The sequence below is a fragment of the Vulpes lagopus genome, chromosome 11 (assembly GCF_018345385.1).
Source record: "Vulpes lagopus strain Blue_001 chromosome 11, ASM1834538v1, whole genome shotgun sequence".
Lineage (NCBI taxonomy): Eukaryota > Metazoa > Chordata > Mammalia > Carnivora > Canidae > Vulpes > Vulpes lagopus.
Genome location: NC_054834.1, coordinates 64996366 through 65068454, shown reverse-complemented (window position 1 = coordinate 65068454; position 72089 = coordinate 64996366). Strand labels below are relative to the sequence as shown.

At 38.8% G+C, this 72089-nt stretch overlaps 5 protein-coding genes and 2 pseudogenes across 5 annotated transcripts; 5 read left to right on the top strand and 2 right to left on the bottom strand.

Moving 5' to 3' along the window:
* The first annotated feature begins 7550 nt into the window (after positions 1-7550).
* Positions 7551-8480, top strand: LOC121472337 (olfactory receptor 4S1-like). Its single transcript, XM_041723610.1, has one exon. The coding sequence runs from the start codon at positions 7551-7553 to the stop codon at positions 8478-8480; it is 930 nt and encodes a 309-aa protein (XP_041579544.1).
* A 6454-nt stretch (positions 8481-14934) lies between these two features.
* Positions 14935-15368, bottom strand: LOC121501556 (annotated as a pseudogene).
* A 19008-nt stretch (positions 15369-34376) lies between these two features.
* On the top strand, positions 34377-35266 carry LOC121472317 (olfactory receptor 140-like). Its single transcript, XM_041723580.1, is given in 2 exon segments — positions 34377-35007; positions 35010-35266. Coding segments are annotated over 2 exon segments (888 nt in total).
* Positions 35267-41583: 6317 nt separating this feature from the next.
* Positions 41584-42666, top strand: LOC121471643 (olfactory receptor 4C3-like). Its single transcript, XM_041722428.1, has one exon. It carries the CDS (start codon positions 41584-41586, stop codon positions 42664-42666), a length of 1083 nt encoding a protein of 360 aa, XP_041578362.1.
* A 5878-nt stretch (positions 42667-48544) lies between these two features.
* LOC121471642 lies at positions 48545-49422 on the top strand (annotated as a pseudogene).
* A 6349-nt stretch (positions 49423-55771) lies between these two features.
* Positions 55772-56710, top strand: LOC121471947 (olfactory receptor 4C3-like). The gene has a single exon (XM_041722861.1). The coding sequence runs from the start codon at positions 55772-55774 to the stop codon at positions 56708-56710; it is 939 nt and encodes a 312-aa protein (XP_041578795.1).
* Positions 56711-63275: 6565 nt separating this feature from the next.
* On the bottom strand, positions 63276-64220 carry LOC121471926 (olfactory receptor 4C45-like). Its single transcript, XM_041722818.1, has one exon. The coding sequence runs from the start codon at positions 64203-64205 to the stop codon at positions 63276-63278; it is 930 nt and encodes a 309-aa protein (XP_041578752.1). The 5' UTR covers positions 64206-64220.
* Positions 64221-72089: the final 7869 nt, after the last annotated feature.

The window sequence follows — 72089 nt, the reverse complement described above, 5'->3', positions numbered from 1 at the left end:
TTTGAATTTCCCTGATGATGAGTGATGTAGAGCATCTTTTTTTTTTTTTTTTTTAGAGCATCTTTTCATGTGTATTTTGGCTATCTGTATGCTTTTTTTTGGAAAAATGTCTATTCAGATCCTCTGCCTAATTTTTATCAGATTTTTTTTTTTTGGTGTTGAGTTGTAGAAGTTCTTTTATATCTTGGACATATAGAACCCCTTATTGGATATATCATTTGCAAATATTTTCTCCTATTCAGGAGTTTGTCTTTTTGGCTTCTTTCTTTTTTTTAATACTAAATTTATTTTTTATTGGTGTTTAATTTGCCAAAATACAGAATAACACCCAGTGCTCATCCCATCAAGTGCCCCACTCAGTGCCTGTCACCTATTCACCCCCACCCCCCGCCCTCCTCCCCTTCCACCACCCCTAGTTCGTTTCCCAGAGTTAGGAGTCTTCATGTTCTGTCTCCCTTTCTGATATTTCCTACCCATTTCTTCTCCCTTTCCTTCTATTCCCTTTCACTATTATTTATATTCCCCAAATGAATGAGACCATATAATGTTTGTCCTTCTCTGATTGACTTATTTCACTTAGCATCTTGCATTGTACAAATGCTTCCTATTTTGATTGTAGTCCCAATAGGTTATTTTTGCTTTTGTTTCCCTTGCCTTAGGAGACATATCTAGAAAAATGGTTGTTATGATCAATGTCAGAGAAATTACTGCCTTTGTTCTCTTCTAGGATTTTTTTTTTTTATGGTTTCAGGTCTCACATTTAGGTCTTTAATCTATTTAGAGTTTATTTTTTGTATGGTGTTAGAAAGTAATCCAATTTCATTCTTTTACATGTAGCAGGCTAGTTTTCCCAGTACCATTTTTTGAAAAATCTTTTTCCCACTATGTATTCTTTCCTCCTATGTTATAGTTTAATTGACCACATTAATGTGGGTTTATTTGTGGATTCCCTAATCCTTTCATTTGATCTGTGTGTCTATTTTGTATTAGTAAAGCTTTGTAGTACTTATTGAAATCTGGAATTGTGATACTTCCAGCTTCTCAGGATTGCTTTGGCCATTGGGGTCTTTTGTGTCTCCATACAAATTTTAGTATTATTTCTTCTAGTTTTGTGAAAAATGCTTTTGGTATTTGATAGGGATTGCATTGAATCTGTAGATTGCTTTGGGTGCTATGGGCCTTTTACCAATTTAATTCTTCCAGTCTATAAGCATGGACTATCTTTCCATTTGTGTCATCTTCAATTTCTTTGATCAGTGTTCTATAGTTTTCAGAGTTAGGTCTTTCTCTCTTTAGGTTTATTCCTAGGTATTTTATTCTTTTTGGTGCAATTTTTAAATGATATTTAAAAAATTTCTCTTTCTGCAAATTCATTGTTAGTGTATAGACATGCTACTGATTTCTGGGTGTTAATTTTGTATCCTGCCACTTTGCTGAATTTGTTTATTATTTATAGTAATTTTCAGTGGTGTCTTTAAGATATTTTTTTATATATACTATCATGTTGTCTGGAAATAGTTACAGTTTAGCTCTTTCTTTACTAATAGGGATGGTCTTTCTTTTCTTTTTCCTTTCTTGTCTTTTCTTTCTCTCATTGCTGTGGCTAGGACCTCCAGTACTATATTTAATAAAAGTGGAAGGAGTGGAAATCCTGGTCTTGTTCCTGACTTCAGAGGGAAGTCTCTGTTTTCACCATTGAGAATGATGTTAATTGCTGTTTTATCATATATGGCTCTTACTATGCTGAGATATATTCTCTCTATTTCCACTAGTTGAGAGGTTTTTTTTCTGTCATGAGTGGATTTTGAATCTTGTCAAATGCCTTTTCTATGTCTATTGAGACGATGAGCTGATTGTTATCCTTTGTGGTGTATGATGTTGATTGATTTGTGAATATTGAATAATCTTTGCATCCCAGGAATAAATTGTACCTGATCATGGTGAATGATCTTTCTTTTTAATGTATTGTCAGATTCAGTTTGCTAATATTTTGCATCTACATTCATCAAGGCTATTGGCTTATAGTTTTCTTTTTTTTGATGTCTTTATCTGGTTTTGGAATCAGGGCCTCATAGCATGTATTTGGAAGTTTTCCTTCCTCTTCTATTTTTTGAAATAGTTTGAGGAGAATAGCTATTAACTCTTTTATTTATTTATTTATTTATTTATTTATTTATTTATTTATTTAGAGAGTGAGCACAGGTAGTGGGAAGGGGCAGAAGGAGAGAGAGGATCCTGTGCAGGCTTCATGTTGAGCGTGGAGCCCCATGTGGGGCTTGATCTCACGACCCTGAGATCATGATCTGAAATTAAGAGTCAGATACTTTAACCACCTGAGTCACCCAGTCACCCCTAAGTCTTCCTTAAATATTTGGTAGAAATTCACCTTGAATCCATCTGAACCTGGACCTTTATTTTTTGATAGTTTTTTTGATTACCACTTCAATTCTGTTACTTGTAATTGGTCTGCTCAGATTTTCTATTTCTTTCTGGTTTAGTTTTGGAAGATTTCATGTTTCTAGGGATTTATCCATTTCTTCTAGTTTGTCCAGTTTGTTGGCATGTAATATTTCATAGTATTCTCTTACAACCATCTGTATTTCTGTGGTGTCAGTTGTTATTTCTCTTTCATTTCTGCTATTATTTATTTGGGTCGTTTCTCTTTTTTCCCTGGTGAGTCTGGCTAAGAGATTTTTTTTTTTTTAGAGTTTTTTTTTAACGTTATTTTTTTTTCAAAGAACCAGCTGTTGGTTTCATTGTCGTTTTTGTTTTTCTTTTCGTTATTATTATTATTATTATTCTCTGTCATTTCTTTCTGCTGTGATCTTTATTATTTCCTTTGTTCTTCTCACATTGGGTTTTCTTTGTTCTTTTTCTAGTTCCTTTAGATATAAGATGAGATTGTTTACTTGTTAGTTTTTTTTCTTGTTTCTTGAGGTAGTCCTGTATTGCTATATACTTCCTTCTCAGAATTGTTTTCACTGTGTCCTGGAGATTTTTTTTAAGAGGCTCATTACCAGCTTAGTTGTCACAGCTTCTTCTTTCTTTTAATAAATGTATTTTTTATTGGTGTTCAATTTGCCAACATATAGAATAACACCCAGTGCTCATCCCATCAAGTGCCCCCCTCAGTGCCTGTCACCCAGTCACCCCCACCCCCACCCACCTCCCTTTCTACCACCCCTTATCGTTTCCCAGAGTTAGGAGTCTCTCATGTTCTGTCTCCCTTTCTGATACTTCCCACTCATTTTTTCTTCTTTCCCCTTTATTCCCTGTCACTATTTTTTATATTCCCCCCAAATGAATGAGACCATATAATGTTTGTCCTTCTCTGATTGACTTATTTCACTCAGCATAATACCCTCCAGTTCCATCCACGTTGAAGCAAATGGTGGGTATTTGTCGTTTCTAATGGCTGAGTAATATTCCATTGTATACATAAACCACATCTTCTTTATCCATCATCTTTCGATGGACACTGAGGCTCCTTCCACAGTTTGGCTATTGTGGACATTGCTGCTATAAACATCGGGGTGCAGGTGTTCCGGCGCTTCACTGCATCTGTATCTTTGGGATAAATCCCCAGCAGTGCAATTGCTGGGTCGTAGGGCAGATCTTTTTTTTAACTCTTTGAGGAACCTCCACACAGTTTTCCAGAGTGGCTGCACCAGTTCACATTCCCACCAACAGTGCAAGAGGGTTCCCCTTTCTCCACATCTTCTCCAACATTGGTTGTTTCCTGCCTTGTTAGTTTTCCCCATTCTCACTGGTGTGAGGAGGTATCTCATTGTGGTTTTGATTTGTATTTCCCTGGTGGCAGTGATAAAGGGAGCATTTTCTCAGGTGCTTGTTGGCCATGTCTATGTTTTCCTCTGTGAGATTTCTCTTCATGTCTTTTGCCCATTTCATGATTGGACTGTTTGTTTCTTTGGTGTTGAGTTTAATAAGTTCTTTATAGATCTTGAAAACTAGCCCTTTATCTGATATGTCATTTGCAAATATCTTCTCCCATTCTGTAGGTTGTCTTTTAGTTTTGTTGACTGTTTCTTTTGCTGTGCAAAATCTTCTTATCGTGATGAAGTCTCAATAGTTCATTTTTGCTTTTGTTTCTCTTGCCTTCATGGATGTATCTTGCAAGAAGTTACTGTGTTCAAGTTCAAAAAGGGTGTTTCCTGTGTTCTCCTCTAGGATTTTGATGGACTCTTGTCTCACATTTAGATCTTTCATCCATTTTGAGTTTATCTTTGTGTATGGTGCAAGAGAGTGATCTAGTTTCATTCTTCTGCGTGTGGATGTCCAATTTACCCAGCACCATTTATTGAAGAGATTGTCTTTTTTTCCCAGTGGATAGTCTTTCCTCCTTTGTCGAATATTAGTTGACCATAAAGTTGCGGGTCCACTTCTGGATTCTCTTGTCCTGGATATTTTGGATTGTTGTGTTTTCATTTTCATTTGTTTCCATGTCTTTTTAAAATTTCTCCTTTGACTGCTTCAGTAACCCACTGCTGTTTGGTATCATGTTCCTAGACTCCAGGTTTTTGTGCTTTTTCCAGATTTTTTTTTTCTTGTGATGTATTCTAGTTTCATCCTGTTTTGGTCATAAAAAGTGCATGGTATATCGGGCTTTGTAAACTTATTGAGGCATGCTTGTGTTCGAATATGTGATCTATTCTTAAAATGTTCCCTGTGCTCTTCAAAAGAATATGTATGCTATTGTTTTTAATGAAATGTTTTGTACATGTCATGTCCTTATGGTCCAATATGTCATCAAAGCATTGTTTCCTTTTTGGTTTTCTGTCTGATGATCTCTCCATTTAAGTGGAGTGTTAATGCCCCCTATTATTATTGCATAACAATCATTTTCTCCCATTATGTCTGTTAATATTTGCTTTATGTGTTTAGGTGCTCCAATGATGGGTGTGTATTAATTTTCAATTGTTATGTTCTCTTGTTGGTTGATTTCTTTATCATTCTATAATGCCCTTCTTTGTCTCTCATTACTGTCTTTGTTTTATCATATTTTGTCTGATAAAGTATTGCCTCATGGCTTTTATTCCACCTCTACTTGTGTGGTGAATATTTTTCCAGCACTTCACTTTCAATGTGTATGCATCTTTAGGTCTGAATTTCTTGTAGGCAGCATAGAGATGTATCTTCTTTTTTTAATACATTCCTCTACCCTGTGTATTTTGATTGGAACATTTAGGCCAATTACATTAAAGTAATTATTAATAGGTATGTAATTATTGCCATTAAAAATTATTTTTTTGTAGTTCTTTGTTCTTTTCTTTTCTCTTGCTCTCTTTCTTTGTGAATGATGATACCTAGTGTTTTGTTTGGCTTTCCTTTATTTTGTTTGTATCTTTCAAAGGTTTTGAGTTCATGGTTATGATGAGATTCATATAGAGAATCTTAAATAAATAGCAGTGCATATTAATTTGATGGTCATTTAATTTCAAACACATTCTTTTTTTAAAGAATATTTTATTTATTTATTCATGAGAGACACAAAGAGAGAGGCAGATTCATAGTTAGAGGGAGAAGAAGGTACCCTGCAGGGAGCCTGATGCAAAGTTGGTCCTAGGACCCTGGGATTCTGCCCTGAGCTGAAGGTAGATGCTTAACTACTGAGCCTTCCAGGTGTCCCTCAAAAACATTCTTTTTTTTTTTTAAAGATTTTATTTATTTATTCATGAGACACACACACACACACACACACACACACACACACAGAGGGGCAGAGACACAGGCAGAGGGAGAAGCAGGCTCCATGCAGGGAGTCCAATGTGAAATTCGATCCCAGGTCTCCGGGATCAGGCCCTGAGCTGAAGGCAGATGCTCAACTGATGAGCCACCTGGGCGTCCCTCTCAAAAACATTCTATATTAAAAAAGAAACAAACAGAAAAAGATAAATCTTTCTTTTTCTTGTTCCATCTCTTCAAGTCTTACTCCCTTCTCCACATTTTATGTATATACTGTCATATTTTACATCTTTTTATTCACAGTGTTCTAGTATCTAATTATGGTAATTTCTTTTCCACCTAAGAAGACCCTTTAACATTTCCTGTAAGGCTAGTTTAGTGATGATAAACTCTTTACCTTTTGTTGGTCTGAGAAAATTTTTATCTTGAGCCAGTCTGGTTTGACCTGGCTTCTTGTGGCTTTGTTTTGGAACACTACCAGGAGGATGGGCCTCTGACTTTCCCACTAGCTGGCCAGAACTTCTTTGCTGACCTCCAGATATCCTGTTAGAACTTAAGTACCTGCCTTTAACACTAGTTGCTCTTTTAAACCAAGGCTTTTTTTCTGTGACCAAAGATAGAGGGATCTGTTCTCAGGCCTTAGGTACTATACCTCCCTACTCCCACTTAGAGCATCAAATGTGGGGTTCCCTTTGTACTATGTCTCTGTCTCTCTTGGTGTCTCTTGCCATTCTATATTTGATTGTTCAGGAGCTGTTGAGTCAGCCCTCAGTTCTTCTGGAATTGTTCTAAGTATAATTTGGTGTGTTCTGTGGAGGAGGTGGGACCAGTCTTTCTGTGTCACCATCTTGAACTGGAAATCTGCCTGTTTTTTTTTAGACTTTGAAACTGAGGTCCTGAAAAGTTAATTGATTTGCCAAAGTCCACAGTTAGTATATAGCGTAGCTGGGACCTTGTGATGTAGTGGCTTATGATTAGAAGTATGTACTTGGTCTTTGTCCCAATTTGTAGCACATGGCTTCTAAAACCCTTGAATTTCCTGAGTGGTGAGAGAGATCAGGGTGTCTTTCATTATGTTAATGAGGTGACCTTTGGAATACCCCTAGGACATGTGAGATTGGGGGATGAGTGGATGGGGAACCAACCCTGTGATTGCAGGGTTCTACCTCTGGAACCTGGGGGAGGATAGAGGGACTAATGGTTGAATGATGGCCAATGGCCAATGATTTAATCACTCATGCCTAGGTACTGAAGGCTCCATAAAAAATCCAAAGGCTGAGGTTTAGAGAGATTCCAGGTTGGTGAAAAGGTAGAGATCTGGGGAGAGTGATGCTGTCAGAGAGCATGTAAATTCCGTGCCCTTACCACAAATCATGCCTTATGCATCTCTTCCATCTGGCTATCTGAGTTATATCTTTTTATAATAAATCTTCTTCTGAATTCTGTGAGCTGCTCTAGCAAATGAATCAAACAGAAGGAAGGGGGTCACTGGAATCTTTGATCAATAGACATTATCAGAAGCACAGTTGATGATCTGGGTTGCAACTGGCATTTGGAGTACAGAACAGTGGCCAGTCTTGTGGGCTGCACCCTTCACTGGTAGGATCTGAAACTGTCTCCAGGTACATAGTGTCAGAACTGAGTTGAATTGTAGGACACCTTGTTGGTTTCTGAGAATTGCTTTAGGTGTGGGGAACTGTTCTCCCTCAATTGTAGTTTGGTGTTAGAATCATTATTAGTCCTGAATACAGTATTCTGTTTTTCCCGATTTGGGAAACTTTCTAATGTCATATAATTTGTGTCCTTGCAGAGCCAACTACTTTGTCAGTGCTCAGGGCAGAGAAGCCATGGGAACCAAGAACAACGTGACTGAATTTGTGTTGTTCGGCCTTTTCCAGAGCAGGGAGATGCAGCTTGTGTGCTTTGTGGTCTTCTCCCTCTTTCACGTGCTCACTGTCCTGGGGAACCTTCTGGTCATCATCATCATCAATGCCAGCAAGACCCTGAATGCTCCCATGTATTTCTTCCTCAGCCACCTGTCTTTTGCGGACATGTGCTATCCATCTGCTACCACACCCAAGATGATTGCTAACAGTTTCATGGAGCGAAAGACCATCTCCTTCAATGGCTGCATGACCCAGCTCTTTTCTGCCCACTTCTTTGGTTGCACTGAGATCTTTCTCCTCACAGCTATGGCCTATGACCGCTATGTGGCCATCTGTAGGCCCCTGCACTACACGGCTATCATGGATCGGTGGAAGTGTGGTCTGCTGGCAGGGGCGTGCTGGGTGGGTGGCTTCCTGCATTCCATCCTACAGACCCTCCCCACAGTCCAGCTGCCCTTTTGTGGGCCTAATGAGATTGACAACTTCTTCTGTGATGTTCATCCCTTGCTGAAGCTGGCCTGTGCAGACACTTATGTGGTGGGGCTCATTGTGATGGTCAACAGTAGTATGATCACTTTGGTGTCCTTTATCATCCTTATCATCTCCTACGTGGTCATCTTACTGAACCTGAGAAACCAGTCATCTGAGGGCTGGCGCAAGGCTCTCTCTACATGTGGCTCACACATCATCACTGTTCTTTTGGTCCTTCTGCCCCTCATGTTCATGTATACTCGTCCCTCCAGCACCCTGGCTGCTGACAAACTTGTCATCCTCTTTAACATTGTCATGCCACCTTTTCTGAACCCTCTGATCTACACTTTGAGGAACAATGAAGTGAAAAATGCAATGAGGAAACTGTTTAGAGTAGAGGGGAGCAAGGGGGAGAAGTGACATCTAGGGAATCAAATCCAGCCTGGACCTTGGGGGACTTCCCATCCTCTTGTAACATCTCCAATTTATTGCTTGTAATGACAACCGTAAAAATAATAATAATAATGATAATAATAATAATAGTCATCATCATCAACATCATCATCTCACATACTCCTTCAACCCTTCATTCATTAAATATTGAGTGTCTGCAATGAGTGAGGCACTGGGGACACAAATAAAAGCAAGATGTAATCTTTCCCTTCAAGGGGGTTACAGTCCAGGAAGGCTCATTCAGGAAACCTCTGAGGTCTATGAATGAAGGAACAACCTGGAAAGTTGAATACATCATCTATACCATGGATAATAGTACTCGATATTTCCTTTATTGTGGCTATACAGTGCTCAATGAGATTTATTCTCTTCTCTCATGATATTCAAGGTATTTTACTCGAAGTCCTTCATTTCCAGTTCTCAGCAGGTAGATTAATAAATAAGTGTAGAGATATTATAGATTTACACAAGTCACCAAGTAAGTCGTGAGCCAGGGGAGAGCACAATCCAGTTCCCCTAAGTCAGCTATCAGGGCTCTTGTGACAACAAAACTCCTTCCACAATGATTGTGTGCAAATTAATAAGAGGAGACCTTTTGAAAATGGAGTCAAGAGGTCAGCAGGGCAGGTGCTCATGCCCTACCTACCACTGTCCTCAAATGCTGAGTCTGCAGGGAAAGACTACCTTGCTTGCCAATACTGATGTGAGAAACAAAGGGAGAAGGAAATAGATAAAATAATGTCCTCAAAACCTGCCATCCATTGACAAGTACTTGAGGGAGTATAAGAGTATAAGATTCCCTCAGGAAGCTCTCAACTGCCTTAAAGCCTTTCTAGAGGGAAAAATAACCTTGGTGTAAGATAGCAAGGCCTCTGATATTCTAGGAGTCTTCTTTGGCGCGTGAAAATCCTTGTGGAACTTCCTTATCTTTACTTCTCCCAATCCCAAAGTATATAATCAGTTGCCCCTTACAATCTTGGGGCAGCTAGAGGCCTCAGCTCTTTCTGCCTATGGTTCCTGTCCCCTTGCATTAATAAAATCACTTTTTTTTAAAACCAAAACATTTGGAGAATTCTTTCTTGGCCAGCAACTCTGGAACCCAACAAGACTACTTCAAAAACATATCAATACTACTTTACTATTCCAGTAGGAGTTAGAAAGGATTTCCATCTCCAGGGCAGCAGTTCAGGCAATGGGAAACCGTCACAGATCAGCCAATGAAAGAACCTATGCTTAGCACTCCTAGTTTACTCCAATGAACTCTGTGTGTATAATAGCCACCCCACCCATTCCTTTATAAAAGTGTTGTAATGCATAATGCTAGCCTCAGCTTTTTAGGAGTAAACCCACTTTTGCTGGCAAGAAAACTATCATTTTTATTTCAAGGTTAAAAATGGAATGAATGGACACTGAGTAGGTTGGACCAGGAAGTTTTGAAGGACCAAGGGTTCGTGGTGAGCTGTGGGGATGGAGAGCAGAGCCAGGGAAAGCAAGTTGTTAGCGCTTCTCTCTTTCTAGAGGAGCAGGGACTGTGGTCCCCAGGAATCCCCCTCTGTCTTCCTTCATTTTTGCTGCTAGAGGGAGCTAAGCTGGATGGAATTAGGAGAGCTGCTCTGGTGTCTCAATGAATGTTGGTTTGCAAACCATCCCTTGTAAATGGAGGGCAGGGAGAGAAGCAAGAAAGAGGTTGACCCCTCAGATTAGTTGGTGGCTGGTGTAATGAGCAAGGGGAGTTACCTAGGAGGCTGTCTTAAGTGGCACCCAGACCAGTAGATCTCTGCACCCACTGCCAGAATTGAAAGTTGATACAGAGACCATACTCAGGTCAGTCCAGATAGTCTGACTAATTCCTTACTCTCTCAGAGTGAATGCTTGTGATGTAGTTTGGATTAAAAGTGAGGTGTGGTGAGATGAGGTCCTGAGTCCAAAACCAAGAAATAAATCTTGAGACATCTTTCATACAAAATGGTGGTTTTATTAAGGCATGGAGACAGGACTCATGGGTGGGAGAGGCTGCTGTCCCCCTGGGTTGTGAAGGGTGGTGAATATACACTTGGTATTTGGGGGAGGTAAGGAAAAGGGAGACTTTCAAAAGAGTTTTCATGTGCTAAAGAGGACCTACAAATACTGGAGACCTGGCCATTGTCAAGCTAAGGTGGTTTTCTCTCTAGCAGGACATTAGCATTAGACAGTTGGGAGCTTCCTGGAGGAACATGACCCTCCTTTCCTTTCAAGGTTCTTTCAATGGGCTGCAGGTTATAAGGACATATAAGTGTCTCTGTTTTCTTCTGGAAGCTAGGTTATTGATAAAATGTTTTGTTCTTGTGAAACACTAAAACATTTATAAGCTGAGGGAGACTCATGTCTTGCAGGATTGTGATCTCTATAAGTTATTTATTTTTTTTCTTTTCCTTAGCTTTAGGGCAGCCAGGAGTGCCTGAGGAATGTCACACACATCCCACTTGGTGGTGGTGGTGGAGTGGGGTGGGAGTTGGGTTGCAGGGTGTCAGCTTCTGCTTTGTCCTCAGCTCTTCTTCTGTTCCTTCTTCATTTGGAAGTGACTGTGTCTGTGGGAAGGTGGGCAGATGGAACATTCCAAGGAGAGACAGCGGTGGGAAGCCTCTAATTGCCTTGATCGAGCTGGAAAGCCACCCAGTGGCCATGGCCAGTCAAGGACCTCCGACTTCCTCCTCTGACAATAGGTCATTCACTCCTGTTGGATGTCAGTTTCCACATTTAGAAGGGAGACAGTAACAATACCAGCTTCAGAAGGTTGGTCTGTAAAGTGCTGTGTCAGAGTCTGTTGTGTAGGTGGCTGCCACAGGTTCCTTATGCCCTTTTCTTCTGTCTTCCTATTCCCCATGTTGTGTTCCTACCCTTTGTCCTAAATACCAGATGGATTCATTCTCTCCTTAAATGTGTATTAATCATCTATCAGGTGGTAAGTATTTTCTTTCACTTTTGTTTTCTGTCTGGGGCACCCAGCCTTTCCCCAGAGAGGTGGCTGAGTTAGGGGACAAAAAAAGGCCACTGAGGTGAGAGTGTGGACTAGGGTGGAGCCTGGGGCAAGGTGATAGTGTTCCTGAGACATTGACTCCTAACCATGGGGGCCCTCCTCTGACCGCCCATTTCCAGAAGGCTGCAGGGTGGTGGGGCAGTAGTGGACAGCAGTGAAGGTGTCATTGAAGAACAGGTCTTGGGCTTTCTGCTACCTCCAGCCCCTTTCCTTTCTGGTCTGTGTCCTTCCATGTGTCCTTTGGAGAGACACCAAACTCCACCTGGCTGGGAAGGTGGAGGAAGGAAGGAAGGGAGGGAGGGAGGGAGGCAGGTAAGAAGGGAGGGAGGGCAGGAATGGAGGGACAGCAGAATAGAAGCAAGCAAGAATCCTAGAATCCTTGTGTTCCTGAAGCTTATATTTATGAGTGTGCTAACAGTTCCTGCATCTTCCAGGATGCCAGACACTATGGGAATGTGTTTAGTGAGTTGTTGTCTCTGGACTATGAACTTCTCAAGAGTTTCTCAGTTTTGTTTTCTTCCCCCTTAGATGGGACAGGATGACGGTGGCTGACAGGATCTGGGTGTTTCTCTCCCTTCAGGTTAGTCTCTGGGAAAACCCCAGCAGGCTAGGTGCTGGTTAACTAGTTTCTCCTGAGTGCAGGCCTTGTGAAGAGCAGGTGCTCTGGTCTGCTTAAAAATGGTTCCTTTTTTGTTCCCCGCTGGAATCACGAGGGGATTTTTCTCTGAAACTTACCATTGGAATCTAGTCGAGCTCCTGTACATAAATCTCAGACTATTGGGGTGGGGGAGGCTCCTTTACTGGGTTCCTATGGAGCATGTAGCTCCCAGACTGGTCCACGCTGACCCTCCAGTAATTCATCGATTCTAGTTTAGGTTTCCCAACCCCAGCACAGATTCCTGTAGTGGTTTCCACCCACGAGTCTCTGCCCTGGGAAGTGGCAACCCCTGTGTTTTTCTATCTTCTCCCCAGTCTTGGGGGTGGTGGTTTGCCCTATGTCTTCCTCCTTAAGGATCCAAGAAGAGTTGTTGACTTTTCATTCTATTCAGCTTTTTTACCTAGGATGGAGTGGTGACTTCCAAGTTCCTGAAGTGGAGACTGAAGTGGAATCTCTGTGTTTTGACTGTAGTACAACAACCTTTAATCCTTACAACAACCTCACGAAGTAGGTTATTAATCAGGTTATTCACCAGAAGTGTGATCAGTGTTGGGTGAGGATGGTAGCATTGAAAAAACTTTGTGTTCCATCGGATGCCTAACACAAATGCAAATGTTACTCTTGACCATGAGAATCATAGCAATAAAACAGCAATTGACACCAAAATATTCAAACCAAAACAACAAAATATTCTGAGGAGTTTTCATATATCAGCTTAATGCGTGTTGAATAAATCACCTGTCTTTAAAAGTCCTTGGAAGAATGTGGGAACATGTGTGGCTCTTCAGGTTTGAAGATAAATGGAAGCAGAGAGAGAGATGGGCTAAGTTACTTACATAGGGTCACATACAGGGACTTCTAATCGCTAGTTTAGTGCCTTTCTACTGCTGCCTTCACAGAACATTTTAAAATTGATTTGTGTTTAATGTGTGTGGACACATGTACCCATATATATATGTTCATATAGGTGAAGACAGGTGTATAAGGGCATATATAGGACATGTATAAACATGGGTCTGTAATTACTGGAGAAGATTCACCATACCAGGTACAATTTCAAAGTATAGATAGTAAGTGCTTATGTGCACTAGTATTATTCCCTTGGCGTCTTGAAATTCTCCTCTCTCTTTTGTGAACATTCAAGCACTTACATGATAAGATTCTGAGCACAGAGTTGAATGGAAAGGGATTATTTAGTAATCTTGTTATTATCCTTAAGTCCTGTTGATAGGAGTTTGTCCAGCTCTTGGAACCATTTTAGGGTGTGGGATGGGGTGCTTGTGTCTTATGGCAGAAGTTTACTGGTCATGCTGAGGTGGGGAAAGAGGAGGAAATTGAGGTTGGAGAGAACAGATCATGGACTGCAGGTTGTAGAAATCCAACTATGTTTTAGCTGTGGGTGTGCCATACAGTGTGTGACACAGTGGAAACTGTGCTATATGGAGAATCAAGAAACTGGGTTGTAGGTATGGGGTTATGTCTGTCTCCCTGCATGTTCATGGGCTTCCGTTTCCTGAGGCACACAAATAAAGAGATTGGCTTGAATCCCTAAGGACCTCCATTTCAGAGTCCTGTGAATCTATTAGGTTATTAGTCTCTATGCTAAACGTGGGTCAACTTCCCCCCCCCTTCATTTTACCATTTGTTTCCTTAGGATCAATTTTGGTAGATTTTGTAAAAGAAATTCATATATTTTTCCATAGATTTATGGACTTGACACAATTATTTCAAGAGAAAAAACATCAAATTAAGAAGATCTAATTATTTCCCGGTACTCCTCTTCCTTCAGTGAAATCCCACTTTCATGTTCCTACTACAGATTTTCTGGAAGTTATAAATAGATAAAGCTCATTTGCTGGACACTCAGCCACTCACTCTTAGGTTTTCTTTCAACCCTAGTTAAAAGCTTTTATTTTCTCAACTGTCATTCACACTCTGGTATGGAATTTCCTCTGTTTGTCATGGTTGTGGGGAAGGGACTGTGAACTCCTTCATGGAGGTGGAAGGTGTTCACATTGAAGGCAGAAAAGGAAATTGGGCTAGAGGTTAGATGCATCCCCAACCCTGCCCTGAAGTGGTATCTTTCATGAAAGTTAGTTTTTCTTACCAACTTTTAAAAATATTTGATACAAAGGAATATGTGATATATATATATGTAAATGTTATCAACATAAGTATTTAGTGATCGTCCATGTATTAGATACCCAATCCAATTAGATAGTGAAACATTCCCCGACATTTGTATCATAATTGTAAATTTCCATTATTGTTAGTGTTGTTTGTGCCTTAAGAAATCATTTCTTAAGTCAGGGTCAGGATGATATTAACTGATATTTTATCCCAAAGATTTAAATTCATACCTTTTCATTTAATTTCTTTTTTTTTGTGTGTGTGTGTGTATGTGTTGTTAAGAAAATTTTTGTGGTTTTATTATATCATGAGCCATTGAAACATCCGAAGAAGTCAATATCTGGGTGGTGAGGCAGCTGCTTTCTCCTTCAGTTCTTTGGGTTACTAGAGCAACTTGTCTGTAGATTAAAAAAAAAAAAAGATAACCTTTTGCATTAATTAAGTGTTTCCAAGTCATGCGTTGGTACATCACAAACTTCTCCTGTCAGATGCAACTAGTCTAGCATCCAAACCTCATGCACAATACCTCGGTAGTAGCAGTACACTGCGCCCTCTCCCACCGCAGCCCTGTTCATTTGTGTATGATATTTGGAGCATCTGGAGGAGTGTGAATAGTTATCAGGAAGAGAAGGGAGGAGGAAACAGCATGAGTGCCTGGCTGGGAAGAAGTCAGCCGAAGTTGTGCAGGGCAAGCCTGAACATGTCATTGGTGCAAACCCCAAGCATCACTGATGTTCTTTAATAGGAACATCTGGTGGAATCCCATGATGGGGTCTTCATCAGCCTTGAGCTGGCCCACTACCATGCTGATGATGCAGCTATCCGGCATAGGCTGATGGTCCTGTGCCGTGATGCTGCGCTGGATTTTCTGGAACGGAAGGCTAGACAACTTCACCATGGCAGCTTTCCCCCGGAACTGCTGTCCTTCCCACGTAAGGCATGATGTATCAATATAAATTGTGCCTAGTTGGGTTCTGTCATTATCAAATAACTGGTAGTAATGCTGAATGAAGCTGGATCAAATCGGCTCCCAAATTGGCTTGTCTTCCATTCTGGAGCGTCACCTGGCCTTGTTGAGACCCGAGGGGCTGGCACGATGGCAGCAGCTAATTTCTTGTTTTACTTACAATTGATTTGGGGACATTGTGGAGGAAAGGACTCAATTATTTTTCCCATGTGGAAGACCAGATATTTCATTATCATTTATTGAATAGTCCTTTTCTCTATTTATCTAGATATATGTCATCTTCTGACATATATCAAATTTCTTTTTTTTTTTAGGGCCAAAGCTTTAATGAAAAAAATACCCCCCCCCCCGGCTTACTGATGTATAATTGAAAAAAATAAGATATTTAAAGTATACAACATGGTTATTTGACATATATCAAATTTCTATATTTGCATGAGTCTGTTTCTGGGTCAACCCTATACTCTCCATTACTCTGGTTTATGTCTTGATATCTAGTAGGGCAAGTTTCTCTAATGTGTTCTTTTTTTTAGAATATCTTGTCTATTTTGAGTCCATTTATCTTCTAGACAATTTTAAGTCTAAACTGTCAAATTCCACAAAATGTTATTGGGAATTTTTTTTGAATAGTGTTGTATTTCTATGTCACTTTGAGAAGAACTTATACGCACAAGTATGGGATACCTCTGTTTTGGTTATGTGTTAAACAAAACAAAGTCCTCTGAAAATCTAAAGGAATAGTGTCTGGGACTAATAAATGATTTATTAAACAGTTGTTCCCAGGGAAACTGTAAAGGGAGTAGAGGAAGCAAGATAGAGGAAGGAAACATAAACAAGAATGCAGTTTCAGATTAACTCCAGCAGAGGGTCACTTTAGACTGATTTTGCAGAACTCTGGAGTGTAAATTGTGCCTGGAGTTTGATTAGAAGCAAGTTACTCAGCCATTAGAAATGACAAATACCCACCATTTGCTTCAACGTGGATGGAACTGGAGGGTATTATGCTGAGTGAAATAAGTCAATCGGAGAAGGATGAACATTATTTGGTCTCATTCATTTGGGGAATATAAAAAATAGTGAAAGGGAATAAAAGGAGAAGGAGAAAAAATAAGTGGGAAATATCAGAAAGGGAGACAGAACATGAGAGACTCCTAACTGGGAAACGAACTAGGGGTGGTGGAGGGGAGGTGGGGGGGGTGGGGATGACTGGGTGATGGGCACTGAGGTGGGCACTTGATGGGATGAGCACTAGGTGTTATCTATATGTTGGCAAATTGAACACCAATAAAAAATAAATTTATATATATATATAAAAAGAAGCAAGTGAATGGGGCAGCCCCAGGGGCTTAGCGGTTTAACGCTGCCTTCAGCCCAGGGCGTGATTCTGGAGACCTGGGATCAAGTCCAATGTTGGGCTCCATGCATGGAGCCTCTCTCTCTCTCTCTCTCTCTCTCTCCCATAAATAAAAATAAATAAAATCTTAAAAAAAAGAAGCAAGTGAATGGAGTTTTGATACTCCTAGACTATTTAGACATTAGCTGAGGGTTTCTCTGGGGTTGGGTTGGAGCATAAATTCCCAGGCATTTTTGTCTAATAATATAAGGAAAATGGACTCTAGTAGCCCCAAGGCAGCATGTGCTAGCTGTTGACAGTGAAAGCACATTAAAAAAAAAAAAAGATAGACAGCAATGCATAGGGATATGGACAGACCTTGACATTCTTTACTATGCTTTTATTTATTTTGGTGTTCTTTTTTTTTTAAATTTCTTACCAGTTTTATTGAGAAATAACTGACATACATCACTGTATAAGTTTAAGGTGTATAGCACGATGGTTTGATTTACATACATTTTGAAGTAATTATCACAATAGGTTTAGTTAATACCCATCATCTTATATAGGCACAATAAAAATAAAAGGAAAAAATTTTCCTCAATTAGATCTTGTAGGATCTATTTCCTTAACAATTTTTTGGCCTAAGCCCAGTTTAATCTGCAAAGAAAATGCATAAAGAAAATTTGGGTACTGCTTCTAAATAATCAAGTAGAAATGAGTTTTAGATAATTAAGACAAAGTTATAATATGCATTTGTTCTTTAATTTTTTTCTTTTGATGTTTAATGTTTTAAGTCAAATTGATGTATTTCTGCACACAGATTCTATGATTAAATTTGTTCTAGGAAACTTATGGTTTTGTTGCTCCTGTCCATAGTGTTCTTAAGAATTGCAACATTGGGATGCATGGCTGGCTCAGTTGGTTAAGCATTGGACTCTTGATTTTGGCTCAGGTCATCATATTGAGTGCCATTTCAGGCTCCATGCTTAGTGTGGAGTCTACTTGAACCTCTCCCTTTGTTCCTTCCCCAGTTTGTGCTTGCTCACTCACTCTCTCAAATAAGTAAATGAATCAAATCTTAAAAAATAAAAGTATTGCATCTTCTAACTTGTATTATATAGAGGTGTTATGATTTTTTTGTTTTTAATTGTATAGCTATCTATTTTACTAAACTCTTATTACTGCTAATGATTTTTCTGGAAACACTTTTGTGTTTTCTAGTAGACCATCTGGGGATGCTGTAGGTGTTCTATCTTCCTCTTCTTTTTTTACCATCTCTGGGTAGGAATTCTAGCACAGTGTCAGATATAATCAGTGATATTAAGATTATCATTCCTAATTTTAAAGGAAGTATTTCTAACTTTCCCCATTACAAATGATACTTGATATAGATTTGGTTAGACATATTTTCTCAAATTAAGAAAGTTCTTTCTATTTTTAGCTTGTCATTCTTATGGAAGTTGAATGTTATTGTTATTGTTCTTTAAAATAATGCCCAAATCAACAATTTTATGAGATTTGTAAACTCATTAGTGAAAAATTAAGTACAAAGCCACAATGAGAGATTACTTACATCTAGCATGGCAGAAAAAAATTCCTTTCTGGGAATATTTTATTTTTCTTATTTAAAAAATTTGAGGGGACTATTTTAGATTACTGATTCAATAATTTTAGTAGGTTTGAGAATATCAAGGCTTTATATATGTATTTGAGTAGTTTTAGTAAAAGATTATATATGTGCATATATTGTCCATTTCATCACGGCTTTAGAAGTTATGAAATATATTCATATTTTCATTTCAGTAGTGGGAGGAGCATACTGGGGATCTTGCCTTCTGCTTGAGATACCAGTACGAATCTGCTTGGAGATCTTAGTCCCCTGTAATGCTTCTATGGTGCCATGTTTAATTTATAGGTTGACAGCGAGCCCTTAGGTGATCTGCATGCTAGAACACACGATGTAAAGTATTTGAGACTTCTCAAAGAAGAATGGGAGTTCTACACTGTGGGAAAAGTTAATGATGAACTCATTTCTTTACTAAATTTGGGCATATTTTAGTGAGCTACAGTTTATGTGAATCTCATTTAGTGAATTACGTTGTATTTTCTAGCTTAACCATCTTGAAATGGCCATATGTTAAAAAAGTTGCTTGTCAATAATTCCTGCACTGAAAAATAATACCAATAATGCAAATGCACACACACAAAGTCCCTTCTGGATGTTGATAAATCTCATCCAAAATGTACATTTTGCCTTATAGTATAAAGTATAAAACTATTAAAGTTAGCAACGTGTTTTAAAATATTTAATTTCAACTAATAATTCTTTAAATTTTTTGATGTATTTAAGATATATATCAAATAACTGTTAAACAGCATGTGTAGGTGATTTATAAATATATATGTATAAATCAGAAATCTTTAGTAATAGAGGTAGATTAAGAAGTTAGATTACTACTCTATTATGCCACCATTTTTTTCTCCCTCACACTATTGTGGTGTATAAATATTTCTTTGCTTATTAAGTCTTTCCTCCACCAGACTGAGCTCCTTGAGGGCAGGGATCCTTTTGGTCTTGTCAACCATAGTATCCTCAGTGCCTACCATAGTGTCTGTCACCTAGTAATAATTGCTAACATTTATGGAGTGTATACTATATGTAAGGCAGTATTCTACGTTTTTTTTACATGTATTTTAAGATAAAATTTGTATAATATAAAATTGATCATTGGAAAGTGTACAGTAGAGTGACATTTAGTATATTCAAATTGTTGGGCAGCCCCAGTGGCACAGTAGTTTAACCCCATCTACAGTCTAGGGTGTGATCCTGGAGATCTGGGATCGAGTCCCACGTCAGGCTCCCTGCATGGAGCCTGCTTCTCCCTCTGCCTGTGTCTCTGCCTCTCTCGCTCTGTGTCTCTCATGAATAAGTAAATAAAATCTTAAGAAAAAACCACAAAAAACAAATTGTTGTGCAACCATCACCTTTATTTAGACTCAAGATAATTCACCACCCCAGAAGGAAACCTATACTCTTTAGCAGTAACTATGCTTCCTCACTTCAAGCTCTGGAAACCACTAATCCACCTTTTGTCTCTGGCTTTACTTGTTTGGGATATCTGATGTAAAAGGAATCTTTTGTAACTATATTTGGCTTCTTCCACTTAGTATAATGTTTTCAAGATTCATTCACACTGTAGCATGTATCATTACTTCATTTCTTTCTATGGATGAATAATACCCCTTGTATAAGTAGACTACATTTTGATTATTCAATCACCAGCTGATGGACATTTGGGATGTTTCTATCTTTTGGCTATTGTGAGCAGTGCTCTATGAACATTTGTGTACAAGTACTTGTTTAAATACCTGTTTTCAATTCTTCTGGATATATATCTGGGAGTGGAATTGTTGGGTCATTTGGTAATTCTATATTTAACTTAAAACATTTTTTAATTGAATAAATTTACTTGTAACATTGTATAAGTTTAAGGTGTTCAGCATGTTGTTGATACATTTATATATTGTAATATAATTACTGATGTACAGATATTTATCACATTATATAATTATAATATAATATTGTCTATATTCATTATACTGTGCATTAGATCTCTATTGCTTTTTTAGTACTTGTTATAAGTTTGTACCCTTAAGCAAAGTAACTCTTTGCTCCCAACTCCCTCCATCCCCTGAAGACCACCATTTCACTAATTGTTTTTTAAAGATTTTATTTATTTATTCATGAGACACACACACACACAGAGGCAGAGACACAGGCAGAGGGAGAAGCAGGCTCCATGCAGGGAGCCCGACGTGGGACTCGATCCTGGGTCTCCAGGATCATGCCCTGGGCTGAAGGCGGCACTAAACCACTGAGCCACCCGGGCTGCCCTCACTAACTGTTTATTACAGGTGTTTAACTTTTTTAGATACCACATACAAGTGATATAATACAGTACTTTCTCTCATTTATTTGCTTAACATGCTCAAATTCTTTCTAATTTGTCACAAATGGCAGGATGTCTTTCCTTCTCATGGATTAATAACATTTTATTGTGTATGTGTACCACATTTTTTAAAACCCATTTATCCATTGATGGGCATTTGAGTTGTTTCCATGTCTTCACTATTGTGAATAATGCTATGATAAACATTGGAAGTACAGATAGCTCATTGTAATCCTGGCTTCATTTCCTTTCGGCGTATATACAGAAGTAGCATTATCAGATTGCATGGTAAATTGATTTTTAATTTTTTGAGATACCTCCATATTGTTTTCCATAATGGTTGGACCAACTTACATTCTTACCAACAATATGTATAAGGGTTCCCTTTTCAGCACATCCTCACCAGCACCTGTTGTCTCTTCCTGATGAGAGTGCCCTTTTAACAGGTGTGAGGTAAGTCATTTTAATTGGTGTGAGCCATTCTAACATTGTGATTTCGATTTGCATTTCCTTGATCATTAGTGATGTAGAGCATCTTTGTCTCTTGGCCATTTTGATGTCCTTTTTGGAAAAATGCCTGTTTAATTCTTATACCTATTTTTAAATTGTTTTTTTTTTGTTGTTGTTGTTGTTGAGTTGACTAAGTATATATTTTGGATATTATCCCTTTATCTGATATGGGGTCTGCAAAAATTTTTTTCCATTTTATAGGTTGTCTTCATTTTGTTTTTGCTGTGCAGAATCTTTTGAGCTTGATGTAGTCCCATTTGTTGATTTTGGCTTTTGTTGTTTGTGCTTTTGGCTATGTTTAACTTTAAAAAAACCCACCAAAGTGTTTCCACAGCAGTGGTACCATTTTTCATTTTTATCAGTAATATACAATATCTCCAAATTCTTGCAAACGTGTTACTTTCTGAGTTTTTGATCATAGCCATCCTAGTGGGTAGGAAGTGGTAATGTCATTGTGATTTAATACATATTTCCTTAATGACCCAGAAATCTGAAACAGGAGTGGGGGGTTGCTCTTCCCTTGGCTGTCCCAATTCTGGTGTATGGCATATGGTAGGCAGGCAGTTAAAACTTCAGAGCTCTGTATTACAGAAAAATAGCAGCCTCATTCCTCCCTCCCCAAGCTTTTCCCCTTTTCCCGTCGTGTGTGTGTGTGTGTGTATTATAATTATATATAATAAATATAAACATATATATAAATTATATATAATAAACCCCAGGGTCCTGCAAAAACAGCTTTTGCCACCTCATTAGCTGTTCCTGGCGTTAGGGGTATGAAGCCCTAGAGTTCCCCACTGTATTTTCAGTGACATCACTCTTGTAATCATGAGAATTCTCTAATTCTCAGTTATTACCTCTTTGTTACCGATGCATACACTGAGGCACAGAGAGGTTGAGTAACTGGCTCAAGATCATAGAACTATAAATAGTGGAGCCTGGATCCAGAGCACGGAATATTTACTGTACTAAACGTTGGTAGGTTCTTGATAAATATTTATGAATAGAAATGGCAGTATGGAAGTTAAAATTTTCTTTTGTGTGATAATGATTCTGACTCTGGTTTTGATTTGATCGTGAAGATCTACCAAGAGTCTGCAGCTTCTTGAGTAGACTAATAAATAAACCTTGAAGGGAGAAGGGGAAGGAGAGCAGCCTGCCAATGAGAAGGTATGGTTCAGACAATGCAACGTGTTTGTCAGATCATCTTATTTTTCTTCCTGGGCATACAAATTACATTTCCTAGCCACCTTACATCCATGTGAGGTCTTGTCAATAATGGGTAGAAGTGATATATCCCAGTTTAGGCGTGGTTCATGAAATGTCCCCGGTGTCCTTAATCTCTCTTTGTTCATTGGCTAGCTGAGTGTAGATGACCCAGCAGATGGTCCTGAAGCCCCAGGAGACTGGAGGCATCACAAAATGGGAATTGGCCTATATCAGGGATTCACAGCTTGGTGGAGAGCTGCACGTGAGACCTGCCTGATTAGGCCAATCTGCACTGGATTTGGTGTGAATGAGAGACTTTTCTTAGGATTACATTACTGAGATTTTGGGCTGTTTTGTATTATTACAACATTTCTAACCCCTGCTAATTAATAGAGAACTAATAGGTAAGGTTACTAATGAATTTATTCAAGAAAATGAAGAATGGAAGAGGTAGGGCTGGATGAATGAATCATTCTGAGGATCACTATGGATGGGACCAGGACCTGTTGTGAGTAGAGATCTTGCCATGCTGTATCTCAGTATCACAGGGATTACCATCCTTCGAACCCTACGGATACCTTCCCCACAAAACCCTCAGCCACCTGGAGCCCAGAGGGTATATTCTGTAGAGTTAATGGGTTCGAGGTAGAAGAGCATCACAACTTCACTTGAGGGTGTTTCTGAACTTAGTAAACTTGAGACTCCTAAGCTGGATGAGTAGTTAGCTCAACAGTTCTGCATTACAGAATAAATGAATGTAAAATTCTGCTAATCACATCTTCTCTGCCTTCTACAAGACATTCTGATGAACAAAGATGTTAATAGATGAGAAAATCCTCTGTAAAATTGAATGTATATATAAAAGCAAGCACTTATCTTCCTATTAATAGTCTTCAACTGCAGGCTGCCCCTGGCTTATGTTATTGGGTTACTGAGAAAGCTTTCTGATCCTAAATTACATCCCCAGAATGAGTTATTATATCTACTAGCTTGACTATGCCATGAGGTAAGGAGATGTGTGTGTGTTTTCTGTTTAATCTTCCTAAATCCTAAATTCCACTGTGCATAATGTCTAGCTCAAAGTTGTTGGTTCTTCTTCAATGGAAGGATGGACACATGGACTGAAGGCCAGAGAGGTGAAGTAGCTTTGACAAGGCTGTAGATTTTCTGAGCTAGATTCTAGCTCTTGATTTCCACCATTCCTCCACCCTTTACCTGACTTCTCTGAGCTGCTATTCTCTGTGAAAATGAGAGGTTAGATCTATATAAACTTTTCATCATTCGTACCAGATTTTATATTCCACAATTGCAAGAAAAATTTAATAGGTTGCCTAGAGTTCGATTTTTACAGTTCTCTTATGCACCCTCTGGGTGAAAAATGACCAGAGGGAGGAGGAAGTAGACAGATGTATCAAGCAGGTGACACCATGCACTAGCATGCTGCAGTTTGGAGTTAAACGTCACAGACCATTGTTTGAGGATTGCAATACTGAAAACACCATGAAGGGATGAAGACCATGGATGGATGCTCTGGGGAATGCCATTAGGGTAGGCAAAGGGAAAATTTTAGAAGATTTTTGGATTGACACTTTAAAAAATGACACCTGAGTCTTTGAACACACTAAGGACAATGGCAGAATTCATCTTAGACTTCTGAAGTGTGGGCGACCACAAACTAGCTGGAGTAACTGAACCAAACCAGGCCCGGTCTTGCGTCCCTCATTCACTCAAAAGCCTCGGGAGCCTAAAGGGTGAATAGTTGGTTGACTCTTGAGAAAGGACTTGAGCAAAGGTTCTCAGGGCTCGCTTGTACGTGATCACCCACATAACACAATAGATACAACTTATTCTGACCTGGTCATAAATGTAAATAAGGGTCTGTGCTGTCCTTGCTGGTCTGTTTACCATACCTAATATTCCTTTGAAGTATGCACATCTGGAGCAACAAGCTTATCTATTTACCAAGGTCTTCTGGCACCAGTGGGTCTGTCTTACATGCTGAGAAAGGGGAACTTTGGAGGGTTTCACAAACATGCTGAAAACAGACACCTTCTTAGCTTTGTTTTGCTCATGCTATAAAATGTTATAGAACCTTGAATAAAGCTGGCACTGCTTGGACATCATCCACTGTGTCCCTCCTGTCCCCATTTCTTTACTTTTCTTTTATTTTCCTCATCCCCTTATCCTCAGTACCCTGATTGTGTTGCCGCAGCACGCGCAACATTGAAGAAATAATTTTCCTAACCAATTGAGTTTTATAAAGCAAGGTCCTGAGTCTCTGAGAGGACAAATTCAGGCAAAGAAAGACTAAGCTGCTTTACTTACTAACATAAAGTAAAAAAAGAAAAAGGTGACTCTCAGGGGCAGAAAAATCATAGTGATACTCACTGAGATTGCTTTCTCCAAGGGACTGAAGATGGACATCTGGGGCTCTGGATAAGGTGGAGGAGAGAAGACCTGGCAGGTGGGTAGGACCAGAGTTGAAGCAGGATGCCAGGAGATGGAGGCAAGGAGGTCCAGAGACTCCCTGGCAGGTGGTGTGGTTGGTGGCTCCTGGGAGCAATATGCCTGATACTCACATTTAGGATATTTTTTAAAAAAAATATTTTATTTATTCATTCATGAGAGACAGAGGGAGAGGAGAGGAGAGGAGAGGAGAGGAGAGAGAGAGAGAGAGAGAGAGAGAGAGAGAGAGAAGCAGGCCCCATGCAAGGAGCCGGATGCGGGCCTCGATCCTGGGTCTCCAGGATCCCGCCCTGGGCGGAAGAAGGCAAGCACCAAACCCCTGAGCGACCCGGGGATTCCCCCATTTAGGATATTTTTATGACTATGCTTCCTTTATGATATCCTCAGTTTCTACCATTCAGTCAAGTGTCCATATGCTGGAGAGAAAGAAGGGACACTGGAGTGGCACAGAAGTGGTGAGATGGTTCGATGCATGTGGTTAGGGAGTAGTAACCCTGATGACGACAACAACAATGAGCACTGGGTATTATTCTGTATGTTGGCAAATTGAACACCAATAAAAAATAAATTTATTATTTTAAAAAAACAAAAATAAAATAGGAGTAGTGATAGCAATACCTAAAGAGCAAATGGTTACGTACCATGTGCCAGGCATTGTTTTAAGCATTTTATATCAATGATCTCATTTTATCCTTATATTGACCTTTTGAGGTAGGCATTCTTTTTTCTCTAGCTTCCCTGAGAGATTATTGACACATAACATATTGAAGCTTAGGGCGTCGTACATCGTGATAATTTGATATATGTATATGTTGAGAAATGATTACTACAATAATATTAGTAAACATCTCCATGCCCTCACAGACCTACCATTTGGTTTTGTTTGTGATGACATTTACGAATTTACTTTCTTAACAACTTTAAAATATACAATATTGTTAATCATGGTCACCATGCTGTACATTAGATACCCTACTAGATACTATTTTTAGCATAATTTTACAGATGGAGAAACTGAGGCATGGGAGGTTTAAGGTTTAATAATTTTCCCAAAGGGAAAAACCTGGAAGAGAAACCTTGAGGGGAGTGACTTCCTCTTGGCACCCAAGATAGTGTTGTAAGCTATTTTATTTGGATAGTTACATAAAGTATGTCCTTGGCCATCCTGCTAAAAGATGAAAGAGTCAAACAGGATTTTAGAGAAGAATTAAAAAGATTCACGGAAACTAATGAGAACGGAGATACAACCATTCAAAATCTTTGGGATACAGCAAAAGCAGTTCTGAGAGGAAAACACATCTCAATACAAGCATCCATCCAAAAATTGGAAAGAACTCAAATACAAAAGCTAACCTTGCAGCTAAAGGAGCTGGAGAACGAACAGCAAATGAAACCTTCACCCAGCAGAAGGGGACAATTAATAAAGATTCGAGCGGAACTCAATGAGATAGAGACCAGAAGAACTGTGGAACAGATCAACAAAACCAGGAGTTGGTTCTTTGAAAGAATTAATAAGATAGATAAACCATTAGCCAGCCTTATTAAAACAAAAGAGAAAAGATACAAATTAATAAAATCATGAATGATAAAGGAGAGAGCCAATACCAAGGAAATACAAATGATTCTAAAAACTTATTATGAGCAGCTATACGCCAATAAATTAGGCAATCTAGAAGAAATGGACACATTTCTGGAAAACCACAAATTACCAAAAGTGAAACAGGAAGAAATAGAAACCTGAACAGGGTGATAACCAGGAAGGAAATTGAAGCAGTCACCAAAAAACTCCCAAGACACAAAAGTCCAGGGCCAGATGGCTTCCCAGGAGAATTCTATCAAACTTTTAAAGAAGAAACCATATCTATTCTACTAAAGCTGTTCGGAAAGAGAGAAAGAGATGAAGTACTTCCAAACTCATTCTATGAGGCCAGCATCACCTTAATTCTAAAACCCGACCAAGACCCCACCAAAAAGGAGAATTATAGACCAATATCCCTGATGAACACAGATGCAAAAATTCTCAACAAGATACTAGCCAATAGGATCCAACAGGACATTAAGAAGATTATTCACCATGACCAAGTGGGATTTATCCCCGGGATGCAAGGCTAGTTCAACAATCGTAAGGCAATCAATGTGATAGATCATATCAACAAGAGAAAAAACAAGAACCATATGATGACATGATACTGTACTTAGAAAACCCAAAAGACTCAATCCCAAGATTGCTAGAATGCATACAGCAATTTGGCAGTGTGGCAAGATACAAAATCAATGCCTAGAAATCAGTGGCAACGAAGGGACACCTGTACCCCGATGTTTATAGCAGCAATGTCCACAGTAGGCAAACTGTAGAAGGAGCCTTGGTGTCCATAAAAAGATTAATGGATAAAGATGTGGTCTATGTGTACAATGGAATATTACTCAGCCACTAGAAATGACAAATACCCACCATTTGCTTTGATGTGGATGGACCTGGAGGGTATTATGCTGAGTGAAATAAGACAATTGGAAAAGTACAAACATTATATGGTCTCATTCATTTGGGGAATATAAAATTAGTGAAAAGGAATAAAGGGAAAGGAGAGAGAGTGAGTGAAAATATCAGTGAGGGTGACAGAACATGAGAGACACCTAACTCTGGGAAATGAACAAGGGGTAGTGGAAGGGGAAGTGGGCGGGGGGTTGGGGTGACTGGGTGATGGGCAGTGAGGGGAGCACTTGACAGGATGAGCACTGGGTGTTATGCTATATGTTGGCAACTTGAACTGCAATTAAAAGTAAAAAAAGTATGTCCTTTGGAGGTTGGAAAATCTGGGGCCATAGGTTCAGCATTTGTGATAAACTTTGTCCAATTCTCTGTATTTCCTTGGCCCTGAGCCATATCAGGAGACTTGTTAGCCTCTGAGACAGGGTCTCACAGGACCAGGGTGTTTAAATTCCTGGTCTGGTGCCAGCTTCTTCCACCTGGCTGAGAGGAGGGAGTTGGTAACTTTCAGGAGCTGACTCTTCAGCTCAGACACTTAAGAAAGTCACTTTTAACTTGTTCCAGTTTTTAGGGCAAGAAAGGCAATAGGATTCCCAATCTGGTTGGGTCATATTAGTGATTTCATCCAAGAGGTCTGACCTAAGGATATTAGAGCTGGGGTCACCTAGGAGATGGAGCAGCCATTGCTTCTTGTCACCCTCCACGCCCTCTTACCACAGAGAGCAAACAGGGACTCAGGACCAACTTTAGGTGAGTTCAGTGCTATGGTGGTTGCAAAACGTGGCATGCTAGGATCTGCTCTTATAGGTGGAATCTGAAATTTCAACTGGTATTTCAGGAATTTTCAATCCACCTGACTTTTTCTAGAGAAAATGTCCAAGCAAAACAATGAATTGTACATTATTCAAGCATTTTGACTTGGCTATACAAGTAAGTTGTCTCTCAGTGTTGATACCTTTTCTGTTAAATTCAAATTTTCTATTGTTTTCAATGCAATAAGACCGATTTGATTCTTGATAATTATCCCAATTCCATCCTCTTTTCTGAATTTTGACTTAAAGTTTCCAAAATCCTATCTTATACTTGGTATTAGGGTTTGAATTGGGAAAAAAATACAAATAATAACAATCAAGAACTTACATTTTTTTCTTAGAAATTTATAGCGTCTATAGTCTGCTTATTCACTTATCTGATCTCAACACCCTCCAGAGTCAGGTAGACTGAGTATTGCCATCACTCTTTTACAAATGAAGAAACTGAGGCTCAAAGTGGCTGATTGGAGGAGCTGAGACCTCCTTCGTTTGATGGCTGTTTCAGACTCTCAGGATCCACTAGTAGTCAGAACATGCCCTCAAACCCAGACCTGGAAGATCCCAATCTCATGTAGTGAGTCCTCTACCCATTTGGAATTGAGATAAACTTCTTTTACGTGATTTCTTCACCTGTCCTCTGCCAGCCTTTTTTTTTTTTTTAATTTCATAAGAATATAAGAAGACAGATAATACAGAGTGTTCTCAAGCTCTTTCCTAGAAAGACTCAGCTTCTTTTTAATCTAAAATATATTTTCATACAAATCAAAACCACAATGAGATACCACCTCACACCAGTGAGAATGGGGAAAATTAACAAGGCAGGAAACCACAAATGTTGGAGAGGATGCGGAGAAAGGGGAACCCTCTTACACTGTTGGTGGGAATGTGAACTGGTGCAGCCACTCTGGAAAACTGTGTGGAGGTTCCTCAAAGAGTTAAAAATAGACCTGCCCTACGACCCAGCAATTGCACTGCTGGGGATTTACCCCAAAGATACAGATGCAATGAAACGCCAGGACACCTGTAACCCCGATGTTTATAGCAGCAAAGTCCACAGTAGCCAAACTGTGGAGGGATCCTCGGTGTCCATCAAAAGATGAATGGATAAAGAAGATGTGGTTTATGTATATAATGGAATATTACTCAGCCATTAGAAATGACAAATACCCCCCATTTGCTTCAACGTGGATGGAACTGGACGGTATTATGCTGAGTGAAAAAGTCAATCAGAGAAGGACAAACATTATATGGTCTCATTCATTTAGGGAATATAAATAATAGTGAAAGGGAATATAAGGGAAGGGAGAAGAAATGGATAGGAAATATCAGAAAGGAAGACAGAACATAAAGACTCCTAACTCTGGGAAACAAACTAGGGGTGGAGGAAGGGGAGGAGGGCGGGGCGTGGGGGTGAATGGGTGACGGGCACTGAGGGGGGCACTTGATGGGATGAGCACTGGGAGTTATTCTATATTTTGGCAAATTGAACACCAATAAAAATAAATTTATTATTAAAAAAATACAATATATTTTCAGCTACCTTTTCTCTGTGAAGACCAATGGATTTATCTGGGAATTGCCCAGAACCTTCTTCTGAGACTCTGCAGCATTGTGTAAAAGTAATTCTTGTGATAATCACTTGACTTTCTCTGCTGATGAATCTCACAATTGTGGTTGATGATTGGAAGCATCCACACTGGTCAGTACATTGAGATTTACAAGCTCAAACCCACAACTTGGATGTCAGGGTTGGAGCTTAGATATGCAAAATGGCATTGCAGAACTTGAAATAAAGGGGATCCCAGGTCAGGAGGGCTCAGATGGGATGGTAAAAGTGGTGGAGCAGAGAGAGATCAGAGGTGGGACAGGCTGGGGCAGATGGTGAGGAGACCTGAGTATAACAGCCAGGGACCATGAGGTGGTGGCAGCAAGGGACCCAGGCGAGCATTCAGTATATCTGTGCGGTGTGAGACTGATGGTATGTGGTGCTGAGAGAATGAGGTTAGCATTTGGAAAACTTAAATCACATCCAAGATAGGGTAGGACTCCTCTTCAAACTCATATAATTCCTTGGGCAAATTTCTATCACCTCTGAAAACTGTTTGCTCCGTAAGAATGAGGACCAAGCTGACTTCATCGCCTGCTTCCTCAGCCACCAGCTCAATATACCTGATCATGATATGGTATCTGTTGATTGAATGAATGGATGGATGGACCTTTAAACCTACTGTGGACCGAGGGACCTGGGGATGAACTCTTATTTGGCTCACAAATAATTTGAATGTGATAGTCTCTTCATGTGATAGTAGCTCATCTTTCAGGGTGCATGCAGAATGTTTAGAATCCTTCCAGACTTACAACTGCTGAGATAACTAATCTTGGAGATGCACAGGCCAGAATCAGTAGGTAGGTGGCCAGGGCCTTAAGAGAAGATCTGGACCAGAGAGGTCCCCGAAGCCCATTTCTGTGAGGATAAGTGGGAAAAAAAAGTGAAAATGGATTTTATCTTTCTAGATAGCCCATGGAAGAAGAAATGAAGCGTAAAGAGGTTAAAAACCTGTTCTAGGAAGTGTCTCAAATTATGGGGAGGTTGTAAAGTGAGAGCATCTGTTCACAGATGCAAGGAGAAACTTCTATTTGCTTCCAGGATCCACCAGTTATACCTGATAGCACTCTCACCGCCAGCATTCCTCACTTGGCAAGCAGGAGTACTATGGCTCAGGAAGATGAAGTCAGTTTCCAAAAGTCTCACAGTTACCTCAAGGAAGAGTCAGCACAAGAGCCCAAACTTCCTGACTCCTATTGGAGAGAAAGCTTAGGAGAGAAAGAAGCTAGAAACTCTCAGTTGGAGAACAGTGCAGTGAACAGCATGTGGGATTGATGTCAGATGGAGGAGCCTGGTCAAATTCTGTTCTACCATTTACTGCCCTGGGATAAGCATATAAAGGAAGAAAATTCATTGATATTTAATTTTATCATCTGTGAAGGAGAAAATAAAACCTAGTTTTCTGTCTCATTGTAATGATGAAATAGTATGGTACATACTATTGTGAGTTATATATTCAGAGAGATCAATTGTATGGGCATGAAATTTTCTCTACCAGTTCCAACAATTGCTTTGACAAGAACTCTCAAGAGCTGGCATCTAAAAGGCTGAGACTGAGAAACACTGATCATCTATAGGTTACTTCTCAGTTCCCCCTAAATTACTCTTTGTAGCTTTAATAGTTTCTGAAAAGGAGAAATATATTGTATAGTAAAACATAGGAAGTTCAGCATTACCAGTGGTTAGAAAAATACAAATTTAAAAAGGTGAGTTGAAATTTAGTGAAAAATAAACCTGATATCTATTACTAGCTGGGGTGAAAGAGTATATCTACATTTTGGTGTTAGTTATGTAAATTGGGTACTGCCTTTTTTGGTGAGAGATATCAAAATTATTTATAACATCTATATCCCTCTGTTTAGTCTATACATCTGAGCAATTATCCTAGGGACCCAGAGGTAACTTAATGCATGATGAGGTTTTTTGTGGTATTAGAAAAAAATGACTTATAATTAGTAGGTACACCTACTTGACAGAATAATAGGCAGAATGATAGGCAATCATTAAAAACAATGCCTTATAATGATATGGGAAATATTTAAATTTTATTCATCAGGATTATATATGAAACATATGTTGTGATTTCAAAAGTGTCAATGAAAAGTGATTAAAAATCATAGATGGAAGAAGAAATGGGAGAAAAATACATGAAAAACTTGGCAAGTTTTTCTTTTTGAATGGTAGTACTAACTTTTTTTCTCTTTATTTTTTAAACTCTGTCTACTTGCCATGAGTTAGGTTTGTAATTAGTTTTCCACCACTTTTCCTAAGAGGATCTGCTGGTACACAGCCTTAGCAGAAACCAGAGTCAGCAACTTTGTCTTTCCTCCTGCTCCTTTTGTCTGTTCCATGACAGTACTCTGCGTTGTGAGGGATGTGATAGTGTGGAAGAGAGAGACAGACTGGGAGTCAGGAGACATGGGATCTGTGTGCAGTACCCCACAACCTAACTTCTGTGACTTGGGTCGGCTGTTTAATATCTCTTGGTCAAAATGTTAGTATTTGAAATCCAAAGATGTTTGTACCAGCTTACCATACAAATAAAATTATCCTTAAAGGCTTATTGACAAAGAATATGGGAAGTGATATTTTAAGAGGTCCCCTGTAGTCCATAAATGGATAAAATCCCTTATTTGGTTTTTGAACTATGATAACTTAAGGATTGTGAGAGTTTTCCAAACCAGGGAAGAGACTATGAAACATTATTTTCTCCCTGCGGGAACTTTCTTTAATCTTATCCAGGCATTGAACAACATGCATCATTCAAAGCAGGGAAAAGAGGACCAGATGATGCAGAAGGATGGACCAGGTGACTTTTTAGGAATATTGTTCTTTAGGCACTCCTAACTCTGGGAAACGACCTAGGGGTGGTGGAAGGGGAGGAGGGCGGGGAGTGGGGGTGAGTGGGTGACGGGCACTGAGGGGGACACTTGACGGGATGAGCACTGGGTGTTATTCTGTATGTTGGTAAATTGAACACCAATAAAAAATTAATTTATTAAAAAAAGGAATATTGTTCTTTCTATCAATGTACCATGTTAGAAAGTAATTAATTCTGATAAGAACTTAGTCACCTCCTTAGATCCAAGTATTGTAAACTTCCTATTTTTTTGGTTTATTTTTTTATTCTTTCAACAAATAGTCATTGACCACTGTTTAGGTCTGGTGATATAGCTATTAAACACAAAGGATCCTCTTTCAAGATACTCTTAAGCGTAAGGTTGGAAGGTGGACAGGTGCTAGTACAACATAGTGAGTGCAAAGAGCTAGGATAGAGCTGCAATCTGGGTGCTGTAGGAATACAGTGCAAGTCCTTAAAATCTAGCCTAGGGTGGGAGAAGGGACCATCTTCCTTTTGGAGATGATATCTGAGCCTATTATTTGGAGGATGTATGGGAGTAGAATTGGGAAATGTTGGGGGGATAGCAAGTGGGTGGCAATGAGATGTTAGTCAGTATGACTTGATCAGGGAATTTAGGGTAGTTTAATATGGCTAAAGCACATGATAGTGGACAGGGAAGGATAACATGGGTGGATCACTAAGATCCAGGGACTTGTGATGAGGCCAAAATGCTTAGATTTTATCTTAAATGTAAAGAAGAGCCTTTAGCGGATTTTAAACTGGATGATGACATGATTGAATGATTGAATTTTATACATATTACTGGCTGCAGTGTGGATGACTGAACAGGTGTCTGGGTGAGATATGAGGCAGGAGAGACTAGTTATGGTGTTGTTGAAGCAACCATCAGATTATTTTGCTAATTGATCTAAGTCTAGTGCTGAGAACTATGGTTGGGGCATGGTGGGTGCTCAAAATGTTTGTGGAATCAATGAATGGATGGATGGATGGTTGAAAGTTAAGAAACAAGGTCTGGTAAAGTATGATGACAAATTTTGCGATTATGAAATGGATTAGTAAAGGGAGAAGTCAAGGATGACTTACTCCTATGTTTGTGGTGGGTGATGGAGGAAATATAGAAGGAAGAGCAAGTTGAGTTGGGGTTGAGATGAGTAAATCAGTTTTTGAGGAGATGCCCATGTGCAGTGAGAAGTGCAATTAGGAGCTGGTTGTGTGGTTCTAAAAAAACTACTACAACAAATATTTAGGGAAATTATTTTCCCATAAATGGTTATTTTTAATGAACTAAAATTTATTTGTATTGCATTTTTAAAAAGATTTTATTTATTTATTCATGAGACACACACACACACACACAGAGAGAGAGAGAGAGAGAGAGAGAGAGAGAGAGAGAGAGGCAGAGACACAGGCAGAGGGAGAAGCAGGCTCCATGCAAGAAGCCTGATGTGGGACTTGATCCGGGGTCTCAGGATTACTCCCTGGGCTGCAGGTGGCACTAAAACGCTGCGCCACTGGGGCTGCCCTGTATTACAGTTTTTAGTAAAAAAAAAAAAAACTCCATGAAGATTTTTTCAATTAGAAAACAGAATTTATTCGTGCTACTTAAAATGCAAGAGAGGCAATATTTTGGGAGTTATTATGTCTGTTATTTAACTTTGTACTTGGTTAAATTATTAATTAGGAATGCAGAAAATTATTTATATTATTAGCAGGTTCTTGCTTTGGGATTCAGGATTTGGAATAACGCTATTCCACAAACACTGCTTTCCCTCAATTTGAAGTTTCTTGAAAGAAGGAGTAACAGATTTTTCTGGGTGAATCTCTTAACCCAAGTCCTTGCTGTAGCTCACGATTCATGGATAGTTCACGAAACATCACGGAATTTTTCATGCTGGGACTCTCACAAAACTCCGAGGTGCAGAGAGTTTTATTTGTGTTCTTTTTGATTATCTACCTTGTCTCTGTTGGAGGCAACCTACTTATCATGATCACCATTATCTTCAGTCCCACCCTGGGCTCCCCTATGTACTTTTTCCTCTCATGCTTGTCATTCATTGATACTTGCTATTCCTCGTGTATGACCCCCAAACTCATCGCTGACTCCTTGTATGAGGGGAGGGCCATCTCTTTTGAAGGCAGCCTGGTTCAATTCTTTGTTGCCCATTTATTGGGAGGAACGGAAATCATTCTGCTCACGGTCAGGGCCTATGACCGCTACGTGGCCATCTGCAAGCCCCTGCACTACACGACCATCATGACCAGGCATCTCTGTGCCCTGCTAGTGGGGGTGGCTTGGTTGGGAGGCTTCCTGCATTCCCTGGTCCAGCTCCTCCTGGTCCTTCAGCTGCCCTTCTGTGGGCCTAATGTGATCAATCACTTTGTCTGTGACTTGTACCCCTTGCTGGAACTTGCATGTACCAACACGTATGTCATCGTCGTGCTGGTGGTCGCCAACAGTGGTGTGATCTGCCTGTTGAACTTCCTCATGCTGTCATCCTGCATTCCTTAAGTTGCCGTGGTGCGGAGGCGAGACATAAAGCCCTGTCCACCTGTTGGGCCCACTTCAATGTTGTTGCCCTGTTTGTGCCTTGTATATTTATTTTTATGCGGCCATCGTCTACTTTGTCCATAGACAAAATAGTGGCTGTGCTTTACTGTATTTTGACAACCATGTTCAACCCCCTGACTTATACACTGAGAAATGCAGAGGTGAAAAATGCCATGAAAAATCTATGGAAAAAATGAGCAATTGTGGATACTGGTATAGTAAGGGAAAAAAAACCCCTGTCATTCTCAGTAAGAATTCATATTGTTATGATGAGAGCTGAGAGACTATCAGAAAATTTCAAAATAAAACTGATTTGAACATTTCAAATTATGTCTAATCTACCCATGTCCTATGTTACTGACCAATCAGATTAGTATACACAACTTCAGTTTCTTCTTAACAGTTTACACTAAATTGCAGGACATGGAAACTCCATCTCTCTCTCCCTTGCCTTTGTCTGAGATGGAGCCTTCATCAGCCTGGGGAAATAATGATGGGTTAATCCCCTATAGAAATGTTACTAACCTGGTCCTCCAACTTTGCACATTGAAATATTGAGCAGAGAAATTACTGATGGTTCACCTCTACCTGATTCTGTCTACAATTTTTTTTGAAATTGTACTGAACTGTAGCTTAATGTGATCTTATTACATTTAAAAGTATTCTAGGAAGTGTCCATAAGCTTCACAAGATTGCCAGGAGTCAAAAAGGTCAAGACTGCTTTTATCTGGCATGTGCCAGACAGAGGCTGCTACACCGCTGGGTCCTGGACAGAAGACCACAAGGCGCAGAGCAGTGACCAACTCTGGAGAACACTGGATGGGGCTGACCAGTCTTCAGTTGCCCTGAGATAGAAATTGTCCTTACTACATAATCTACACTTTCTCTCCATCTGCCATGTGGATTCTTAGATGGTGGTCCAAATCTTTCACGCCATTAATAGTTTTGTAATCACAACCTGGATACCAATAGTTGGATGTCTTTTCTCTGAGGGTCATTGTTTTTTCCTTTGGCTCTGAGGGAAGAGGGAAGGCAGCGGCTTTCTGAGCATCAATGCTGTCTCTGGAGGGACAAGTTGGTTTGGGGACAATAATGTCGGAGAGAATCTGTAGCTTGGGGCTCTGAGAATACAGCAAATACAATGAGGAATTATTGAGCCCAAGTCATGGAAGTGCACAGAATAGATTTACACTAAAATTAACATAAATTCTGCAACAAATATATAAATATTATGTACCACATTGTCTAAACATTATGTGATCACACATGCAGAAATGATTGACTTGGTACATCAGTTTATAAATAGGATCTTATATTATCCTTATAAAAAGTTGACATGGTTTTCTTTTTAAAATGAAGAAAATGTATTCACAGAGGCTGATTTACTTAGCCAAGGTTGAGCTAGAATTTAAATCCACATCTTTCTGCCTTAAGTATGATCTTGCCAAAATGCACAATGCTTTACTATCTGCTGATCTTTCTCTGCATGTTTCATTTTGTTTCCTGCTTGTAAGCTTCCGGTTATCAATGTTCTTATTGTCAGTCTCTGATATGCACTTGCCCAGATTTAAAGTCCAGAGTCACTGTCCAGTATAACATCCAGGAGGCTTTTGATTTTTCTCTAATCCATATGTTAAAATGCTTGCTCCCGCTCACTTGTTACTGTGGAGAGACTTTACTTTCCATGTCTATGTCTTCTTATAACTTGAATTTATTGAGTTCTCTAGTCAGCTGTCCCAGGTATTCTGCTTGAGGGCTGCATTTTATTGATACTACAGTGAAAGGAATTTTTACTTAAACTTTCATGGCAGGAAGAAAAATATAGACAAAAAGTAAAAAAAACCTCATTAGGTTTAGTAATAGCATTTCCTGTGCAATACTTTTGGGTATTTTTCCTAGTTTCAGCAGCTCATAATTTCCCTGTTTCACATCTAATGCCAGTAGCTTACACATTCCCCTACAATTTTATGTTCGATGGTATGAAGATTTTCTTCATATGTATGATAAAGATGGCATTTATCATTATTTGTTGTCATAGAAAGTGTTTATGACATGATATGGAATTAAAAAATCAGGTTATGAAAAATCATGTGGTCTGGTGATGTAAAATTTTATAATCTGCTTGTCAGGTCTGGATAGGGATGTGTGTTTGTAAGGAGGCTTATAAGGGCAACAGTACTTTATGGTATGATTCTGTTTTACTTTGAACTTTTACATGTGTTTGTTTTTAATGTACAATAAGCATACATGATTTCCCCAAACAACAGAACATTAAAAACAGAATATACTAAAACTCATAAATAAACTCAAGCTGGTTCCTTGACAAAAAACAACATCCCAGATGAGGTTCTAGATTCTGGGACATCACACTGAATACAATCACACTCAAATCCTATCTTCTGAAAAGGACCTAGTCCCTGGAAAGCCATAGTAGAACGTTTATTAATATAATGGGTTTTCCTCTTAATAGACCAATGGAGAAAAACCATATAATTATCTCAGCATATAGTGCTAAATTATTTTTTTCAGCTCGTAAATATATCCTATCACTGATTACAATTCTTTTAGGGTCCTGGAGATGATTTAAAATAAGAACACTCTGGCAAACAACGTTTGAGGGGCTTTTATTAGCTATTGTATCTCCCACCCAATGAGAGTAAGTAATGAAGTAAGTAAGTAAGGAAGTAAATAAATAAATAAATAAATAAATAAATAAATAGTAGTGATTGGAAGTTGGGGAAGGGAATTTTGAAGAAAGTGAAGGTTTTAAATGGTCCTTGAGGGTAACTGGGAAAATGTTTTGATTGTAGAAACAGAGTAGGTTTGCTGGACAATGTTAATGAGCCTTTCAAAAGTGATAATTTGAATTTTAGTGGATTAAATTATCCTTATTTTGTGACTCTTTCTAGAAGCTTTCACTAAACAGGCTGGGAGGAGGCTTAGTGTATTCATTCAGTCCTGGGGAATAGCTGAGCATGTACCAAGAAGGCAAGAGTGCTAGAAAGGCAAATGGTTACATAGTTTATGGAGGAAAATTTGCTACCTCCATCAATAAGTATTAAATATGTGTATATCTGTCAGCATTTAAAATGTGTAAAATGAACCCAGCATTCCATTTTATTTGATTCCATTTATTTGGAGACTACTACTCGATTTAGAATAATTCTACGCTGCCAACGGCTATGTTTGCCTCATTCACTATGGTATTCCTGACACTTAGAAAGGTGGTATCTTTTATTAGGTATGGTCTCAAAAAATCCTTATTGAATGTTTAAAATTGTGGAAGTACAATTCTGATTCATGTCATTTCGATCTTTTGGTGCACTACACAGCAGAGGCATGGATAAAGGACAGCCATCCTCTTCTCTCTGCTTTAAGCGGGGAGATGAAAGACCTGTGCCTAAAACACAGAAGATGTCCAATAAATGCCGTTGATCCTTCCTGATGTTGTTTTTCAGTCGGCAGTTTCTCTAAAAACACCCCCCAGTTTGAGTCCCTGAAATATCCCGACTCTCCTTTTCTCTTGATGATTGATAGTTTCTCTCTCAAGACACTAGAAGGACACTGGGCACTTCTAAGAGAGAGGCACAGGAGTCCCTTCCTTGTGAGACCAAAACAGTATTCAGGGGATTCATTAAATGATGGTGCCAGCCTTGTTCTGATCTGTGAAGGAGGCACAAGCTCCAGCACTGCTTCCGCAAGTGATCCTGTGAGAGAGAATTAGTCTCCCTTGGAAAGGCAGAAGCACATGGCACTGACAGTCCCTGTGCTATCATTCCCAACTCCCTTATAAAAGCCCTGTCTAGTGGAAGGAGAAAGCTTTTCTCTGAGACTGTGCTGGTGAATATCCTTAGCAGAAAACGGAGCTAGCAAGTCAGCTCCTCCTTCAAGAGAAGGCAGATAATGGAAGGTTATGGTTGCATTGGAAAGGGAACAGGCCCATATGGGAAAGACAGTGTGAAGACTCCTGGTAGTTATCCTGCTTTTACAGAGATCCTCAGGGGGTCAGTAGGGCATTCTGCACTCACAGGATTTCTAGAAATTTTCCCCTCTGGATTATAACTTCCCTTCTCAGTGAGCCTCACTCCAGATTGGTGTGGATGGGGCAGGGAAAGTGGAGTCAGGTACTCAGTGGGATGTGTATGTGGGAGTGTCACACCGAGGCAGGGTCTGTGCCTTGCACATCCATACCACTCTTGTCTCTCTTTTCCTGGTTGCAGTATTTTGAACATGTGGCATGCAACTGTGTCATTTCACTTACCTCCCTGCTGCTGTTTAGCATTCTTGCCGTGTGGGTTGGAAGCATATCTGGTTCTGCTTTCTTTCACTCATAATGCCTTTTTAAGGCCTTTGACCTATATTCAGAAAAATGAGTAACAGTGGAGAGTGTTATACTTAAATACCGAGGCTAGTGGAAAGTGTTATTCTCAATAAGTTGAAAGTATCCTGGCAGGTATTTTAACTTTATGTTGAAGCTGTGCGTCTTTATGTTGAAGGAGCATCTATAGTTGTGGACCTTAATATTCCTCCACTTATATTTGCCCATTTTTCTTCCTATGGTAAATGAGGTAACCAAGAACTGGCCACTTATTGTACCATATCTTTCTATTACTACTAACTACATAGTTGTTTTTCAAGACATGTTATACTAAACTATTTTTTAAGATATAGATAGTTTTGTGGGGAGTCCTGGGTGGCGCAGTGGTGTGGCGCCTGCCTTTGGCCCAGGGCGCGATCCTGGAGACCCGGGATCGAAACCCACGTCGGGCTCCCGGTGCATGGAGCCTGCTTCTCCCTCGGCCTGTGTCTCTCTTCTCTCTCTCTCTCTCTCTCTCTCTCTCTCTCTCTGTGACTATCATAAATAAATTAAAAAAAATATATAGATAGTTTTGAAGGAATAAATACTTTTTTTTTTGGAATAAATACTTTTGAGTTAAAAAAAAAAGGAAAGGGGACAGGCTGATGTGCTGCACAACGTGGGTTCAAGCTGCACCTCTGGCATGGATCTTCCATGTGACCTTGGACCAGTGCATCTAATATCTCTAAATCTGAGATCCACCATCTTTAAAATAGTCAATTGGAATCCCTGATTGTAAATGCCACCAGATTCTTAAGCAGATAAAGGGGAAATGGATGACAGAACAAATTCCCAGCTGCTTGTAAATAAATGACCATCTTTTGGGTTCTCACCTTGTGCTAGTCTAAGAAACCTTCAGCTCAGATGAGTTTTGGTAATCAGTAGCACCTTCCCAGTCTATGCGTTATCCCAGTGGATAAAACAATTCTAATCTCATCCAGGAGTTTAATCACATGAAACAGTGAAATTTGGGATATGCTTGGCGCTGGTCTGGATAATCCTTTAAGAACTCTTCCAGATCCACCTGTCCATGTGTTAGGGTGTAAAAACAAAGCACAACACAACACCTGGAGACCTGTTGTCCTCAGATCCAGTCAATGTAAGTTTTCTATAGTCTGCTTTTAAAATTAAATGAAAGAAAAATGCAACCCCAAACTGCAGTAGAATAATTTTACTATAAAAGCCTCATTACTTTCTACAAAATAATTTTGTTCCTCATAGATAACTCTAACAGGAGACTTCTTTTTTGGGGAATAGCTTTTAACAAATAATTTCTTTCATGTTCCCACAGGTCACAGAAATGAGTCAGCATAACATTTCTAATTTTGGTGTATAAATTCATTATTTGGCTAAATTCTGTGCTTTTCTATATTGTGTTCTATATGAGGATCAGTATTAGGGCATTTTTTGTTTTATAATATTATAGTTTTTAATATAATTAGCTATTTAAAAAATAACTAAGTTAGTTTTGAATTCTTCCACTTAGGTCCTTGGGTCCTTTTGCCACATAAAGAGCTTGCTGCCTATGGTGTTGATGATGGTGATTTCAGAGATGCCAATTATTGAATGTTTATCACATCTAGGCTCCATACAGACACTCTGGCATGCCCCATTCTCATGTACTTCTCTTTGCACCACATGGTGTAGCAGTTCTTTTAGTTTCATTTTATAGATAAGAGCATTGACGCTCTGAGAAGTTGTTCATGGTTAAATGGCCAACAAATGGCAGAGGAAGGATTCAAACCGAGTTAAGTTTAAGTGACATTCTAGTGCACTGAAGCCCACAGAATCTGTAGCAAGACCACCTGGGTGCAAGTGCCAGCTCTGGCACTTACTAGCTAGCTGATTATGCTTCTGTGGGTTGCTAATATGTGTCTCACTTTCTTGCTGTGTAAAAGGAGGATAAAAGCAGTGATCTACCTCATTACATTTTCATGTAATAACTTAGATATCTACTACCCAGTGTTGCTAAAGTTTAAACAATAGACATATGATCACATTAGGAGTTGACAGAGTGAATTGGTATTAAATTTTGGAACAGAAAGAATTTAGGAGAGACAAAGAGAATGGGGGTGTCCCAAGAAAACCTTGCAACACTTTTTCCCTCCTACGATTCTGTTAAAATAATGTTCTTCTTTTGACTTTATAGGCAATAGCATGTGTGCATTCTCCTTCTTCTTGGACTCTATGGAAATGCCACATAATATCACAGAATTTTTCATGCTGGGACTCTCACAGAATGCAGAGGTACAGCGGGTCCTCTTTGTGTTTTTTTTGATCATCTATGTGGTCACAGTGTGTGGCAACATGCTCACTGTGGTCACTATCACCTCCAGTCCCATGCTGGCTTCCCCCATGTATTATTTCCTGGCCAACTTGTCCTTTATTGACACCTGTTATTCTTCCTCTATGGCTCCTAAACTCATTGCTGACTCCTTGTGTGAGGGGAGAGCCATCTCTTTTGAAGGCTGCTTGGCTCAGCTCTTTGGAGCCCATTTTCTGGGAGGTGTTGAGATCATTCTGCTCACGGTCATGGCCTATGACCGCTACGTGGCCATCTGCAAGCCTCTGCACTACACGACCATCATGACCAGGCATCTCTGTGCCCTGCTGGTGGGGGTGGCTTGGTTAGGAGGCTTCCTGCATTCCCTGGTCCAGCTCCTCCTGGTCCTTCAGCTGCCCTTCTGTGGGCCTAATGTGATCAATCACTTTGTCTGTGACTTGTACCCCTTGCTGGAACTCGCCTGCACCAACACATATGTCATCGGCGTGCTGGTGGTCGCCAACAGTGGTGTGATCTGCCTGTTGAACTTCCTCATGCTGGCTGCCTCCTATGCTGTCATCCTGCGTTCCTTGAGGTACCATGGTACGGAGGCTAGACGTAAAGCCCTGTCCACCTGTGGGGCTCACTTCACTGTTGTTGCCCTGTTCTTTGTGCCTTGTATATTTATTTATATGCGGCCATCTTCTACTTTGTCCATAGACAAAATAGTGTCAGTTTTTTATGGTATTTTGACACCTATGTTGAATCCACTCATTTATACCTTGAGAAATGAAGAGGTAAAAAATGCCATGCATGAAAAGATCTATGAAAAAATGAGCATTGTGGATACTGGTATCGTAAGGGAAAAAACACCTGTCATTCCGTCAGTAAGAATTCATATTGTTATGATGATAGCTGAGAGAACTATCAGAAAATTTCAAAATAAAACTGATTTGAACATTTCAAATTATGTCTAATCTACCCATGTCCTATGTTACTTAACCAATCAGATTAGTATACACAACTTCAGTTTCTTCTTAACAGTTTACACTAAATTGCAGGAACATGGAAACTCCATCTCTCTCTTCCCTTGGGCCATTGTCATGAGATGGAGCCTTCATGCATGCCAGGTAAATAAAGAAGGGTTAATCCTCCTATAGAAAAGTTACTAACCTGGTCCTCCATCTTTGCACATTGAAAATATTGAGCAGAGAAATTACTGATGGTTTCACCTCTACCTGATTCTCAAGATCACATCACAATTTTTTAGATACATGTAAATTGTGAGGTACTTACTGAACGATCATAGCCGTAATGTGATCATATAACATTTAAAAGTATTCTAGGAAGTGTCCATAAGCTTCACAAATGGCCAGGGAGTCATAAAGGTCAAGACTGCTTTTATCTGGCATGTGCCCAGACAGAGGCAGCTACACCGCTGGGGGTCCTGGACAGAAGACCACAAGGCGCAGAGCAGTGACCAACTCCCTGGAGAACACTGGATGGGGCTGCCAGTCTACAGTTGCACCTTGAGATAAAAATGTCCTTACTACAATAATCTACACTTTCCTCTCCATCTGCCATGTGGATACTTAGATTGTTGTCCAAATCTTTCACGCCATTAATAGTTTTGAATCACAACCGTGATAACCATAGTTGGAATGTCTTTTCTCTCTGATGGTCATGTTTTTTTCCCTTGGGCACTGAGGGAAGAGGGAAAGCACGGCTTTCTGAGGCATCAATGGTGCAGTCCTCTGGAGGGACAAGTTGTTTGGTGGACAATATGTCGGAGAGAATCTGTAGCTTGGGCTCTGTAATACAGCAAATACAATGAGGAATTATTGAGCCCAAGTCATGGAAGTGCACAGAATAGATTTACACAAAATTATCATAAATTCTGCAACAAATATATAAATATTATGTACCACATTGTCTAAACATTATGTGATCACACATGCAGAAATGATTGACTTGGTACATCAGTTTATAAATAGGAATCTTATATTATCCTTATAAAAAGTTGACATGGTTTTCTTTTTAAAATGAAGAAAATGTATTCACAGAGGCTGATTTACTTAGCCAAGGTTGAGCTAGAATTAAATCCACACTTTCTGCTAAAGTATGATCTGCCAAAATGCACAATGCTTTACTATCTGCTGATCTTTCTCTGCATGTTGTCTTTTGTTTTCTGCATGTAAGCTTCCGGTTATCAATGTTCTTATTGTCAGTCTCTGATATGCACTTGCCCAGATTTAAAGTCCAGAGTCACTGTCCAGTATAACATCCAGGAGGCTTTTGATTTTTCTCCTAATCCATATGTTAAAATGCTTGCTCCCGCTCACTATGTTACAGTGGAGAGACATTACTTCCATGTTCTATGTCTTCTTAAAATAACTGAATTTTATTGAGTCTCTAGTCAGCTGTCCCAGGTATTCTGCTTGAGGGCTGCATTTTATTGATACTACAGTGAAAGGAATTTTTACTTAAACTTTCATGCAGGAAGAAAAATATAGACAAAAAGTAAAAAAAACCACATTAGGTTTAGTAATAGCATTTCCTTGGCAATACTTTTGTGGTATTTGTTCCTAGTTTCAGCAGCCTCATAATTTCCCTGTTTCACATCTAATGCCAGTAGCTTACACATTCCCCTACAATATTTATGTTCGATGGTATGAAGATTTTCTTCATATGTATGATAAAGATGGCATTTATCATTATTTGTTGTCATAGAAAGTTTTAATGACATGATATGGAATTAAAAAATCAGGTTATGAAAAATCATGTGGTCCTGTGATGTAAAATTATATAATCTGCCTGTACAGGTCTGGATAGGGATGTGTTTTGTAAGGAGGCTTATAAGGGCAACCAAAAGTAACTTAATGGTATGAATCTGTTTTACTTTGAACTTTACATTGATTTTGTTTTTAAAGTACAATAAGCATACATGATTTCCCCAAACAACAGAAAATCATTAAAAAACAGAATATACAAAAACTCATAACTAAACTCAAGCTGGTTCCTTGACAAAAAACAACATCCCAGATGAGGTTCTAGATTCTGGGACATCACACTGAATACAATCACACTCAAATCCTATCTTCTGAAAAGGACCAGTTCCCTGGAAAGCCAAAGTAAGAAAACTTAAAAATATAATTGGTTTTCCTCTTAATAGACCAATGGAGAAAAAACCATATAATTATCTCAGCATAAGTGCTAAATTATTTTTTTCCAGCTCTTAAATATATCCTATCACTGATTACAATCTTTTTAGGACCTGGAGATGATTAGAAATAAGAACCTCTGGCAAACAAACGTTAGAGGGGCTTTTATTACTATAGTATCTTCCACCCAATGAGAGTAAGTAATGAAGTAAGTAAGTAAGGAAGGAAGGAAGGAAGGAAGGAAATAAATAAATAAATAAATAAATAAATAAATAAATAAATAAATAGTATTTGATTGGAATTGGGGAAAGGGATTTTTGAAGATAAGTGAGTAGGTATTTAAATGGTCCTTGAGGGTAACTGGGAAAATGTATTGATTTATAGAAACAGAGTAGGTTTGCTGACAATGTTAATGAGGCCATTCAAAAGTGATAATTTGAATTTTAGTGATAAAATTATCCTTTTATGTGACGCTTTTCTAGAAGCATTCACTAAACAGGCAGGGAAGGAGCTTAGTGTATTCAATTTTCAGGTCCTGGGAATAGCTGAGTCAATGTACCAAGAAGGCCAAGAGTGCTAGAAAGGCAAATGGTTACATAGTTTATGGAGGAAAATTTGCTACCTCCATCAATAAGTATTAAATATGTGTATATCTGTCAGCATTAATGTGTAAAATGACCCAGCATTCCATTTTATTTGATTCCATTTATTTGGAAGACTACTACTCGATTTAAATAATTTCTTTCTACGCTGACCAACTGCTAGTTTGCCTCATTCACTATGGTATTCTTTGACACTTAGAAAGGTGGTATCTTTTATTAGGTATGGTCTCAAAAAATCCTTATTGAATGTATAAAATTGTGGAAGTACAATTCTGAATTCATGTCCATTTCGATCTTTGGTGCACTACACAGCAGAGGCATGGATAAAAGGACAGGCCATCCTCTTCTCTTGCATTAAAGCGGGAGATAAAGAACCTTTGTCCTAAAACATCAGAAGAATGGTCCAATAAATGCCGTTGATCCTTCCTGATGTTGTTTTCAGTCGGCAGTTTCCTCTAAACACACCCCCCAGTTTGAGTCCCTGAAATATCCCGACTCTCACTTTTCTCTTGATGATTGATAGTTTCTCTCCTCAATATACTAAAGGACACTGGGCACTTCTAAGAGAGAGGCACAGGAGTCCCTTCCTTGTGAGACAAAACAGTATTCAGGGGATTCATAAATTATGTGACCAGCCTAGTTCTGATCTGTGAAGGAGCACAAGCTCCAGCACTGCTTCCGCAAGTGATCTGTGAGAGAGAATTAGTCTCCCTTGGAAAGGCAGAACACCATGGGCACGCGTACAGTCCCCTGTGCATCATTCCCAACCCCCATAATAAAAGGCCCTGTCTAGTGGAAGGAGAAAGCTTTTCTCTGAGAACTGTGCTGGTGAATATCCTTAGCAGAAAACGGCTAGCAAGTCCTCCTCCATCAAAGAAGGCAGATAATGGAAGGTTATGTTGCATTTGGAAAGGAACAGGCCCATATGGGAAAGACAGTGTGAAGACACCTGTTAGTTATCTGCTTTCAGAGATCCTCAGGGGGTCAGTAGGGCATTCTGGCACCACAGATTTCTATATGATGAAATTTTCCCCCTCTGGATTAATAACTTCCCTACTCATGAGCCTCCACTCAGATGGATGTGGAAGTGCAGGGAAAGTGGAGTCATGTACTTCAGTGGGATGTGTATGTGGGAGTGTCACACCGAGCAGGGTCTGGCCCTTGCACATCCATACCACCTTGTCACACCTTTTCCAGTTGCCAGTATTTTAACAAGTGGCATGCAACTGGTCATTTCACTTACCTCCCTGCTGCTGTATTAGCATTCTTGCCGTGTGGGTAGGCAGCAATCTGGTTCTGCTTTCTTTCACTCATAATGCCTTTTTAAGGCCTTTGACCTATATTCAGAAAAATGAGTAACCAGTGGAGAGTGTTTATACTTAAATACCGAGGCTAGTGGAAAGTGTTATTCTCAATAAGTTGAAAGTATCCTGGCAGGTATTTTAAACTTTATGTTGAAGCTGTGGTCTTTATGTTGAAGGAGCATCTATAGTTGTGACCTTTAATATTCCACCACTTAATTTGCCCCATTATTTCTTTTCCTATGGTAAATGAGTAACCAAGAACTGCCACTTATTGGTACATATCTTTCTATTACTACTAACTACATAGTTGTTTTTCAAGACATGTTATACTAAACTATTTATTAAGATATAGATAGTTTTTGTGTGGAGATCCTGGTGGTCGCAGTGGTGTGGCGCCTGCCTTTGGCCCAGGGCGCGATCTGGAGAACCCGGGATCCGAAACCCACGATCGGCTTCCCGGAGCATGGAGCCGCTTCTCCCACGGCCTGTGTCTCTCTTCTCTCTCTCTCTCTCTCTCTCTCTCTCTCTCTCTCTCTGTGACTATCATAAATAAATTAAAAAATATATATAAGATCGTTTTTGAATGAATAAATACTTTTTTTTTTATGGAAAAAATACTTTTGTTAAAAAAAAAGGAAAGGACAGGCAGATGTGCTGCACAACGTGGTCAAGCTGCACCTCTGCATGGTATCTTTCCATGTGACCTTGGACCAGTGCATCTAATATCTCTAAATCTGAGATCCACCATCTTTAAAAATAGTCAATTGGAATCCCTGATTGTAAATGCACAGAGTTCTTAAGCAGATAAATGGGAAATGGAAATGACAGAACAAATTCCCACTGCTTGGTAAATAAATGACCATCTTTTGGTTTTCTCCACCTGTGCTATCTAAGAAACCTTCAGCACGATGAGTTTAGGGTAATCAGTAGCACCTTCCCAGTCTATGCGTTATCCCAGTGGATAAAACAATTCTAATTCTCATCCAGGAGTTTAATCACATGAAACAGTGAAATTTGGGATATGCTTGGCGCTGGTCTGGATAATCCTTTTAAGAACTCTTCCAGATCCACCTGTCCATGTGTTAGGGTGGTAAAAACAAAGCCCACCACAACACCTGAGACCTGTTGTCCTCAGATCCAGTGGTCAATGTAAGTTTTCTATAGTCAGCTTTTTAAAATTAAATGAAAGAAAATGAAAAACAACCCAAACAGCAGTAGAATAATTATTACAATAAAAGCCTCATTACTTTCTCAAAATAAATTGTTCCTCATAAGATAAACACTAACAGGAGACATCTTTTTGGGGAATGAGCTTTTTAACAAATAATTTCTTCCTGATCCCACATGTCACAGAAATGAGTCAGCATAACATTTCTAATTTTGGTGTATAAATTCATTATTTGGCTAAAATTCTGTGCTTTTTATCTATATTGTTGGTTTCTTTATGAGGATCAGTAAATAGCATTTTTTTGTTTTATATATTAAATAGTTTTTAATATAATTAGCTATTTAAAAATAACTAAGTTAGTTTTGAATTCCTTCCACTTAGGTCCTTGGGTCCTTTTGCCACATCAAGAGCTGCAGCCTATGGTGTTGATGATGGTGATTTCAGAGAAGCCACTTATAGAATGTTTTATCACATCTAGGCTCCATACAGACACTCTGGCATTGCCCCATTCTCAATGTACTTCTCTTTGCACCACTTGTGTGTAGCATGTCTTTTAGTTCAATTTATAGATAGATCCTTGAAACGCTCTGAGAAGTTGTTCATGGTTAAATGGCCAACAAATGGCAGTCACGGAATTTTTCATGCTGGGACTCTCACAAAACTCCGAGGTGCAGAGAGTTTTATTTGTGTTCTTTTTGATTATCTACCTTGTCTCTGTTGGAGGCAACCTACTTATCATGATCACCATTATCTTCAGTCCCACCCTGGGCTCCCCTATGTACTTTTTCCTCTCATGCTTGTCATTCATTGATACTTGCTATTCCTCGTGTATGACCCCCAAACTCATCGCTGACTCCTTGTATGAGGGGAGGGCCATCTCTTTTGAAGGCAGCCTGGTTCAATTCTTTGTTGCCCATTTATTGGGAGGAACGGAAATCATTCTGCTCACGGTCAGGGCCTATGACCGCTACGTGGCCATCTGCAAGCCCCTGCACTACACGACCATCATGACCAGGCATCTCTGTGCCCTGCTAGTGGGGGTGGCTTGGTTGGGAGGCTTCCTGCATTCCCTGGTCCAGCTCCTCCTGGTCCTTCAGCTGCCCTTCTGTGGGCCTAATGTGATCAATCACTTTGTCTGTGACTTGTACCCCTTGCTGGAACTTGCATGTACCAACACGTATGTCATCGTCGTGCTGGTGGTCGCCAACAGTGGTGTGATCTGCCTGTTGAACTTCCTCATGCTGTCATCCTGCATTCCTTAAGTTGCCGTGGTGCGGAGGCGAGACATAAAGCCCTGTCCACCTGTTGGGCCCACTTCAATGTTGTTGCCCTGTTTGTGCCTTGTATATTTATTTTTATGCGGCCATCGTCTACTTTGTCCATAGACAAAATAGTGGCTGTGCTTTACTGTATTTTGACAACCATGTTCAACCCCCTGACTTATACACTGAGAAATGCAGAGGTGAAAAATGCCATGAAAAATCTATGGAAAAAATGAGCAATTGTGGATACTGGTATAGTAAGGGAAAAAAAACCCCTGTCATTCTCAGTAAGAATTCATATTGTTATGATGAGAGCTGAGAGACTATCAGAAAATTTCAAAATAAAACTGATTTGAACATTTCAAATTATGTCTAATCTACCCATGTCCTATGTTACTGACCAATCAGATTAGTATACACAACTTCAGTTTCTTCTTAACAGTTTACACTAAATTGCAGGACATGGAAACTCCATCTCTCTCTCCCTTGCCTTTGTCTGAGATGGAGCCTTCATCAGCCTGGGGAAATAATGATGGGTTAATCCCCTATAGAAATGTTACTAACCTGGTCCTCCAACTTTGCACATTGAAATATTGAGCAGAGAAATTACTGATGGTTCACCTCTACCTGATTCTGTCTACAATTTTTTTTGAAATTGTACTGAACTGTAGCTTAATGTGATCTTATTACATTTAAAAGTATTCTAGGAAGTGTCCATAAGCTTCACAAGATTGCCAGGAGTCAAAAAGGTCAAGACTGCTTTTATCTGGCATGTGCCAGACAGAGGCTGCTACACCGCTGGGTCCTGGACAGAAGACCACAAGGCGCAGAGCAGTGACCAACTCTGGAGAACACTGGATGGGGCTGACCAGTCTTCAGTTGCCCTGAGATAGAAATTGTCCTTACTACATAATCTACACTTTCTCTCCATCTGCCATGTGGATTCTTAGATGGTGGTCCAAATCTTTCACGCCATTAATAGTTTTGTAATCACAACCTGGATACCAATAGTTGGATGTCTTTTCTCTGAGGGTCATTGTTTTTTCCTTTGGCTCTGAGGGAAGAGGGAAGGCAGCGGCTTTCTGAGCATCAATGCTGTCTCTGGAGGGACAAGTTGGTTTGGGGACAATAATGTCGGAGAGAATCTGTAGCTTGGGGCTCTGAGAATACAGCAAATACAATGAGGAATTATTGAGCCCAAGTCATGGAAGTGCACAGAATAGATTTACACTAAAATTAACATAAATTCTGCAACAAATATATAAATATTATGTACCACATTGTCTAAACATTATGTGATCACACATGCAGAAATGATTGACTTGGTACATCAGTTTATAAATAGGATCTTATATTATCCTTATAAAAAGTTGACATGGTTTTCTTTTTAAAATGAAGAAAATGTATTCACAGAGGCTGATTTACTTAGCCAAGGTTGAGCTAGAATTTAAATCCACATCTTTCTGCCTTAAGTATGATCTTGCCAAAATGCACAATGCTTTACTATCTGCTGATCTTTCTCTGCATGTTTCATTTTGTTTCCTGCTTGTAAGCTTCCGGTTATCAATGTTCTTATTGTCAGTCTCTGATATGCACTTGCCCAGATTTAAAGTCCAGAGTCACTGTCCAGTATAACATCCAGGAGGCTTTTGATTTTTCTCTAATCCATATGTTAAAATGCTTGCTCCCGCTCACTTGTTACTGTGGAGAGACTTTACTTTCCATGTCTATGTCTTCTTATAACTTGAATTTATTGAGTTCTCTAGTCAGCTGTCCCAGGTATTCTGCTTGAGGGCTGCATTTTATTGATACTACAGTGAAAGGAATTTTTACTTAAACTTTCATGGCAGGAAGAAAAATATAGACAAAAAGTAAAAAAAACCTCATTAGGTTTAGTAATAGCATTTCCTGTGCAATACTTTTGGGTATTTTTCCTAGTTTCAGCAGCTCATAATTTCCCTGTTTCACATCTAATGCCAGTAGCTTACACATTCCCCTACAATTTTATGTTCGATGGTATGAAGATTTTCTTCATATGTATGATAAAGATGGCATTTATCATTATTTGTTGTCATAGAAAGTGTTTATGACATGATATGGAATTAAAAAATCAGGTTATGAAAAATCATGTGGTCTGGTGATGTAAAATTTTATAATCTGCTTGTCAGGTCTGGATAGGGATGTGTGTTTGTAAGGAGGCTTATAAGGGCAACAGTACTTTATGGTATGATTCTGTTTTACTTTGAACTTTTACATGTGTTTGTTTTTAATGTACAATAAGCATACATGATTTCCCCAAACAACAGAACATTAAAAACAGAATATACTAAAACTCATAAATAAACTCAAGCTGGTTCCTTGACAAAAAACAACATCCCAGATGAGGTTCTAGATTCTGGGACATCACACTGAATACAATCACACTCAAATCCTATCTTCTGAAAAGGACCTAGTCCCTGGAAAGCCATAGTAGAACGTTTATTAATATAATGGGTTTTCCTCTTAATAGACCAATGGAGAAAAACCATATAATTATCTCAGCATATAGTGCTAAATTATTTTTTTCAGCTCGTAAATATATCCTATCACTGATTACAATTCTTTTAGGGTCCTGGAGATGATTTAAAATAAGAACGCTCTGGCAAACAACGTTTGAGGGGCTTTTATTAGCTATTGTATCTCCCACCCAATGAGAGTAAGTAATGAAGTAAGTAAGTAAGGAAGGAAGGAAGGAAGGAAGGAAATAAATAAATAAATAAATAAATAAATAAATAAATAAATAGTAGTGATTGGAAGTTGGGGAAGGGAATTTTGAAGAAAGTGAAGGTTTTAAATGGTCCTTGAGGGTAACTGGGAAAATGTTTTGATTGTAGAAACAGAGTAGGTTTGCTGGACAATGTTAATGAGCCTTTCAAAAGTGATAATTTGAATTTTAGTGGATTAAATTATCCCTATTTTGTGACTCTTTCTAGAAGCTTTCACTAAACAGGCTGGGAGGAGGCTTAGTGTATTCATTCAGTCCTGGGGAATAGCTGAGCATGTACCAAGAAGGCAAGAGTGCTAGAAAGGCAAATGGTTACATAGTTTATGGAGGAAAATTTGCTACCTCCATCAATAAGTATTAAATATGTGTATATCTGTCAGCATTTAAAATGTGTAAAATGAACCCAGCATTCCATTTTATTTGATTCCATTTATTTGGAGACTACTACTCGATTTAGAATAATTCTACGCTGCCAACGGCTATGTTTGCCTCATTCACTATGGTATTCCTGACACTTAGAAAGGTGGTATCTTTTATTAGGTATGGTCTCAAAAAATCCTTATTGAATGTTTAAAATTGTGGAAGTACAATTCTGATTCATGTCATTTCGATCTTTTGGTGCACTACACAGCAGAGGCATGGATAAAGGACAGCCATCCTCTTCTCTCTGCTTTAAGCGGGGAGATGAAAGACCTGTGCCTAAAACACAGAAGATGTCCAATAAATGCCGTTGATCCTTCCTGATGTTGTTTTTCAGTCGGCAGTTTCTCTAAAAACACCCCCCAGTTTGAGTCCCTGAAATATCCCGACTCTCCTTTTCTCTTGATGATTGATAGTTTCTCTCTCAAGACACTAGAAGGACACTGGGCACTTCTAAGAGAGAGGCACAGGAGTCCCTTCCTTGTGAGACCAAAACAGTATTCAGGGGATTCATTAAATGATGGTGCCAGCCTTGTTCTGATCTGTGAAGGAGGCACAAGCTCCAGCACTGCTTCCGCAAGTGATCCTGTGAGAGAGAATTAGTCTCCCTTGGAAAGGCAGAAGCACATGGCACTGACAGTCCCTGTGCTATCATTCCCAACTCCCTTATAAAAGCCCTGTCTAGTGGAAGGAGAAAGCTTTTCTCTGAGACTGTGCTGGTGAATATCCTTAGCAGAAAACGGAGCTAGCAAGTCAGCTCCTCCTTCAAGAGAAGGCAGATAATGGAAGGTTATGGTTGCATTGGAAAGGGAACAGGCCCATATGGGAAAGACAGTGTGAAGACTCCTGGTAGTTATCCTGCTTTTACAGAGATCCTCAGGGGGTCAGTAGGGCATTCTGCACTCACAGGATTTCTAGAAATTTTCCCCTCTGGATTATAACTTCCCTTCTCAGTGAGCCTCACTCCAGATTGGTGTGGATGGGGCAGGGAAAGTGGAGTCAGGTACTCAGTGGGATGTGTATGTGGGAGTGTCACACCGAGGCAGGGTCTGTGCCTTGCACATCCATACCACTCTTGTCTCTCTTTTCCTGGTTGCAGTATTTTGAACATGTGGCATGCAACTGTGTCATTTCACTTACCTCCCTGCTGCTGTTTAGCATTCTTGCCGTGTGGGTTGGAAGCATATCTGGTTCTGCTTTCTTTCACTCATAATGCCTTTTTAAGGCCTTTGACCTATATTCAGAAAAATGAGTAACAGTGGAGAGTGTTATACTTAAATACCGAGGCTAGTGGAAAGTGTTATTCTCAATAAGTTGAAAGTATCCTGGCAGGTATTTTAACTTTATGTTGAAGCTGTGCGTCTTTATGTTGAAGGAGCATCTATAGTTGTGGACCTTAATATTCCTCCACTTATATTTGCCCATTTTTCTTCCTATGGTAAATGAGGTAACCAAGAACTGGCCACTTATTGTACCATATCTTTCTATTACTACTAACTACATAGTTGTTTTTCAAGACATGTTATACTAAACTATTTTTTAAGATATAGATAGTTTTGTGGGGAGTCCTGGGTGGCGCAGTGGTGTGGCGCCTGCCTTTGGCCCAGGGCGCGATCCTGGAGACCCGGGATCGAAACCCACGTCGGGCTCCCGGTGCATGGAGCCTGCTTCTCCCTCGGCCTGTGTCTCTCTTCTCTCTCTCTCTCTCTCTCTCTCTCTCTCTCTCTCTCTCTGTGACTATCATAAATAAATTAAAAAAAAAGATATAGATAGTTTTGAAGGAATAAATACTTTTTTTTTTGGAATAAATACTTTTGAGTTAAAAAAAAAAGGAAAGGGGACAGGCTGATGTGCTGCACAACGTGGGTTCAAGCTGCACCTCTGGCATGGATCTTCCATGTGACCTTGGACCAGTGCATCTAATATCTCTAAATCTGAGATCCACCATCTTTAAAATAGTCAATTGGAATCCCTGATTGTAAATGCCACCAGATTCTTAAGCAGATAAAGGGGAAATGGATGACAGAACAAATTCCCAGCTGCTTGTAAATAAATGACCATCTTTTGGGTTCTCACCTTGTGCTAGTCTAAGAAACCTTCAGCTCAGATGAGTTTTGGTAATCAGTAGCACCTTCCCAGTCTATGCGTTATCCCAGTGGATAAAACAATTCTAATCTCATCCAGGAGTTTAATCACATGAAACAGTGAAATTTGGGATATGCTTGGCGCTGGTCTGGATAATCCTTTAAGAACTCTTCCAGATCCACCTGTCCATGTGTTAGGGTGTAAAAACAAAGCACAACACAACACCTGGAGACCTGTTGTCCTCAGATCCAGTCAATGTAAGTTTTCTATAGTCTGCTTTTAAAATTAAATGAAAGAAAAATGCAACCCCAAACTGCAGTAGAATAATTTTACTATAAAAGCCTCATTACTTTCTACAAAATAATTTTGTTCCTCATAGATAACTCTAACAGGAGACTTCTTTTTTGGGGAATAGCTTTTAACAAATAATTTCTTTCATGTTCCCACAGGTCACAGAAATGAGTCAGCATAACATTTCTAATTTTGGTGTATAAATTCATTATTTGGCTAAATTCTGTGCTTTTCTATATTGTGTTCTATATGAGGATCAGTATTAGGGCATTTTTTGTTTTATAATATTATAGTTTTTAATATAATTAGCTATTTAAAAAATAACTAAGTTAGTTTTGAATTCTTCCACTTAGGTCCTTGGGTCCTTTTGCCACATAAAGAGCTTGCTGCCTATGGTGTTGATGATGGTGATTTCAGAGATGCCAATTATTGAATGTTTATCACATCTAGGCTCCATACAGACACTCTGGCATGCCCCATTCTCATGTACTTCTCTTTGCACCACATGGTGTAGCAGTTCTTTTAGTTTCATTTTATAGATAAGAGCATTGACGCTCTGAGAAGTTGTTCATGGTTAAATGGCCAACAAATGGCAGAGGAAGGATTCAAACCGAGTTAAGTTTAAGTGACATTCTAGTGCACTGAAGCCCACAGAATCTGTAGCAAGACCACCTGGGTGCAAGTGCCAGCTCTGGCACTTACTAGCTAGCTGATTATGCTTCTGTGGGTTGCTAATATGTGTCTCACTTTCTTGCTGTGTAAAAGGAGGATAAAAGCAGTGATCTACCTCATTACATTTTCATGTAATAACTTAGATATCTACTACCCAGTGTTGCTAAAGTTTAAACAATAGATATATGATCACATTTAGGAGTTGACAGAGTGAATTGGTATTAAATTTTGGAACAGAAAGAATTTAGGAGAGACAAAGAGAATGGGGGTGTCCCAAGAAAACCTTGCAACACTTTTTCCCTCCTACGATTCTGTTAAAATAATGTTCTTCTTTTGACTTTATAGGCAATAGCATGTGTGCATTCTCCTTCTTCTTGGACTCTATGGAAATGCCACATAATATCACAGAATTTTTCATGCTGGGACTCTCACAGAATGCAGAGGTACAGCGGGTCCTCTTTGTGTTTTTTTTGATCATCTATGTGGTCACAGTGTGTGGCAACATGCTCACTGTGGTCACTATCACCTCCAGTCCCATGCTGGCTTCCCCCATGTATTATTTCCTGGCCAACTTGTCCTTTATTGACACCTGTTATTCTTCCTCTATGGCTCCTAAACTCATTGCTGACTCCTTGTGTGAGGGGAGAGCCATCTCTTTTGAAGGCTGCTTGGCTCAGCTCTTTGGAGCCCATTTTCTGGGAGGTGTTGAGATCATTCTGCTCACGGTCATGGCCTATGACCGCTACGTGGCCATCTGCAAGCCTCTGCACTACACGACCATCATGACCAGGCATCTCTGTGCCCTGCTGGTGGGGGTGGCTTGGTTAGGAGGCTTCCTGCATTCCCTGGTCCAGCTCCTCCTGGTCCTTCAGCTGCCCTTCTGTGGGCCTAATGTGATCAATCACTTTGTCTGTGACTTGTACCCCTTGCTGGAACTCGCCTGCACCAACACATATGTCATCGGCGTGCTGGTGGTCGCCAACAGTGGTGTGATCTGCCTGTTGAACTTCCTCATGCTGGCTGCCTCCTATGCTGTCATCCTGCGTTCCTTGAGGTACCATGGTACGGAGGCTAGACGTAAAGCCCTGTCCACCTGTGGGGCTCACTTCACTGTTGTTGCCCTGTTCTTTGTGCCTTGTATATTTATTTATATGCGGCCATCTTCTACTTTGTCCATAGACAAAATAGTGTCAGTTTTTTATGGTATTTTGACACCTATGTTGAATCCACTCATTTATACCTTGAGAAATGAAGAGGTAAAAAATGCCATGAGAAAGCTCTTCATTCAGTAAGAAACTGCAGGTGTAATATGAGTGGTAAAGCAGGAAACAAAAATGGGTTTATTTCTGTAAGTGGAACAAACCGAAACTTGTTTATATTATTGAATATCACCTTATTCCATTTTACCTATGTGTCCATCTTCGTAGATTTTTATGGTTTAGTGTTTTTGTATAATTGCATAATTTGATGATAAAACAGCTGTGTGAGATATATAGGGCACAAATGATTATTATGCCTGTTTTAGAAATGAGGAAATTTTTGTCTCCTCATATGATTAATTGATTAATTCAGATTATCTGGCTTTGAAGTGCCTAAGCTAGCACTCAAAATTAGTTTTTTTCTGATCCATCATCCATATCTTTCAATAGCAACCCATGTTGTATCATTCAAGTCTATGTGATAATTGAGCTGTAAAAATGTGAGGCAAAACACAACTTAAGGCACATCACTTCATGCTTAGCTATGTACAGCAGTCTGTGTCCATCTAGGCAGAGATTCTATTCCTTCTCATCACCCTGTATGACATCCCTGGCATAGGTCCTATTCTATAAGACTTTAGCTCTGGAGGCAGATGAACCTGAGTTTCTGTTTTATTTCCTACACTTACCTGTAGCATGACCTTGAATAAGTAACCAAATTACCACCACCACCACCACCACTACTTCTCCTCCTCCACCTCCTCCTTCTTCTGCTTCTTCTCATTTTTTTTGAAGATTTCTTTATTTTAGAGAGCATGTGTGTGTGCATGTGTGGGCAGGGGAAAGGGCAGATGAGAGGGAGATTGAGAGAATCTAAAGCAAGAGTTGGACGCCTAAGGCACTAAGCCACCCAGGTGCCCCTAAGTGACAGAAGTTCTATTGACCTCTGGTGTCTGTCTTTAAAATAAAAATAAATATAATACATATCTAAAGTGTTATTGTGAAAATTAAATTAGGAAATCTGTGTCAAATTCCGAATCCAGGTTCTGGCATATTTACTCACAGCAGGTTTTATTTGATTTGTTCCTCAACCTTTTCCTAACCTTCCATACAGAGGCTGCCTTCTTTCACTTTTCTATCTGTTCTAGGTGTGAAATACATGCTGTGCTTAGAGTAGATTGGCTTAGTTTTTGGGCAAGTGATGCAAAGTGGCATTTCCTTTTATTTTTCTTTAGTCCTTTTTCTTTCTTTCTTTATTTTTTAATAAATTATTTTTTATTGGTGTTCAATTTACCAACATACAGAACAACACCTAGTACTCATCCCGTCATGTGCCCCCCTCAGTGCCCATCACCCATTCCCCCCCCCCGCCCTCCTCCCCTTATACCACCCCTAGTTCGTTTCCCAGAGTTACGAGTCTTTATGTTCTGTCTCCCTTCCTGATATTTCCCACACATTTCTTCTCCCTTCCCTTATATTCCCTTTCACTATTATTTATATTCCCCAAATGAATGAGAACATACACTGTTTGTCCTTCTCCGATTGGCTTACTGCACTCAGCATAATACCCTCCAGTTCCATTCACGTCGAAGCAAATGGTGGGTATTTGTCATTTCTAATGGCTGAGTAATATTCCATAGTCCTTTTTCATATTCCAAGGGATGCCTGTGTTCTGGAATCTGAAATGTATGTCCACATTAGCCCCATTCTTTTCCTGCTTTTAAGAACTCTGATCCACTTGATGGGATGAGCACTGGGTGTTATACTATATGTTGGGAAATTGAATTTAAATTTAAAAAATGTAAAAAAAAAAAGAACTCTGATCCATCCCTTCTCAGATTTCATTCTTTAAGAGTTAGGAGGCTCCTATAATTTATAATAAACTTCTCCTTTGTTTCAAAAATAATCTGTAATTCATCCTGTTGCACCATATCTACTTTTTACACTAAGAAAAAACAAACTAGGAATTAATATGAAAAATAATCTGTCTACTATGAATATTCAACAATTAGTCTCCAAGAACCAATAAATTCAGGAGCTCACCAGAAGTAGTTATTATTTTATTCCCAAATGCTATGTCTAACAAAAATAAACTTTCAAAATTCCTAGGAAAGATCAATACTATCTTTCATTTTGTCACATTCCAATAGTCTAGTTAATAAAACTAGGTGTAATGGAGACCTTCAGTTCTCTACCTATTTGTTTCTATTGTTGGATAATAAAAGTACCATTGAGCCAATTTTCCAATCAACTAAAAAATATGAAGTCACTATGTAGCTTATTAAAAAATACATTTTTCCCCCACAATCGCCACAATGTCCCACAATTTTATCTCAGGAGACTTTCTAGAAAAGCATACTTACTTCTTTGAAATTTGACAAGCACCTTTTAGTAAAGTTAAGATATCAATTAGCATAATGGACTGATCCTAATGCTCCCTTGTGTTTTGTTGCCTGAATCATGGTTAGCAACAGCCCAACTAACTTATGAATGCTCCTTATTTTTGAAAAATTTCAACTTGCTAGAATAAACACATGAGTAAATATCACCAGAAATTTTCTATATGATTTAAAAATTATTACTAATTTTATTTACAAAGGTAGCTGTGTCTCCATTTTGGAGTCTAGGGTAAAACACATTTCTCCCCAAATACACATTTATTTTAAAATTCAGAATCTAGGAAAACAAAGGTGGGCAATCCACACATGTGTGAGCCCACACACACAATTTTGCATGTGCAAATCCATTTATAAGCCATTACCCAGAGATAGTCCCTATCAGTGTTTTGGTAGATAACTGGTTATCCTGGTTGCCTTTTGCTTCTCTCCTCCTCCCTCACCTCCTCCCTTTTCTTGTCCCACCACTCCTCCCTCGATTTGTTCTATAAACTTGGTTAAGGCTCTGCTATCCTGAAAGGTCCTCTCTGGGGCTAACTGATTTCTCTGTTCAGCTTACAAGCCATCTTAAACTTTTCTGATCATAGGTTTCCTTGTCCAAAAATGGGTATTTTAATTCTTAGTATACACCCTTGTGAAAGGTGAATGTGCATGAAGAGCACAGCACCTGATAGGTTGATGGCATCTAATGTTGGTGCACTTCCATGCCAGTGGGCAACAGAGGAAGAAAGGCTAAAAATAGTTTAGCTTCCAAATTTAAAAACTGTTGAAAATAAGCTTGTGGCATAAAAACAGAAGAACTGCATTTGAGAATTTTACTCTAGAGCTTACTGTTATGTGGCTACTGGCAATCTACTTTAAAAAAATAGCTTTACCTCTGTCTTGAACTTTCTTCCCTTAGTGAACTTTTTTCCTCCTTTCTTTTTTAGTGGATGATAGCAGAAGAGCACATATTCATGTCAAAAATATTTGATATTTATCAGGGGAAAGCAGTGCTATATAAGCCACAGGTCACTTCTTTATGTACAAACTATTGCCAACGGAGGAGAAGATAGTTTCAAAATATTTCCCGTTATGTGGGAATCAAAACATTCATGGAGTTACAGATTACTGCCTAGTCACTAACTGGTTCTTTGCAGACTTCTATATTTTCAGCCTGGCCTCTCTGTGAAGGCAAATCCACCTTCAAAATGGTCCAAACAATGAAGACCCAAAGGGTTCCAAGAAGAAAATTCAATTCAAAGATTGAAGAGAAATGTAAAAATTTTAATTTGCTCTTCGGTTGTATTGAGCAGATACAAATGGATTTGATAATGCACGAAGACTTTGGATCAGACAGGCTTAGATTTGAATTGTGATGTAGGAAAATTTTAGCTAATTGATCTTGAGCTATATATATAATTAACCTCTCCAACCCATTGTTTCTTAATTCATGAAATAGGGGAAATCAGGATTGTTGCAGTTATTGGGCCATAGTAAGAACTTATTAACAAAAAAAGTGAATACAAAGCACTTTGCCCCTAGTAAATAAAAACAATTTAAAGAATTTAAAATAAAAAATAAAAATAAGCTATCATGATTTATACTAGCATTGTTTTATTGATGTTCACACCATTCCGTGGGCAGGTTCCCCATTATGTTCAAATAAATGTTTTAAACTGAGGTAAGTTCCACAGTTTGAGAATTCAGTTAAGGAAAGAAATAAGGACATAAATTTACTGCCTCCAAAGCATACAAATGAGAGCGCAGGTTAGGACATAGTTCACAGAAGGTGCTCGAAACATAAGCTGTCATCTTCAGGATCATGAGCATCATCATTCTTATTTTATCATTATCCCATCCCATCTTTTTTGGGAACTACAGGCAGATCATCCAAAAGGATAAGTTTGATATTTTAAACATACTGCTCCATCTACAAGGTGGTCATTCACAGGAAATTCTGGTAAAACATCTATGTTTTGGAATTTATTATTGAAGGGTAATTGACATACAATGTTATGAAGTTTCAGGTGTAAAACATAGTGATCTGACAGATCTGTACATTATTCAGTGATCACCAAGATAAGTGTAGTCACCCATCTGTCACCATACAATATTACAATACTATTGATTATATTCCTTATGCTGTGCTTTTCATCCCCTTGATTGATTTATTTATAACAAAGCTTGCACTTTTTAATCTCCTTTACCTATTTCACTCTTCCCCCCACAACCACCTCTGTCAACTACCACTGGCAACCACCACTTTGCTCTCTTAACTATATGTTTGTTTATTATGGCAAAACATTTATTTTTAAAAGGCCTTCATATGGAATGAGATTTAACCTGATATGAAGTCCTGAGAACATGAGAAATGTTAGCATCATATGATAGTCAAATCCCTGGTTGTGAAATCACCTTCTGAAGACAAGCTTCTGAGCTCTTCCTCAGGAATCACAAGCTCTGTACAGAGATGTGTCTGTTGGTCCCTGGCATTGGTTTCTCCCTTCTCCTTCCAGAGCACCAGAGTGGGATCCATCATTAGTGAGAGCTTTTGAAATAAGTTCTGCTCAAACATCTCACACTTGCTCTATCCAGCTTCCCCATTTGTTACTGTAGCGGTGTTAAGGGCATTTTATCCCAGAATAGGGAGTTGTTGGTGGGCTAGCTTTAGTGTCCAGAGATCTGCTCCCAGGTTCCATTAGCTTCCCTGCTGAGATAACTCTCCTCTATATTGTCCTTACTCATAAGCATGTGACTTATTTTGAAGTGAAGTGGGGCTGGCACAGATGTTTGGTCCTCCTGTGATCATGGTTAGTGAATGACAGTAGCAATGTTCTTGGCCTCCTCTTGTCAGCAACTATAGTTCCTGGCATACGTTCTGTCCTGGTGACATATGTAGGCTGTAACCATGTCTAAGCAATTTCACTAATTTTTAGCTAATTCGTTTTTTCAATCTAAGTCATCTAATTCTTACAACTTAAGAGAGTGGGTAATGCTATTTTAATTTTATAGGTTAAGTCTGTAGAGAGATGAAGCAATTTGCTTACATTCACAAAGCTAATTTATGTAGGAGACAAGATGAGAAAGAAGCCTATTTGATCCAAAGCTCTTAATCTCTAACTTCAAAGCATCTGACTATTTCTGAATCTTTCCTAGAATTTCATTATGTACATGTTATGAATTCTTTTCTGTAATCCAGATCTGTGGTAATTGTTCAGTTTTGTGACACTACTGGTAATTTCCTGCCCCAGCTGTTCAGAGTCTTCCTTTGTCCACATCTAAAACATGACTTTAACATACAGATATTTACTGCCTTAACTCTGCAGACTTGATCAATTGTATTTCTTTTGCATCAGCCAATTCTGCCTCTAATTCTTTCCGTAGACAATTGTATACTACAGCGAATGGTGGTGATGTAATTTTTAAAAGAACATAGCAAGTGTTCTCATGACTGTGACAAGTGATAAGTTTTTTTTATTGTTGTTGTGCAGGAACATCTATAACATCTATCCTTTCAAATTTAGGAATCTAAGAAAAAAACATTTTGGATGAAAGTACTTCTTGAAGACTCCCTGGTGTTCTATATTTTTTTGCATATATAGTTGCCTTTCCTCTTTTAAAATAACATTTAATTCTAGCTGTAGTGCTGGATATAAAGTGTGTTCAATAATATTGCTGCTGATCTGTTTCATACCCACAATCAGGACAGCATTATGACTTTTGTGGCCCTTTGCTCCTTTCGTCCTTATGAATCCTTTTCCTCCATAAAGAATATGAAAAATTATATTTTATGACTGTGTTAGCATAAAGATGACTATACTCCAAGTGGGGTTTAGCTTATATTTATTTTTTCTTCATATTTTAAAAGAAATTAAACCATTTCAAGGGCTCCGAAAGTTATTGCGGGCTCTAGCACTGTGCCTACTGTGCTTTTTAATGGGTACATTGACCCTGCCCATAATATAAGTATTCCTGAAGAATACTGACCCAGATAGGATATTGATTGCCCTACGTTTAACCAACTAATAAAGGGAATAAATATCTAATTATTACTAGATTTTTAATGTAAATACTCTAATCATAAGATTCATTTTTTAAAATATTTATTTATTTATGATAGTCACACACACACAGTTAGAGAGGCAGAGACACAGGCAGAGGGAGAAGCAGGCTCCATGCACTGGGAGCCCGACGTGGGATTCAATCCTGGGTCTCCAGGATCGTGCCCTGGGCCAAAGGCAGGCACCAAACTGCTGCGCCACCCAGGGATCCCATAAGATTCATTTATCACCAGTTTTCATTATTTGTCCCCAGAGTTTCTTCATGACATTTTTTACTTCTGAATTTCTGAGGGTATAGATTAAAGGATTCAACATAGGAGTTACTAGGGTAAAAAACACAGTCACAGCTTTGTCAGCAGGGAAGGAGGTCGTGGGTCTCAGGTACAGGAATGAACAAGGTACAAAGAATAAGATGACAACAGTGACATGAGAAGCACAGGTAGACAGGGCTTTGCGACGCCCTTCAGAGCTATGAGTCCTCAGGGAGCGCAGAATGACAATGTAAGAAGCAACCAGCATAGAAAAAGTGAGCAAACAAAGTGATCCACTGTTGGCAGAAACCAGGGGTCCCAAAGTGTGAGTGTCTGCACACGCTAGCTCCAGGAGAGGTATTAAATCACACATAAAATGGTCGATGACATTGGGGCCACAGAATGGTAACTGGATCATGAACAAAACCTGGATCCCTCCATGAACAAAGCCTAAAATTCCAGCCATTCCTACCAAGAAACCACAGACAGGTCGGCTCATAATGGTCATGTAATGCAATGGCTTACAGATGGCTACATAGCGGTCATAAGCCATGGCAATTAATAAGATGATCTCAGCTCCAGCAAAGAAATGTTCAGCAAAGAGCTGAGTCATGCAGCCATTGAAGGATATGGTGTTCCTCTCAGAGATTAAGTCAAAGATCATTTTAGGTGCTATGGAAGAAGAGTAGAAGCCATCTATAATGGACAAATAGGACAGAAAAAAGTACATGGGAGAACCCAGAGCTGGGCTGATGAAGATGGTGACTGAGATGAGCAGGTTACCTGCCAGTGTGATCAAGTAGGTGATTAAAAATACAGCAAATAAGAATTTCTGCAGTTCTGGATTCTGGGTCAGGCCCAGCAGAACAAATTCTGTTACATTGTTCATCCTTTCCATGGAGTCAGCTTGGGTTATGAGCACATGGTCCATCTGGAAAGATCATAGAATTTCCTTTTTTTTTCAATGATATATTTATTTATATGTATTTTTTTATTGAAGTTTGATTTGCCAACATAAAGCACAACATTCAGTGCTCATCCTGTCAAGTGCCCTCCTCAATGCCCATCACCTGGTGACCCCATCCCCTGCCTGCCTCCCTTTCCACTTCCCCTTGTTCGTTTCCCAGAGTTAGGAGTCTCTCATGTTTTGTCACCATGTCTAGGTTTTCCCACTCACTTTCACTCCTTTCCCCTATAATCCATTCACTATTTCTTATATTCCCTGTATGAGTGAAACCATACAATGACTTTTGACTAGTATTTTTAACTCAACATGAAAATCTTCCATCACTTTTTGGTCCTCATCTCTGGGATTGATGGAATCACACCTTCCATTCACCTCTACTGCTTTGGAGATAGTTGTCAAAAAGAGTCAAAAGGTTAAATTTCTCTTATTCATATACATTGAATAGTGACAATATGTCATAAATGCTAGAATAAAAGCAACGTGTTATTATGAATGTTGACTTATGATTGACTTCCAGACTCTGGCTCTGAAACCTTACAGATGGCTTTCTCTCATTGTTTTTGGGACACATTTCATCAATGGCAATTATTTTGAAATTATATTTGCTCATTGGCATGAATATAGGTATATGACACAACATTCTTTAAAAAGTCAACCGTATAACAGATAGGAAAGTGTCATCCTTACTATGTCTATACAAGCATTGTTCTTTGAGCTGTGATTCCTTTCTGTCAAACGAATGCACATACACACAGAGACAGAGTTGCCAATGGAGTGTTTCCCCTTCAGAATGCCAAGGAACTATATAACAGCTCTCTGAGCTGCATTCATTGGCAGCCCTGGATGTTGTATCTGGCTAAACATGACTATTACATACTCACTCTTCCCACATCTTTAGATGCAGACATGTAAGTGATACAAAGATCCCTGAAAGTCCTCAATATTTCTTCAATGAATTATCTATTATTTATTTATTTATTTATTTATTTATTTATTTATGTATTTATTTTTTATTGGTGTTCAATTTGCCAACATATACAATAACACCCAGTGCTCATCCCATCAAATGCCCCCCTCAGTGCCAGTCACCCAGTCATCCCCATCCCTCGCCCACCTCCCTTTCTACCACCCCTTGTTCGTTTCCCAGAGTTAGGAGTCTCTCATGTTCTGTCTCCCTTTCTGATATTTCCCACTCATTTTTTCTCCTTTCCCATTTATTCCCTTTCACTATTTTTTATATTCCCTAAATGAATGAGACCATATGTTTGTCCTTCTCGGATTGACTTATTTCACTCAGCATAATACCCTTCAGTTCCATCTACATCGAAGCAAATGGTGGGTATTTGTCGTTTCTAATGGCTGAGTAATATTTTCTGTGCAATTGTTCTTTCATCACATATAGAGTAATGCTCTAGAATAGATAAATAATCTTAGTCAATTTTACAAATGGAATTAAATGAGTCATGAAGTTTCCCTGAATTTCCTACTGTTGAGACAGAAGTACTATCTAAGATAAATACGATTTTTTCTTTTGACATAAGTTTAATAAGTTAAGATGAACTTGAAGTTTTAATTGTCAATTGGTGAAAAAATTGAACATATACAAGAATATATTTTTTTGAATGATCTGTGCTTGGATTTTAAATAGTGGGTACATGTTACAAATGATCATGGGATATTTTATTCCTTCTCCCCCTTTATTTCTCCTTCCCCAATCTCTGCCAAAAAACACAACCACGCATTTTTTCCTCAAAACTTTCAGGGCACAGAAGTCAGCATCATGACCTCTCACCTTCAATAAAGATAAGGAAAGATATCTTTTGCTTTCCAGAAAGGTCAGTCTCTAGTTGCTTCTTCTCTATCCATGGCTCCTAAAGGTGGCAAGTATGTGCTTAATCATTATTAATAGATTTAATTCATGAATTCTAACTTCACTGTGGCAACATGAAGTTCACTAAAAGGGGAAACAATTTCAACTTATCACATATAGAAACCTACCCAAGCAATCCACTTCTACATACATGTTAACTACAATGTTGAAAAAGTGACATTAGTGGTTCTCAACAGCATCTAGTGTAGCAGCATTATAGATTACATTTTCTACTTGTATTTTCATGTCATCATGTTCAAATTCATTTTTAGGGAAAATATTACATTCAATTCACAGAACATAGCTATAAATACTATATGGTGAAAATACATGGCTAAATTAAGTTGATCTGCTTATAATTTGAGGGAAAAGGTTTAGTTATTACCAACCTGGATCTAGTTGATTGTGGATTCCACTATTTTTAGACCACACCCAGTTATTTTCTTCTCCTGAGGGCATAGCTCCACAGCTGAAAATACACTCTGTGAACTAACAGGTGGGACACTGAAATTCTGTCTTGGAAAACTCTTCCAGTCTTGGTCATTTTAGTTTATTTTGGTTCCCATTATTAGTCTGAACTTATCCACAAAAATGAGCTTTTTATGTTAGGAAACTTCAATAGCTCTAGGATTTAATTTCTACTCACTTTCCTGGCCTTCTATGAAAGTATAAGCACATCATCAAAATACACATATTTTTCAGATCTCAGAACTATATTTAATCTAAAGTAAAAATAATGGGAACAAAGAAAAATCTTCAAGTCATAAAAAGCTAGTATATGGAACTATAAAATGTATAGGTGCATTGGATCCACTTGATTGAATATTTTTTTTTCAAATCTTGCCAAATTTATATTTCCCAACAAGTTCATGAGCAGTAGGGAGAAAATTCTTTTTATTCCTGCTTTTAAACCACTAAGCTTGGAAGCAGTGTCTCCCATATAAATTTTAAGCTTGTTGGTATATCTATCTATTATCTATCTATCTATCTATCTATCTATCTATCTATCTATCTATCTATCTATCATCTATCATCTATCTATCTAACTGCTCTGCTTCTGTCATTTACTTAAATATCCAGTAATTCTTTCTTCATTGACTTAAGAGAAATACTTAAATAGACTTTCACAAAGTGTGGGATTTGGTAATGCATTGACCTCTCAAGTCCTCAGAGGATTAGTAATTGGTCCTGTTGGAATCTTTGCTGGAAGCATCAGCTATAGTCTTTCATTTTCTCCTACTTGGCACCCAGCAGCATCATTAGGAGGCCAATTTTAGAAATGCAGTTGTGCCTTGGTTAAACAGGTATCTCTGGCTGTAGTTTAGGGTGAGATTTTGGTCAGATAACTTGGAAAGCTTCATGATAGGGCTTTGTTGATCACTTTGACATTGGCGAGCCTGGTACAGGATAGGGGATGGTTTTAGGCATAGGTCAGAGTTCAGAGAATGGATTTCTCTCTGAAAATATGATTGTTCTAACTAATATAGTTGTCCTGAGAATAGAAATGCCAGTTTTTAAGGTTATGTGCCATGTTACCCTGGGAAACTGTGACTTTTAGCGGCTGACAAGGAGACTCAGATGGCAAAATTCTCAGCTACCAAAGATTGGGTAATTTATGAATCATATATCTATCAACTTCCTTTTGGGTGGCGTGTGTCTAGATGGAAGGGTCTCATGATGTGTTCAGGGGAATATAGCTTTTCTCTTTATCTCACACAAAAGAAATTATGGAGATCTACAGTAAAGAGCGATGCTTCCACATGGTAGCCATTGAGAAAAATCATAGCTAAACATTATATATGGACATTCAGAGGTAAAGGATGGAAACACTATAGAAAGGAGGCTCCACTACATCTTTTCTCTCTCCACTTGTGAGGGATTGAAGAGCTGGCTGAAATCCTGCACAGACTCATCTTTAAAAGAACCAACCTTTACCTTTAATGAAACTGATACACTCCTGAATTCCAGAACCAGAATGAGAAACAGTGCCTTCAGCTCTGTCCTCAACAATTAACAATTTTGCTCACTTATGGCTGTCCCTCTCCCTTGTTTTTCTTTTAATTGTGGTAAAATACACATAGTAAATTTTTTCCATTTTAACTATCTTTAAGTGTACAGTTAAGTGGCATTAAGTACATTCACATTGTTGTGCAAACATCTCCAACAACCATCTCTAGAACTTTTTCATTTTTCCACACTAAAAATCCATATCCTTTAAACAATCATTGCTCATTTCTCCCTTCCCCTAGATTCTGGAAAACATTTATTTCTGCTTCTATGAGTGGGACTATTTTAGATATTTCATATTAGTGGAATTATGCACTGTTTTTTCTATCATGGGCTTATTTTACTTAGAATAATGCCTACAAGCTTCATCCATATTGTTACAAAGAGAGAGTTTCCTTCTTTTTAAGGCTGAAAAGTATTCCGTATATCTATATCTATATCATCTATATCTACATCTATATCTATATCTTTATACTATGTTTCTTTTTTTTAAGTCATGCATCTGTTGATGGACATTTAGGTTGTTTCCACAGCTTAGCTATTGTGAATAATGCTGAAGTGAACATAGGAGTGCAAGGAATTCTTTGAGATCCTGATTTCAGTATTTTTGGATTATACCCAGAAGTGGGATTGTTGGATCATATGGTGTTTTTAATTTTTTGAGGAACCTCCATACTGTTTTCCATAGTGACTGTACAAATTTACATTCATACCATCAGTGAACAAGCGTTCCCTTTCTCCACATTCTTACTAATACTATCTCTTGTCTTATCGATAATGGCCATTTTAACAGATGTGAAATGACATATCATTGTGGTTTCGATTTGTATTTCCCTGATAATTAGTAATGTTAAGCACATTTTCATTTACTTGTTAGCTATTTGCATATTTTCTTTGTGCTAATGCCTATTCGAATCTTTTGTCTATTTTTTTTAAAGATTTTATTTTTGTTTTTTCATGAGAGACATGCAGAGACATAGGCAGAGGAAGAAGCAGGCTCCTTGTGGGAAGCCTGATATGGGACTCAATCCCAGGATCCTCGGATCACGACCTGAGCCAAAGGCAGACACTCAACCACGAGCCACCCAGGTGTCCCTCTTTTGCTTATTTTTAAATTGACTATTTTTGCTATTGAGTTGTATGAGTTCTTTGTACATTTTGGATGCTAACCCCATATTAAATATATGTTTGCAAATATTTTTTCCCATTTATAGGTTGTCTTTTCACTCTCTTAATTATTCCTTTGTTGTACAGAAGAATTTTAGTATGATGTAGTCCTGTTTGTCTATTTTTGCTTCTGTTGTCTGTTCTTTTGGTGTCATTTCCATGAAATTGTAGTCCATTCTCATGTGATGAAGATTTTCTGTTATGTTCTCTTCTAAGAGTTTTATAGTTTCAGGCCTTACATTTTAAGTCCATTTTGAGTTGATTTTTTGTGAAGGTATAAGATAAGGGTTCAATTTCGTTCTTTTGCATGTGTATATCCAGTTTTCCCCAGCACAATTTGTTGAAAAAATTATTCTTTTCCCATTGTGTATTCCTGCCACTCTTGTCACACATAGATGACCATATGTATATGCATGGTTTTATTTGTGGGTTCTCTATTTTGTTGCATTGGTCTATATGTCTATCTTTATGCTGGTACATACTGTTTTAATTACTATAGCATTGTAGTATAGTTTGAAATCAGGATGTGTGATGCTTCTAGCTTCTTTCTTTGTTTCTTTCTTTTTTTCTTTCTTTCTTTCTTTCTTTCTTTCTTTCTTTCTTTCTTTCTTTCTTCCTTTTTTTTAGCGTTGTTTTTAAGATTGCTTTGACTATTTGGGGTAATTTGTAGTTCCATATGAATTTAAGGTTTTTTTTTCTTTTTTTAAGATTCATTTATTTTATTTTATCATTTTTTAAATTTATTTTTTATTGATGCTCAATTTGCCAACATATAGAATAACACCCAGTGCTCATCCCATCAAGTGCCCACTTCCGTGCCTGTCACCAGGTAACACCCACCCCTGGCCCACTTCCCCTTCCACCACCCCTAGTTCTTTTCCCAGAGTTAGGAGTTTCTCATGTTCTGTCTCCCTTTCTGATATTTCCCACTCATTTTTTCTCCTTTCCCCTATCATCCTTTTCACTATTTTTTATATTCCCCAAATGAATGAGACCATATAATGTTTGTCCTTCTCCGATTGACTTCTTTCACTCAGCATAATACCCTCCAGTTCCATCCACGTTGAAGCAAATGGTGGGTATTTGTCGTTTCTGTAGGCTGAGTAATATTCCATTGTATACATAGACCACATCGTCTTTATCCATTCAGCTTTTGAATGCTATTTATTTATTTATTTATTTATTTATTTATTTATTTATTTATTTATTTTTGTTGTCTGATTGATGAGGCGAGGACTTCTTGTACTATTGTTGAATAGCAGTGTTGGACATCCCTGTCTTGTTCCTGATCTTAGGGGAAAGGCTCCCAGTGTTTCCCCCTTGAGAATATTTGCTGTGGGCTTTTCGTAGATGGCTTTTAAGATGTTGAGGAATGTTCCCTCTATCCCTACACTCTGAAGAGTTTTGATCAGGAATGGATGCTGTTTTGTCAAATGCTTTCTCTGTATCTGTTGATTATATGGTTCTTGTTTTTTCTCTTGTTGATATGATCACATTAATTATTTTACAAGTGTTGAACCAGGCTTGCATCCCAGGGATAAATCCCACTTGGTCGTGGTGAATAATCTTCTTAATGTATTGTTGGATCCTATTGGCTAGTATCTTGTTGAGAATTTTTGCATCCATGTTCATCAGGGATATTGGTCTATCATTCTCCTTTTCGGTGGGGTCTTTGTATGGTTTTGGAATTAAGGCGATGCTGGACTCATAGAACGAGTTTGGAAGTATTCCATCTCCTTCTATCTTTCCAAACAGCTTTAGTAGAATAGGTAGGGTTTCTTCTTTAAACGTTTGATAAAATTCCCCTGGGAAGCCATCTAGCCCTGGACTTTTGTGTCTTGGGGTTTTTGATGACTGCTTCAATTTCCTACCTGGTTATCATCCTGTTCAGGTTTTCTATTTCTTCCTGTTCCAGTTTTGGTAGTTTGTGGTTTTCCAGAAATGCATCCATTTCTTCTAGATTGCCTAATTTATTGGCATATAGTTGCTCATAATATGTTTTTAAAATTTTTTGTATTACCTTGGTGTTGGTTTTGATCTCTCCTTTCTCACTCATGATTTTATTAATTTGAGTCTTTTCTCTTTTCTTTTTAATAAGGCTGGCTAATGGTTTATCTATCTTATTAATTTTTTCGAGGAACCAACTCCTGTTTTTTTTGATGTGTTTTACAATTCTTCTGGTATCTATTTCACTGAGTTCTGCTCAAATCTTTATTAATTCTCTTCTTCTGCTGGGTGTAGGTTTTATTTGCTGTTCTTTCTCCAGTTCCTTTAGGTGCAAGGTTAGCTTGTGTATTGGAGTTCTTTCCAGTTTTTTCAGGGATGGTTGTATTGCAATGTATTTCCCTCTCAGGACTGCTTTTGCTGCATCCCAAAGATTTTGAATGGTTGTATCTTCATTCTCATTAGTTTCCATGAATCTTTTATATTCTTCTCTATTTTCCTGTTTGACTCTTTCATCATTTAACAGGATGGTCTTTATCCTTCATGCGTTTGAATTTCTTCCAAATTTATTCTTGTGATTGAGTTCTAGTTTGAAAGCATTATGGTCTGAAAATATGCAGGGAACAATCTTTTGGTATCCGTTAAGACCTAATATGTGACCCAGTATGTGGTCTATTCTGGAGAAAGCTCCATGTGCACTTGAGAAGAATATGTATTCAGTTGCTTTTGGATGTAAAGTTCTGTAAATATCTGTGGTATCCATCTGGTCCAGTGCATCATTTAAAGCTCTCATTTTTTTAGAGATGTTGTTCTTAGAAGATCTGTAG

Coding starts and splice junctions, on each gene's coding strand:
- LOC121472337 (XM_041723610.1), top strand. CDS start 7,551: ATGGGAACCAAGAACAACGTGACTGAATTTGTGTTGTTCGGCCTTTTC.
- LOC121471643 (XM_041722428.1), top strand. CDS start 41,584: ATGTGTGCATTCTCCTTCTTCTTGGACTCTATGGAAATGCCACATAAT.
- LOC121471947 (XM_041722861.1), top strand. CDS start 55,772: ATGTGTGCATTCTCCTTCTTCTTGGACTCTATGGAAATGCCACATAAT.
- LOC121471926 (XM_041722818.1), bottom strand. CDS start 64,205: ATGGAAAGGATGAACAATGTAACAGAATTTGTTCTGCTGGGCCTGACC.